This window comes from Chlorocebus sabaeus, chromosome 1 (assembly GCF_047675955.1).
Source record: "Chlorocebus sabaeus isolate Y175 chromosome 1, mChlSab1.0.hap1, whole genome shotgun sequence".
Lineage (NCBI taxonomy): Eukaryota > Metazoa > Chordata > Mammalia > Primates > Cercopithecidae > Chlorocebus > Chlorocebus sabaeus.
In genome coordinates, this window is record NC_132904.1 from 1,516,113 (window position 1) to 1,586,495 (window position 70,383).

General features: G+C 49.5%; 1 protein-coding gene across 1 annotated transcript; it reads right to left on the reverse strand.

The window, feature by feature from the left end:
- Positions 1-30,589: 30,589 nt before the first annotated feature.
- On the reverse strand, positions 30,590-38,650 carry LOC119624245 (uncharacterized). Its single transcript, XM_073022683.1, is given in 6 exon segments — positions 30,590-30,931; positions 31,046-31,090; positions 34,551-34,730; positions 37,118-37,271; positions 37,598-37,647; positions 37,650-38,650. Coding segments are annotated over 6 exon segments (1,500 nt in total). The 5' UTR covers positions 38,379-38,650.
- Positions 38,651-70,383: the final 31,733 nt, after the last annotated feature.

The window sequence follows — 70,383 nt, forward strand, 5'->3', positions numbered from 1 at the left end:
TAAAGAAAGAAGTTGGTAAAGATAAAAACATAAATTAGGCCGGGCGCGGTGGCTCATGCCTGTAATCCCAGCACTTTGGGAGGCCGAGGCAGGCGGATCACAAGGTCGGGAGATTGAGACCATCCTGGCTAACACCGTGAAACCCCGTCTCTACTGTCTCTACTAAAAATACAAAAAATTAGCCGGGCATGGTGGCGGGCGCCTATAATCCCAGCGACTCGGGAGGCTGAGGCAGGAGGATGGTGTGAACCCGGGAGGCAGAGGTTGCAGTGAGCCGAGATCGCACCACTGCACTCCAGCCTGGGTGACAGAGCGAGACTCCATCTCAAAACACCACCACCACCACCACCAACACCACACCAAAAACATAAGTTAAAGAAATAGAAAAGAAAGAAGAGCTGAACACTTCACAAACGGAGAGCGGGTGTCTGGTGTTTGATGCGTTCCAGTCGAGTGTAGTCAGGAAAAGGAAGCGGGGTTGTCTGCGGGGCGGGGGCCTGTGGTGTGGCTGCAGCAGCCCCTTCCCTTCAGATGAAGGCACTGTTCACGGGTGGACTGGCAGCCAGGACCAAAACAACACCCACAAAACCTGGCAGTCCCACATAACGTTCTCGTGGCACGGCGGCTGAAGGATGGAATAACCAGAAGCAATTAGACAAAGTAGGTTCAGATCCACAGGCAAGGAATTAACTAACTTTGTTTAATGATGAAATGTGGAGAGACTGGAAGGACACTTTCGCTCTATCTGGGAAGCTGTGAGGCCGAGGGGGCCGTCCCCCTCCTGGGTCCCACAGGGAACCCATCTTCTACCAAGCGATCCCAGGTTCGACAGGGTCTCTGGCTTTTGTTTGGAGCGCAGCAGGAGGCCCCTGAGGTGCCCATGAAGGGGAGAGATGGGAGGCGGACCGTGTTCTCAGTGACCACTGTCTCTGCTGTGTGATGAGGGGTTGTCTTGGGGAGGAAAGAACGCAGGTGACTGGCCAAGCTGCAGAAACACAGCTTAGAACAGGTCACAATCATGGTAGCAAACACTGGGGTGGAGAAGTCGGCCCTGACTGAGAGGCCAGGATGGATCCGAGGTACGTCTCCGAGGGGAAAGGAACAGGGCCCGTCACGGGCAGGAGGTGCTGCTGAGGAAAAGCAAGTCTCTGATGTGACTCCTGGCTTCTCACAATGGGGCAGCGATCAGAAGGGGAAAGGTGGTGGGTTGAATCAGAAGTTGCATCAGACATGTGCCAAGATCAGACGCCTGTGACACGGCCAGGAGGTGTGCAGGACACAGCCCATGATGAGACTGTGCCATTTAGGCACAGTTAGGGACTGCAGGGTCGTATTTAAAATTTCTGGTCCACAGATGTTGTGTAAAGAGTGGGAGAGAGGGAGATTGGGAGAGAGTGGAAGGAGAGGAGGAAAAGGGAGAGGAGGGGGAGGAGGAGAGGGGAGAAAGAGGAAGAGGGGGAGAAGGAGAAGAGAGAAGGCCTCTACGAGCCTCAGAGCTGATGGATGAGGAGAAGCTTCAAAGTCTGCACAGGGGACAGCTGGGAGGGTAGGGGCAGCAGCTGAGAGGAGAGAGGGCGTTAAAATGGACGGGGTGAGCGGTGCGGGTCGCCGTGGGCACAGAGGGACGATGAGGACAGAACAGTGCCTTCGGGGGCTTGGATGGCCACCAAGACATGTGTCAGGCAGGAGACCCTACCCGGCTTAGAAACGGAATGTCAGCCTGTGAATGTCTCATGGGTACCGATAAACACACTCCCCACAGCCCGTCCCACTCCCCACAGTCCGTCCCACTCCCCACAGCCCGTCCCACTCCCCACAGCCTGTCCCACTCCCCACGGCCCGTCCCACTCCCCACAGCCCTGTCCCACTCCCCACAGCCCGTCACACTCCCCACAGCCCGTCCCACTCCCCACAGCCCGTCACACTCCCCACAGCCCGTCCCACTCCCCACAGCCCGTCACACTCCCCACAGCCTGTCCCACTCCCCACAGCCCGTCCCACTCCCCACAGCCCGTCCCACTCCCCACAGCCCGTCCCACTCCCCACAGCCCGTCCCACTCCCCACAGCCCGTCCCACTCCCCACAGCCCGTCACACTCCCCACAGCCTGTCCCACTCCCCACAGCCCGTCCCACTCCCCACAGCCCGTCCCACTCCCCACAGTCCGTCCCACTCCCCACAGTCCTGTCCCACTCCCCACAGTCCTGTCCCACTCCCCACAGCCCGTCCCACTCCCCACAGCCTGTCCCACTCCCCACAGCCCTGTCCCACTCCCCACAGCCCGTCCCACTCCCCACAGCCCGTCACACTCCCCACAGCCCGTCCCACTCCCCACAGCCTGTCCCACTCCTCACAGTCCTGTCCCACTCCCCAGAGCCCGTTCCACTCCCCACAGCCCTGTCCCACTCCCCACAGCCCGTCCCACTCCCCACAGCCCGTCCCACTCCCCAGAGCCCGTTCCACTCCCCACAGCCTGTCCCACTCCTCACAGTCCTGTCCCACTCCCCACAGCCCGTCACACTCCCCACAGCCCTGCCCCACTCCCCACAGCCCTGTCCCACTCCCCACAGCCCTGTCCCACTCCCCACAGTCCTGTTCCACTCCCCACAGCCCGTCCCACTCCCCACAGCCCGTCCCACTCCCCACAGCCCTGCCCCACTCCCCACAGCCCTGCCCCACTCCTCACAGCCCGTCCCACTCCTCACAGCCCGTCCCACTCCCCACAGTCCTGTCCAACTCCCCACAGCCCTGTCCCACTCCCCACAGCCCTGTCCCACTCCCCACAGTCCTGTCCCACTCCCCACAGCCCGTCCCACTCCCCACAGCCCTGCCCCACTCCCCACAGCCCTGCCCCACTCCCCACAGCCCGTCCCACTCCCCACAGTCCTGTCCCACTCCCCACAGCCTGTCCCACTCCCCACAGTCCCGTCCCACTCCCCACAGCCCTGACCCACTCCGCACAGCCCTGACCCACTCCCCACAGCCCGTCCCACTCCCCACAGCCCGTCCCACTCCCCACAGCCCTGACCCACTCCCCACAGCCCTGTCCCACTCCCCACAGCCCTGTCCCACTCCCCACAGCCCTGTCCCACTCCCCAGAGCCCTGACCCACTCCCCACAGCCCGTCCCACTCCCCACAGCCTGTCCCACTCCCCACAGCCCGTCCCACTCCCCACAGCCCGTCCCACTCCCCACAGCCCGTCCCACTCCCCACAGCCCATGGCATCTGGCTGTACGTGCAAGTGAGGAAGCTGCTGTCTCCCCCCATAGAACGTTGCTCCCAGTCAGGGCTCACCCCCTGTGGGGCAGGGCTCAGAGGCTCCTGGTTCAGAGACCAGGGCCCTTGTCACTTGCAGCGTGAACAGCAGGGTACTTTGCCCCTGAGTCCCACAGCAGGGGTGGGGACCTTGTCATGGTGGGCCCAGGTCACAACACAGGGCCAGCGATTCTTCACCCGGCAGCAAACACGGCGGCAGACGACAAACATTGCAGCCCTTGGCAAACAAAAGCATGCAGCAAACAATGTGGCCAGTACAGAGACCCTCCCCTCCCCGGGGACCAGGCAGGGCAAGGTCGTCCCCCGAGATGGCCTGCACCCACCGGGCCGCCTGTGTGACCAGCCACAGAACTCACTCAGCATTGGCACCCACAGCCGGGACAGGCAGGGTGCTGGGCCCGTGGTTTCCTGCATCTGCTGATACCACCCAAGGCTGCCAGGCCATAACATGAAGTCATCTGTGCCAGGAAATCCTGAGCCTCGCCCACACCTGGCCCTGGGCCGTCCCTGCATGCCAAGGGGTTGTGGGACCTCACAGGCCTGCAGGCAGGGGGGTGGGCGCTGGGTTGGGGTCCGAGTGTGCCCCTGCTCTAGGGCATGGCTGGCTGGTGGGGACAGGGAAAAGGAAGGAGCAGGATTCCTGCCTGGCTGTGGCTGTCTTACCCCACGGAATCCAGGCTCCAACTCACTTTACCATTCTGTGCGTTACTTTTCATTCTTAAAACCTTCATCTAAAGACCTTTGCTTCCTATAACACAGGCCTGGGTTTTCCCAAAAGTCGTGGGGACCTGGCCCGGCACGTGCTGCTCAGTGCAGGGACCTCACAGCCTGTTCTATGTGAGCCGGACGGGAAAGGCTCCACGGGCAAACTCACTCTCCGTGACAATCAGGAGGTTTCTTCTCCAGCCACAAGAAGGAGTTGGGGGAGCTCCTGAGGCCAGGAAGAGAACAGCCCTAATCCCATCCTTTCCCTCCTCAGCAGTGACCCCAGGGTCTGCTGTCCTGCCCCAACCCACACTTCAAAGAAGGAAGGACACCTGCCTGCCCCTGCTGCCTCACACCCCGAAGCATGGTGAGCCTGGGGGACCCTCAGCAGACTCCTTTTGTAAGGAAGAAAGACAAACTATTGTAAAATAGCAGAAAACAAGCTAATGGCCAAACAAATCCAAGCGGGGGAAAACACCTGTGAAAGACAATGACAGAATATGCTCTCCTCAAAACCCAGGAAACTTTAAAATTAAGAATACACCAAACCTCACAAAACAGGGGCAAAATACAATGATGACCGCATGTGTGAAAAATGGTCAATGGTAGAATTGAAAGAAATGCAAGGGAAACAAAAGATAAGGGGCCCTTTCCCAGCAAAGTGGCAATGCCACAGCAGCCTCGCTGTCAGCCTGGCGGGACAAGAATGCTGGGCAGTGCTGGTTTGCAGGGAGGCGTCGACTTTTCTGGAAGCAGCCCAGCAAAGTGCCCCAAGAGCCGTAAATTATTCCTGTGTTTGCAGCCGCGGCCCCGAATGCAGGTCTAGCCACAGAAGCGCTGGAGAGTGGAGGCTGAGAGTGGCGCTGGTTGAAGATTTCTCACAGGAAACACAAGGCACAGCCTCCACGTGACTCGAGGCCGTGAGAACCCTCGACTCAAAGCGTTGCACGTGGTGAGGAGGACGCGGGTCAGCCGCCCTAGCTGCATGACGATGATGCTGTCAGGGAAAGCGTCGGTGCCTATGTGGGAAAATAGGGGAATGAGAAATAAACCCGAAGCGTGGTGGCTCTCGGCTCTGCTGCCCTGGAGGCCGTGGCTCATCTTTTCACCGTGAGCATGGGTTATTTTCATTTTTAAAAGTCTACTAATGTTTCTAAGGAGACCATACAGAACCAACAATTCTGAATAACCCTGTCTTCCTGTCTTCCATAAGGCAGGCTTTTCATTTCTGTCACCTTTCTGGAAGGGCTGGATACAGAGTCTGTGGGCCTGCAATGGAGGCGCCACCGTCTCACCAGGAGTCCACGGCCCTCAGTCTCTGTGCTCCCTGAACCTAAGGTGAGGAACCCATGCCTTGTGGTTGACGAGGGCTGCTGGGGCACCTGCCATCTCATCTGCATCCTGGAAGGCAGGAAGGAGCACAGAGGAAAACACAAGCCTGCTCTGGCCAGCTCAGTGTGCACCTTCCAGAAACAGGTAAACATGAAATTGCCCTGTGAAGCCGCCATTCCATGCCTAGGTCTGTCCCCAAAAGAAATCAAAGCAGAGACTCAAACACTTGCACAGCCCTTGCCACGGCCCGGATGTAGTTAGTGCCTCTGTTCCCAGCAAAACTCTTGTTGAAACTGGACCCCCAGTGTGGCAGCGCAGGGAGATGGGGCCTGAGGGAGGGAGACGTGCGGGTCGTGGGAGTGACTCCCTGGGGAGCGCCTGGTGCGGGGAGTGCCTGGTGCTGGGAGTGATTCTCCTCTTGTGATACGGGGTGAGTTCCCATGGGAATGGGTTTGTTCCCATGAGTGGGGCTTGTTCTGAAGCCAACACATCCCTGAGCTTTATCTCTCTTTCCGTGTCTGCTTCCCCTTTGACCTCCTCCAGCAGAAGCAGAAGGGCCATGCCATTGACCTTCTCAGCTGACAGAACCGTGAGCTTCATGAACTACCCCATCTCAGAGGTTGTTTTATGGCCGCACAGAATGAACTCAGACCCCCATGCTCATAGCCGTGTAGTCACAATAGCCCAAAGGTGGAAACAGCCGGCAGGTGAGGGGATGTGGAACGGGGCAGACACACACATCGGGGTCTTACCGGGCCTGGAAAAGGAGTGTGCTCTAACACAAGCAGCAACACACCAACCTTCACAACCTCATGCCCAGTGAAGCCAGCCGGTCACAATAGGACCAACACGGTGACCCCACAGAGGGAAGGCCCCCAGCGGAGTCAGAGGCAAGAGAAGAACGACCGAATGGTGGTCAGCAGGGCCCGGGAGAGGGGCCGATGGGAGTGAGTGATTAGTCAGGACGGAGCTCCAGTTTCGCCCGATGAAAACCTGCTGGAGCTGCGTGGTGGTGACAGCGGCACAGCCGTGGGCATGTTCTCACTGCCACGGAATGTGCACTTCCCATGGCGACGATGGGAAACCTCATGTACCCACATTTGACTACAGAGAGGAAGGAAGGAAGGGAAGGGGAAGGGAGGAAGGAGGTGGGGAGGGAGGAGGAAGAGAGGGAGAGAGGAGGGAGGGAGGAGAGAAGCAAGCAAGGAAGGAAGGAAGGAACAGAGGAGGGGAGGGAGGGAGCAGAAACAGAGGGAAGGAAGAAAGAAGGAAGGAAGGAAGGAAGGAAGGAAGGAAGGAAGGAAGGAAGGAAAGAAGGAACGAAGGAAGGAAGGAAGGAAGGAAGGAAGGAAGGAAGGAAGGAAGGAAGGAAGGAAGGACCAGCCCGTCAGGCTGACTGACAGAGACCCCCAGTCCTCCAGTGCTGCCCACGGCAGACATGAGGCGGTGGCTGACGGGGTTGTCTAGAAGTGACCCTTGTCGGGGCAGCCTCCTTGGTCCTGTGACTCGGGATGGGGTGAAAGTCAGTGGTGGCCATTGGTGTCTCTGGCCGGGGTTCCTCGGAGGGGCCAGCGAGGGGACAGGGGATGGAGTGTGGAGGGTGGAGGGCTCCTTCTCCGACGGGAGCGATAGGCTCGGGAGCCATTCTGTGCCTGTCTTTGCTGCTGGCCTGAGGAGTTGGATGGCATGTTGGGAGCAGTGGGAGCTGCTGAGGAGTCTGGTCCCGGAGGGAAGAGGCTGAACGTGCATGCCTGGAGTCACCATGCAGGGCAGAGCTAGAGGGAGCAGCAGGGTGTCCCAGGGAGAAGACGCCAGGGCTGGAATTAGAGGAACATCAAGGCTGATACTTAGAGGCATCCGATACACGGGGCCTGCCTGATGGGCTGCTCTCAGGTGGGATTTGGGGATGGGAGAGGGATCAGTGCCCAAAGGACCACCGGGCCTGTGGCCTGTATGCCCAGTCAGGTGACGACACCATTCAGAAACTAGATCTCATGGGGTTGCCCGGACGCTGAGTCTCAGGCCAGATCTGCAGTGAGTGCGGTGCCCCAGGCCTGGAACACTCTGGTGCCATCGGGACCCAATGCTGGCGCACCCAGGGGCTCTGGGTCTGAAACAGAGGTCAGAGGTCACCGACATGTGGAGGAGGCCCCTGGAGTGTGGGAGACAGAAACTCCAGGTGTCAGGCTTGGCGGGAGGCTTTGCAGGACCGAGCAGGTGGGGAGGAAGGGCAGATCGTGGCTGCCGGAGGAGAGAGGGCACTGGGGGCGGCTCAGCCTGATGAGGCTGCCTGAAGGAGACACCCTTGGAAACTGACAGGGCTGTAGGCACTCCTGGGAGCAGGAGGAGGGTGGCCTGTCCTGGGCAGACCAGGCTCTCTGGGCTGTGTGGCCCCAGCTCCCTGAGCCCAGAGGGAGGTGAGGGTAAGAAGGCCTGGACCAGGCAGGACGCAGCCCCCAGGGCCCCTGATGGGAAGAGGTCAGAAGCTCCCATGGACTCAGAAGGCAACTGAGGACGGAGCTGCTCTCTGCATCTCCAGGGAAGACAAAGGAGGCCGTGGCAGCAAGGGGACAGGGCAGAGGGGAAGGCCGGCAGGTGGATGTTGGCACCTGCAGATTCCCATCCAGTATCCCGGAGGAGGAAACCCGGGGCTTCGTCCTAGGAGGCCCAGGCAGCCTGGTCAGCCGGGAGGCTGAGGGCGGGCCCAGGAGATCTGGGAAGGACATCAGTGTCTCCACAAAGAACAGCAGGGTCTCAGACCCCAGCAGCCGCAGCCTTGAGAGCCACCACAGCAGCCCATTGGTCTGGGGGGTCAAAGGTGGAGGCTGTCAGGGGGCAGTGCAGGGGCTACTGGGGTGAAGTCCCCTGTAGCAGGAGCACCCGTCCTGCTGTGACTCTGCCCTCCTGGACCCCCTGCCCTCCTGGGCCCCCTGCCCTCCTGGACCCCTGTCTGTGGCCTCTGCTCCTCTCCTTCCCTGACACACGACTGGGTCCCCAATCTGTAGCCGGGCTCTGAGCACTTGGGGCCCTGTGGGCCTCTCGGTGTCTGGGGACAATCACAGGTTCCCGTGCCCACGTCCAGCCTCTGCTTCCAGAACACACTACAGGGTCCCAGCATCCTGATGACTCCACTGTCCCCGCGATGGTTTTCAGGGATGGAGAAGGCTCCCTGTCCTCCACGGGAACCCTGCAGCAGGGCTGACGGCCTGTGTACCCCACCACTCGCCCAGGGGCCCCACACCCTCCCCATCTCCACCGCTAACCCAGGCCCAGGCTGCCCACCCGGGGCCAGGCCGTGAGCTGCCGTCCCCAGATGGGGCCGCCCTTGGCTGGCCTAGCTCACTCCGTGTCACAGATATTCCCACAGAGACCCCAGCGAGACCTGCAGAACATTACAGCAAAATGAAGGAGAGCCAGAGGAAGAGGCAGATGTGCTGGCTGTAAACAGTCTGATTTCCAATGTAAACCAGATTCAGGCCACGACATCAGGTAATCATCTGCATCACAGCCCCGGGGCCCCACCGCCCGGGAGGCCCCGGGGTCCACACGGCCGACTCTGGGACCCGTCACGGTGACCGCTGAGACATTTCGCAATTAGGCAGAATTGATCCTTGCATTCCTTCCCTAAATCCCACATCTCTGCAATTTCACTTCTTCTCAAAAATGAAAACATTTGGCAATTAGCTGATCCAAGTGAAAAAGGTAGAGAATGTGCTCTCAACTGGAAAATGCCAATTAAGGAAGCAGCTCTGACTTCCCACCCGCCCTGGCTAAGCTGGGAGCTTATCTTCCCCGAGAGGAATCTGCTGGGATAAGGGGGCTTGGGAAACACCGAGGGCAGGGCTGCCTCCTCAGCTTCCTCTGAGAACGGATTAGCCATGGCCTTGCACCAGCGTGGCCTGGGTGCCGCACGGGGTGGCGGGGGGCGGCAGAGCTGGGCCTGGCTCTGGCATTGGGATTTGGGGTGGTGGGACCCAGTGGGCCACCCTCTTGTGGGCAGCACTGAGGGCGGTGACATAGGCAGCGAGTGCTGGTGTCTGTCCCTCCAGCTGGCTGGGCTCCCCACTCGGCTCCTACAGTCCTGGACCTCAGGGCCCATTTGCGGTGCAAGGGGGATCTTGCCGGTCTCCACTCCTAAATATTTATGCAATGAAAATGCCCATTTGTTTGTTTTGTTGTGTTCCATTTATTTGTTCTGTACGCTTTTTTACTTAATTTAAATAATTTTAAAATGTGAAATAATTAAGTAACCCCAGAAGCTCAAACTTTCTGTTCTCCACTCACCGAGTCCATGAATTCTGTCTCCTTCTTCCCGTGGTTTCTGTTTGCAACAATAACGGAATACCTGCATGTCTTAATTTTTTTATTCGAAAGGTGGCATACGATGTATGTTCTCTTTATCAAGCTCCTGATTTCTTTTAAAGATTTTATTTTGAAATCGTTACAGATTTACAGGAAGACTCAAAGCTAGTACAGAGATTCCCATACACCCTTCAACCAGTTTTCCCCATGGCTTCGTCTCCCCTAACTGGAGTGTGTGTCTAAGCCAGGAAGCTGCCCTTGCTGCCGTGTGTGTATCTGTATTTTTTATGCCATGTTGTGAGGTGTGGGAATTTGTGTCCACACGACCAGGAACAGGACACAGAGCTGTCCCACTGCCATGGCCATCTCTGGGACTGCCCCATCCCAGAGACCCATTGCCCGCATTCCCGTTCCTTCCTCCTCACACCCTCTGGCCTGTTTCCTACGGCCATAAATCCGTCATGTTGCAAGTGCGATGTAAATGGAATGCGTGGGACCCTTTCAGATGGGCTCTTCACTCAGGAACATGCCCTTGAGACCATCCAAGCTGTTTCCTGTGTCAATAGTTTGTTCCTTTTTACTGATAAGTGGCCTGCCTTGGTCGGAAAGGACTGCTGTGTTTACCATGCACCTTCTGAAGCCTTTGACTATTACAAATAGAGCTGCCGTGAACAATCGCGTGTAGGTGTTTGTGTGGCCATAAATCTTTCTTTCTCTGGGACAAATGCCCAGGAGGGTGACTGCTGGGTCAAATGGTCAGAATCCGTTTCAATTTTTTAAGAAACTGTCAAACTCTTTTCCACAGTGGATGCACCGTGTTACATTCCACACGTAGTGAACGTGGTAAAGTCTCTCTGAATCTCCGCCAGCATTTGGTCTTGCCCTTATATTTTGCGTTAGCTGTTCTAATAGGTATGGAGGGACACTGGGCCGCGGTCCTAACGTGCATTTCCCTGGGGCCACGCGTGTTGAAGGCCGTTTCGTGCCTTCATCTGCCATCTCCACCTCCTCTCCGTGATCCTTCTTTCATTGGATTATTTGGCTCTGTTTTGTTGAGTTTTGAGAGTTCTTCTTATATTCCAGATACAAGTCCTTTGTCAGACATGTGTTTTGCAAATATTTTCTCCCAGCCCACAGCTTATCTTTTCATCCATCCTAACAGGACCTTTCACAGCATAAAAGATTTTAATTTCAATGAGCTCTAATTCATTGATTTTAAAAATATATGAATCATGCTTTTGATGTTATATCTAGGAAGTCCTTGCCAAGCCCCAGGCCCTGGACACTTTCTTCTATTCTAAAAGTGTTACTGTTTTTGACCCAGTTTGAGTTAATTTTCTTTTTCTTTTCTTTTTTTTTTGATACAGAGTCTTACTCTGTCTCCCAGGCTGGAGTGCAGTGGTGTAATCTTGGCTCACTGCGACCTCCAACCCTCAAGGTTAAGCAATTCTCATGTCTCAGCCTCCCAAGTAGCCGGGATTACAGGTGCCTGCCACCATGCCTGGCTAATTTTTGTTTATTTATTTATTTATGTATTTATTTATTTTGAGACAAGCCTTTCTCTGTTGTCCAGGCTGGAGTGCAGTGGCACGATCTCAGCTCACTGCAACCTCTGCCTCCTGGGTTCAAGAGATTCTCCTGCCTCAGCCTCCCAAGTAGCTGGGATTACAGGTGCCTGCCACCACGCCTGGTTAACTTTTGCATTTTTCGTAAAGACAGGGTTTCACCATGTTGGCCAGGCTGGTTTCGAACTCCTGACCTCATGATCTGCCTGCCTCGGCCTTCCAAAGTGCTGGGATTACAGGCATGAGCCACCGCACCTGGCCCAATTTTTGTATTTTTAGTAAAGCTGGGGTTTCACTATGTCAGCCAGGCTGGTTTCAAACTCCTGACCTCAAGTGATCTGCCAGCCTCGGCCTCCCAAAGTGCAGGGTTTACAGGCATAAGCTACTGCGCCCAGCCCCAGTTTGAGTTAATTTTCATATGAACATGTAGGTCTAGGGCCGGTTTTGAACCCATGAGTCTGCTCTAGCACGGCTTGTTGGGAAAGCGGCTCTTCCGGCTCTGATGGTTCTTGGTCCCTTGTGGGAGGCCAGGTGACCGTGATCCTGGGGGCCTGCACGCCCCTGTACCCGCACTCTCTCTCTTCCCTGGGGTGACACTATCTTTTTTCATTTTCTATTTTTTTAATTTTAATTAATTTTTTTTTTTTAATTTTAGAAATGAGATCTCACTATGTTGCCCAGGCAGGTCTAGAACTCTAACCTCAAGAGGTCCTCCTTCCTCGGGCTCCCAAAGTACTAGGATTACACGCATGAGCTGCTGTGTCCCCCCTCCACGGTGACACTCTGGATTACGGTAGCTTTTGAGTAACTCTTAACATTGAGTAGCTTCCTCCTTTCTTCTTCTTTTATCATTTAGCTATTCTAGTTCCTTTGCCCCTTTGTATACATTTTAGAATCAATTTATCTAATAAAAAATATTTTTGATATTTTGGTATTTTGATTAATATGTATTCCTGGTATTTTTGATAAAAAATCTATCTAGATCAATTTAGGAAAAACTAAATTAAAATATAAAAGCAATCAATATCATTTACTACATTAGTATATTTATTGAGAAAATCTATATAGATGACACCCAAAACTATTCCCTAAAACTTAGTCCCTCTGTGAATTTTAAAGTTTTTCTTTTTCTAAACATTATTCCATAAAAAGTGTGAGAATTAATATTCATACTTTTAGCCCATTTTTCTACTGAGCTGCTATTGATTTATATAATCAATCTGGGTATTAGAGATATTAATTTTTATTGTTATATGTGTGAGAAACATTTTCTCTGAATCTGTACTGTCATTTTTACTGTGATTTTCAATAAAGAAGTGTTTCCTTTTGAAACAGTGAAATCTCCTGGACACTCCGTTAACGACGCTTGCATTTCACACCATGCTTTCGAGGCCCCCCAATATCAGGACTACATTCCCCATGTGTCCTTCCAGGAATTTTGTGCTTTTATTTTTCTGTTTGGATTTGGATTCCTCTTGGATTTGCTCTGTGTCTCAGCTGAGATGGGACTGCCTTGCTGCAGGTGCCTGATTCTGTTGTTACGTCCTCTGCAGCAGGTCCTGTTTCCTGCTGGCTCAGACACCCCGTCCACAGGGTGCTGAGTTACACTGAGAAGGCTGCCAGGGCCCGGGTCCACTTCCTCTTTCTATTTATGTAGTCCAGAAGCAAGGCAGTGCTGTTTTAATTACTGTAGCTTTATGGTCTATTCTGATAGCTGTCTGGGAAATCACCACTCATTCTTCTTCCTTTATATTTTGCTTTTAAATTTTTAATGGCTATAAAAATTTTAAAAAATTGTAAAGACATCCTCCCAAAATTTAATGGCTACACTTGCCTATACATTTTTGATGAGAATTTTAGAGAAAACTTGGCAAGATAAAAGTAATTATTTATTTTAATTGGAATATAATTAAATCCATGGGTTGATTTTTAGAGACCTGAAGTTATAAGTATTCTCAATCAAGAAACCTGTTATAGCTCTCCATTTGTTTGCAACTTATGGGTAGGAGGCTTTTTCTTTTTTGAGATAGGGTTTAGCTCTTGTTGCCCAGGCTGCAGTGCAATGGTATAATCTCAGCACATTGCAACCTCCACCTCCCAGGTTCAAGTGATTCTCCTGCCTCAGACTCCTAAGTGTTGGGATTACAGGCATGAGCCACCATGCCCAGCTAAGTTTTTGTATTTTTAGTAGAGACTGGGTTTCGCCATGTTGTCCAGGCAACTCCTGACCTCAAGTGACCCAGCCGCCTTGGCCTCCCGAAGTGCTGGGGTTATAGGCGTGAGCCACCGTGCCTGGCTGCCCATAGAATTCTATAAGTTTAAAATTATAAATGGGAAATGTTGTCACGTGATGTTTTCTCTACATGGTGTCCAGAAAATCTGTTGATTTATAATGTTGTATCTTTACTCAGCTTTTGTTCTAGTTGTTGCATTTCTTCCTTTTAAAGATTTTGAACTGTATTTACTTTTTAGTTTGTCCCAATGCTATCATTCAAAACAATGTTTAATAAGACAGGTAGTAGCTGCTTCTCCTAATGCTTCACTTCTATGTGACGTTTAATATCACTTCCGGAGGGATATTCTTCAGAAGTTAGATATTAATAGCTTTTCAAGTTTTTCTTTTTTTCTAACATACACGAATGCTGAACTGTAAGTTTTTGAACTTTGTTGAATTTTACCAGCTTTTGGAGCTAATATTTGAGTAGTCATAGGTTTCATCATTTGTGAAATTCCAGAATTACATAAATAGACTAGCTGCTATCTTCCTGCCTTGCTGGAATAAACCATACTTGAACTCAGTGCCTGGCACATAGTAGTTGCTCAATAAATATCGGTTGTGTAAAATGAATGAAGGGGCAAGAACACGGAGAAAACCACGTCTGTGGTTCAGGCATGAAGGGCCTGCTGCAATGGAGGTGTAGGGGCACTGAGAAAACCCTTCCTGGGGCCGGGCGCCGTGGCTCACAGCTGTAATCCCAGCACTTTGGGAGGCGGAGGCGGGGGGATCATGAGCTCAGGAGTTTGAGACCATCCTGGCCAACATGGTGAAACCCTGTCTCTAATAAAAATACAAAAAAATTAGCCAGGCGTAGTGACGCACACCTGTAGTCCCAGCTACTTGGGAGGCTGAGGGAGGAGGATGGCATGAACCTGGGAGGTGGAGCTTGCAGTGAGCTGAGATCGCGCCACTGCACTCCATCCTGGGTGACAGAGTGAGATTCTGTCTCAAAAAGGAAAGGAAGGAAAGGAGAGGAGAGGAGAGGAGAGGAGAGGAGAGGAGAGGAGAGGAGAGGAGAGGAGAGGAGAGAAAACCCTCCCTGGTCCCCAGCCCCGGGCTGCAGCACCAGGTAAGGTGAACTTGCCCAGGAGGCCTCACCGCCTCTGATGCCCTGAGGTAATGGTGGCCACACCTCACCCTGATCCGGCCCACCCATGGTCCAGGCTGGCACAGATCCCACACTGATACCTGGAAGAAGGTGACCCAAACCCATCTGGGGCATAAAAGCTACCTGCTTCTGTCTCTATTATTCTCTGGACACAGTATCTGAAATCCAATTAAAATTTATGAGAAAGCAAGAAAGGAAGGTAAAATGAACCATGGCCATGTGATAAAACAATTAACAGAATCCAACTTAGAGATGACTCCAATGTTGACACTGTTGTACAGGGACTTTAAAATAACTGACAGGCTGGGCATGGGGGCTCATGTCTGCAATCCCAGCACTCTGGGAGGCCCAGGTGGGCGGATCACGAGGTCAGGAGTTCGAGACCAGCCTGGCCAACATGGTGAAACCCCATCTCTACTAAAAATACAAAAATTTGCTGGGCATGGTGGCAGATGCCTGTGGTCCCAGCTACTTGGGAGGCTGAAGCAAGAGAATCACTTGAACCCAGGAAGCAGAGCTTGCAGTGAGCTGAGATTACACCACTGTACTCCAGCCTGGGTGACAGAGCTAGACTCCGTCTCAAAAATAAATAAATAAATAAAAATAACTGTAATGGGTATGTTTAGGCAACATGCATTAACAGGTGAGGAATTTCAACAGATAAGTGAAAACCGAAAAAAACTAGAAAACTATTTTTATTTTTGATTTTTATTTATTTATTTTTGAGACGGAATCCCGGACTGTCACCCAGGCTGGAGTGCAATGGTATGATCTTGGCTCACTGCAACCTCCGCCTCCTGTGTTCGAGTGATTCTCCTGCCTCAGCCTCCCCAGTAGCTGGGATTACAGGTGTGCGCCACCATGCCCAGCTATGTTTTGTATTTTTAGTAGAGACAGGGTTTCACCATGTTGGTCAGGCTGGTCTTGAACTCCTGACCTCAGGTGATCCACTCACCTCAGCCTCCCAAAGTGCTGCGATTATAGTCCCAGCTACTTTGGAGGCTGAGGCAGGAGGATCTCTTGAGCCCAGGAGTTAGAGGCTTCAGTGAACTGTGATCGAACCACACTGCACTCCAGCCTGGGCAACAGAGCATGGTCCTGTCTCAAAAATAACAAAAGTCAAATGAAAATAGCCTCTCCCCCCCCAACAATATCAACATTCTTGTGATAGGCTAATTAACACACTGGACAGAACTAAGGAAATAATCTGTAAACTGGGAGACAGGTGAGTAGAAATCATCCACAACGAACACAAAGAGAAAAAAGAGAAAGAGCGAGAACTAAATCAAGCATCTGAGACCTTTAAAACACTTCAACGCACTCTCGTGAATGTCCACTTATGATCCTAAGAGAGATCGTGGAAGAAAAACTATTTGGAGAGATGATGGCTGAGAGTCTCCCAAAGTTAGTCAAAGACAAAAAAAAAAAAAAAAAAAATCACAGATGTGAGAATTTTGAAGAGCCGTAAGCAGAATAAACACAAACACTCCTGTTAGAACTAATAAAAAAATCCAGCAAAGGTGCAGAGTACAGTATTGACACACAAAAATCCATTGAATTTCTATACATTAGTAATAGACAATCTGCAAATGAAATTAAGAAAATTTTAATTAATAATATAATAAAATACAGAAGCATATATGTAACCAAAGAAGTGTAAGAGTTAAATGCTAAAACCCCCAAATCCTGCTGAGAGGAAGTAAAGAAAACATCAGCAAGTGGGGAGAATGTCCCTGTTTGCGGGCCAGAGGTACAATCATGTTAACACAGCAATTTGTAAATCCAGTATAATCCCTGTCAAAATCCAGCAGGCATCTGTGCAAATTTTGACAAATTGATCCTAATATTTACACAGGAAAATGAAAGAAAAGCCACAGATTAGGGGAAAATATTGACAAATCATATGGCTGATAAAAGATTGTATCCAGAATAGAAAAAAGAACTAAAAACTTAATGACAGAAATAACTTAAAAATCCCGGTATGGATAAAACAACTTTTTAAAAGAACAGAATTTAGTAACCAAGACCGTCTCATGCTGGCTTCATTATAGACACATAGATCAATGAAACAGGATCAAAAGTCCAGGAAAAAAAAAAACAACCCTTTTATGTAGATTGTCAATTGATTTTTGATAAAGGCAGAAGCAGAAGTCAATGGGGGGACAGATAGTCTTGTCCACAAATAGTGCTGGGAAATAGTGCTGGGACATCTGGATAGCCGCATGAGAAAGAATACGTTTGGAACCCTACCTCATATCCACCACAAGAATGAACACAAAGAGGGCTAAATGAAAACCGGAAACTAACACTTGTAGAAAGCATGGGGGAAAGTCAAGGAAACTGTGGGCCAGGTGTGATTCCTTAGCCATGATGTCAAAAAGAAGATCATACAATAAAACATTGATAGGGTGAACTTCATCGAATTTTTTTTCAAATGTGTGCTTTAAAAGACACTAACAAGAAATCAGAAGATAAGCTGCAGCTCAGGAGGATGCATTTGCAAATCATATCACTAATGAAAGATCGCCCCCAGAATGGAAAAGGAACTCAAGAATTAATGACAAAAACCACTCCGTTAGCAACAGGGAAAACATCTGCACAGACCTCCAATTTCATAATTTGTGAGAAAAATATTGAGTACTATACATATCCCAGTAACAACTGCTTTACTCTGCCCTGGTCCTTCTAATGTGCACTGTGTTTATTAACACTACTTTTTAATAATTATAGTTATTAACATTTATTATTAACATTTATTATTAACATTATTAACATTTATGGTAATAGGCTCTTTGGTTTCCAAACATACAATATTTGCACTATCCCTTTTGTGACTTAATTTCTAATTTTTTTTTGCCCTGTGGTTGGAAGACATATTTCTGTATGGTGATCATTTGACTATCGGAAAACTGCACTGTGGCTTAATGTGTTAATCAATTTGTAGCCTTCTTTAAATCCACGTACAATTGGCTTGTGTTTTCCCTTCCTGTTATTGTCAACTATTCTGTGTGTCTCGCAGGTAACACTGTTGAATTCCATCCACACTCTTGTGTCTTTTAATTGGTAAATTTAATGTATTCGTTCTTCTGATAACCTGTTGTATCAGGATTCAAAAGCCCCGCGGTCTTAAATCAGGTTTTCTATTTTGCAGTAGTCCTTTTTCTTTCTTATTATTTTCATGTCCATGTTCCCTCCCCAGGGCTGGTCCTTCGAGGAGCTGCCAAATTAAGACCTTTGTTGTCCCAGGACAAGCTCCATTGCAGAGGCCGCAGAGGCCACCAGGGGGACAGATCCGGGGGACAGCGCATCCTGCTCCCCGGGGACCAGGCCAGGTGCGAGGGGTGCCCTGGCTGAAACTCAGTGCCTTGGTGTTTTTGGAACCTACTTGGGGAAGATAAATCTGGGAACCCTGTCCTCCTAGTCCTGAGCGTTTTCTGTCTCGGAAGAGGTGGTGGTTGAAGTTCACTTCGGGAGTTGTCTGTTGTTTTCACTTTGGGGGACTCTGGAGCTTTTAGTTGCACAAACAAAGAAGTGCCTGCAAGTTTCCTGGATGCAAATGTCTCAGAAGGAGAATGTGTGCGCGTGTGTGTGTGTGTGTGTGTGTCGTGTCGTACGTGGGTGCTCCCTGCTGCCCTCCTCTCAGTCCTCATCAGTGCCTGACGAGCTCTGGACAGCACACCGAGGGATCCAGGCTGGTGCCTCGGGGCTGAGATTTAGGAAGATCATGTCTCCTCCCTCCCACTGAGGTCTTTGCCTGGGACCTCACTCCCTAGCCGAGGTGCAGCCTTTTTTCAGGACAACCAAAAGTGGAAAGGCCCTCCTTGAGACAATTACTCCAGAACTCAGGCGGTGGGTTTCACCCTGTCCAGGTGGCAGCTGCCTGCTCAGCTGCTGAGCACCCCACAGCGCGCAGAGGCCGTGCTGTCCCGTGGCTGCTCTGCACACACGATTTCAGAAAATCCATAAAATTGATTAATCTTTACCCCGTCTAATCACTAAAGAGAGACACGGCACAAATTAGCAAAATTAGGAATGAAAGAAATTCTATAGATATGTAAAAGGATAAAGGGGACTATTCAGAACATTCAGGTCAATAAATCTGACAACTTAGATGTGATGGATACATTTTTTGAAAGACACGAATTATTAAAGTCACTAAAAAAAATAGATAAACCAAATAGCCTTGTATTTGTTAAGAAAATTAAACTTGTAGTTAAAAAACTTCCGACAAAGGAAATGACAGGTCAAATTGTTTCACTGGTAAATTTCAACCAGCAGTCAACAAATAGAGAATCCTGACTCCGTACAATCTTTTCCAGGAAACCAAAGACCACAGAACATTTCCTAACACATTCTAGGAGGGCTTATCCTGATACCAAAACCAAACAAAGATATGGCAAGAGAACTACAGGCCAATACCCCCCAGGAACACAGAGGCGAACATTCAGCAAACTGGGTACAGTAGTGTGTAAAATGATAATATATTATGACAATGTGGAGTTTATCCCAGGAATGCAAGATCGACTGAATATTTGAAAAATCGGTGCATTTCTCCACTTTCACAAGCTTAAAAAGAAAAGCCATATGATCATCTCAATAGATACAGAAAAAAATCTGATATCCATTATGCATTTATAATAAAAACTCAAGCCAAAGGAGAGCACAAGGGAACGTTCCCAATCTGATAAAGGGGCACCTCCAAAACAGATACAGCAGACACCATGCGTCCTAGCGGAAGATTGCCTGCTTTCCCCCAAGAGAAGGAACCAGCAGTAGTGCCCACTCTAAGTGTCTCTATTTGGTTGGTGCAGTGAGGCACGGAAAGGAAAAAAAAAAACCACACACACACATAGATTGCAGGGGAAGAAGTAACACAGGGCCATGGCCATCCCTGTAGAAAATCTAACAGAATCTTCTAGAAAGCTACTAGAACTAATAAGTGACTTAAGCAAAATGGTAGGCTGAAAGATCAGCATACAAAATCAGTAGTCAGTAATAAAGGGATAATTAACCCCGTTTTAAAAATGATAGACATGTCTCCAAAGAAGAGATACAAATGGCAAATAGCGCAGGAAAGGGTGTGGGATGTCACTACTCATCAGGGAAGCACAAAACAAACTCACAGTGAGGCATCGTTCCACATTGTCTCTGGAACAGCGTCAGTGAGGCCGATGATCCGTGTTAGTGAGGACGTGGATGAGTTCGAACACTCCTATGTTGTTGGCGGGAATACAACATGATTTAATCGCCTTGGAGAATAGTTTGGCAGTTCCTCAAAATGTTAAACATAAATTTATGCTATGATTTAGCAATTCTACTCCACCCAAGAAAAATGAAAACGTGTCCACCCAAAAACGTGTACACAAATGTCCACAATGGTATTGTTCCAACAGCCACATGGTAGGGGCAGCCCATGTGTCCCAGCACCAATAAATGGATTCACAAAATACAGACTAGCCACACAATGGGGTATTTCTCAGCTACAAAAAGAAATTAAGTTCTGGTCACCGTGACATGCATGAACCTTGAAACCTTGCCCTGAGAGAAAGAGGCCAGACACAGAAGGATGAACACAGCAGAACTCGATTTGTATTCAGCAGAGGCAAAGCCGCAGGGCAAGGAGAGATCAGTGGTGGCCAAGGCCGGCAGAGGAGCTCAGCGTGAGCAGTAGGGAGTGACTGCAATGGGTACGGCTTCTTTGGGGTGATAAAAATGTTCTAGAATTACATTGTGATGATGGTTAGAGCATGGTGATGGCTGGACAACTCTGTGAATATACTAAAAACCACCGAATTGCGTACTTTGAGAGGGTGAAGTGTGTGATATGTGGATTTTATCTCCATGAGGCCACTAAAAATCAATTGCAATTCTGTATTACAGCAGAAATTGAACTCAAATGTCATTTAAAATTACAGAGAAAACATGAATCCTTACGAATAAATCTCACAAAAGATGTACAAGATATGCTAAGGGCACAGCTGGGAGAAAGTCAAGGTGAATGAGATAAATGGAGGCCACACCACATTCAAGGGCCAAACTCTTGGTTGACGGGATACCACATCTTCCCACATAGGTTGATGAATTCAGTACAATTGCAATCAGAATCCCAGTACTTTCTTCTCTTAACAGAAATTACCACGTTGAGTATAAAAAATATAAGGAAATGCAGAGGACCTAGAATAACCAAAAGAATCTTGAAAAAGAGAAAAATGTTGGAAGACCAAAGACGTGTGATTTCAAGACTCGCCGTAAAACTACAGTCATGAGGACAGAAGGGGATTGCTGTCAAGAGAGAAAAACAGGTCAGCAGAACAAAATATACGGTGTGAGGAGGGGATTTTAAACCATGCAACCACTTTGAAAAACAGTTTAGTGGTTTCTTAAATGACCAATTCTACACCTAGGTATTTAGCAAGAGAAATGAAACCTTTTGGCCGTACAAAAACTTGTCCATGAATGCTCACAGCAGCCATGGGTGAAGTCTCCCAGGTTTGCTTCTGGATGGGATGAAGGCATTGAGCAAGTCCTCTCTCTTTCTCTCTGCCTGCCTCTCTAGATAAGCCTGGCTTTCCAGCTCACTGTCTTGTTGCAAGATCCTATTTTGAATATCAAAAAATGAATGTCAGCTCTCTTGTGATGATTGATTTTATGTGTCAATTTGGAAAGTGTTTTTAGATGAGATTAACTTTTTTTTTCTTTTGACATGGAGTCTGGCTGTATTGCCCAGGCTGGAGTGCAGTGGTGTGATCTCGGCTCCCTGCAGCCTCCACCTCTACCTCCTGGGTTCAAGTGATTCTTGTGCCTCAGCCTCCCAAGTAGCTGGTGTTACAGGCATGTGCCACCACGCCTGGCTAATTTTTTGTATTTTTAGTAGAGATGGGGTTTCCCCATGTTGGCCAGGCTGATCTCAAACTCCTGACCTCAGGTGCCGCCTGCCTCGGCCTCCCAAAGTGTTGGGATTATAGGTGTGAGCCACCGTGCCCAGCCCTGAGGTTAACTTTTAAATGGATGAACTTAGGGTGAAGCATGTTGCCTTCTGTAATGTAGGTGGCTTCCTCCGAGCAGTTAAAGTCTTGAATACAACAGAAAGCTAGCCTTCCCAAGCAAGAGAGACTCTCCAGCAGATGGCCTTGGGGCTTCATCTGCTCCACGGGCTCCCCTGGGTCTGCAGCTGGCCAACCCACACTGCCCACACTACCCACACTGCCCACACTACCCACACTGCAGATGCTGGACTCACTGCCTCCATTACCCCATGAGTCCCCACCTTGTAATAAATCTCCTTCTCACTCTATGCACCTCCTGGAGACCCTGACACAGCTACTGTGATCCCAGGGAAAGGGAACCTCAGAGAAAGGAACCCTGTGTCCACCGGACTTTCTCTCCAGGGATTTGCTGACACCTCCGCTGTGCATGGCTGGGTTGAGAAACCAGGCAGAAAACAGCTGCTCCGAGGCCAGAATTACAGGTAGAGAGTTCAGCATCCTCCCTGTGGAGGGGAAACGTGGAACATGAGGCCTTCCAACAAGAGGCCCTGGCGTCAGCACAGACCACGAGAGGGCTGGGCTCGGGATCAGCGCAACCGAAGGCCCCTGCCTGCGTGGAGGCGCGTGATCCAATGTTCTTTCCTTGCTGGCAGCAGAAAATGTTACTGGCTCCAAAGGGAGATGACAACATCCTGCCTCTCTGCTGATGTACGTGCACAGCATCCAATGCACCCAGGACCTCTCAGGACGCCAGACCCTGGCTCTGTGCTTCAGTCGCGTGACTTGGGCAAGCTTCTCATTTCTCGCGCCTCAGTCTCCTCTCACCTCACAGGGTTGTCATGAGGCGTGCTGGGCACACGCAGCTCATAGAGAAGGGAGCACCCTCACTTCCCTCCTTGCACCCTCACTTCCCTGCTCCCCTCTCCAGCAGGCGGGCTGATTGTGGAGACGTCTCCTGGGCGGCATGTGTCAGCCGGGATTTCATGCCGACATTGAGAATTAGCGTCCGTTCTTGCGGGCATCAAGTCACTGCAGGACAAAGCGCCGTGGGCAGAGGAGGCTGTCGCCTGTTCCCCAGGGCTCCACATCTGTGGCTGCCGGTCCCCCACAACCCTGAGAGTTAATAATCCGTGCCTGACCTAGGGCAATGGAGCGAGGTCTTATCAGGAAAAGCAGGCAGGTCCTCTGCCTTCCTAAAAATTACTGTTTTATCATCAAACTATGAACATGATAATTTTTACATCTCAACGCTGGAGATCCCAGGAAAACATTCTCTCAGGGGCAACATGGAAATGGCTGCGCTTTGCACAGGGGTGATCCAGCCCACACTGTCAATCTGGTGAACTCCCTCACTCTACAAAGCCCACCTCAGATCCCCCCTGCTCTCTGCACAGAAAGCCACAAATAAATTGCTTCCTGCAATAAAGAGCCTGACTCTGTTTTTATGATGTTTGATGGCTCACTGCTTTGACGCCTCACCCATCCCTCTTCCCATATGCTCCACAGCAGGGCAGGTGCCTTCGGCGCCAGTGAAAGGCTCAAGCCCTGCAGCCTCCTGCCCATGTGAGGCCATCACCCCATCCCCGAGGCATAATAACAGCCCCACACCAGCTCCCTTCCTGAAGCCACCTGCACCCCGTGGATGCCGAGCTAGGTAAGCACCAGACCCTTTCATCTCTTCCTGGTGTGTGGGGCATCATCAGGGTTGACGGAGAAACCACCTTTGGGTGGGGTCCCTCCTCTTTTCCCAGAGTGACCACAGCAACTCCACTATTTCTTCTTTTCTTTCTTATTTATTTATTTATTTTTTTTTTGAGATGGAGTCTCGCTCTGTTGCCCAGGCTGGAGTTCAGTGGTGCCATCTCTGCTCACTGCAGCCTCTGCCTCCCGGGCTCAAGTGATCCTCCCACGTCAGCCTCCCAAGTAGCTGGAACTACAGGCACCCACCACCACGCCCAGCTAATTTTTGTGTTTTCAGTAGAGATGGGGTTTCATCATGTTAACCAGGTTGGTCTCGAACTCCTGACCTCAAGTGATCTGCCTGCCTCAACCACGCAAAGTGCCGGGATTACAGGCGTGAGCCACCATGCCCAGCCAGCACTCCCTTATTTCTGATCCAACTGCATTGTCGTACAAAAATCACACCTTGGTCATGTTTACAGACTCATCTGTACACATAGATACATGTCTCTGATTCCATGCACTGCAATAGTCATTGCATTCAAAAAGAGGCAAATGCACGTCTCCCAGCTCCTTGGAAGACGAAGCTTCTGAGGGCTCCATGGTTTCCATCTGAAAGGCCGATGGCTGCTTTGCAGAGACCCAGCCCTGAGACTCATACCTTTCTATTCTGAAGAGAGAACATTTCTGCACAAGAACCTGGGTCAGGGTTCATGTGTCTGTCCCTTGCGTTCTGCAAAGGACTGGATCATAAATGCTGCAGCTCTGGGGGCCACCCAGGTCCTGTGGAAGGAACTTGTCCCTGCTGTCGTGGGGGGATGCAGCTGCATATGGCCTGTGGACGTGCTCCAGGAAGGCGCCTGCGGGGGTGGCTGTGAACTCCTGCTGTCCCCAGCACATTCCCTGTTGACACATCCTGGCTGGGAGATGTCTCCACAATCAGCCTGCATGCTCCAAAGTGAGGGGGAGAGGGGAAGGAGGGAGGTGAGGGGGCGAGGAGGAAGCCATTACTTTTCTATGAGCTGCGTGTGCCCAGCAGGCCTTGTGACAGCCCTGTGAGGTCGTGCACATGAGAAGAGACTGAGGCGGAAGAAATGAGAAATAAAAACTGAACGTGAGTTCAATTCATCTGGCGTTTCCTTCAGTACGAAATGTGAATTTCATATCAGTATTTTGCACAACCAAGTACAATTTGTCCTATGACTTTTCTTCAGCCACTGAACAGTGTAAACTGATTCACAGCCTCTGGGTTGCACCACCACAGGGGCCAACAGGTCTGGGTCCCCCGAGCCACCTGCAGAGAGGGGGTGCAGCTAGGCCGGCCCAGCATGTTCCCTGCAATCAAGTCTCTAGAGGGGGTGACAGACACGGAGCCTGAAAAGCGGTTCCATAGTGTCCTCGGCTTCTCAGCACTGAGGGATGAGCCCACACACCCATCACGAAACAGCCAGTGACCCGACCCACACTGTCCAGAGGATGAGGCCACAGAGGATTCCCACGGGGGAGACACTGACCTGGACAAGGGAGGGCAAGGGACAGAAGCTCCCAAGATCCAAGGTAGGGCCCTGCAGGCAAAATGGCCAAGAGCCCCCTTGCACCCCAAATGGGCCCTGAGGTCCAGGACTGTAGGAGCCGAGTGGGGAGCCCAGCCAGCTGGAGGGACAGACACCAGCACTCGCTGCCTATGTCACCGCCCTCAGTGCTGCCCACAAGAGGGTGGCCCACTGGGTCCCACCACCCCAAATCCCAATGCCAGAGCCAGGCCCAGCTCTGCCGCCCCCCGCCACCCCGTGCGGCACCCAGGCCACGCTGGTGCAAGGCCATGGCTAATCCGTTCTCAGAGGAAGCTGAGGAGGCAGCCCTGCCCTCGGTGTTTCCCAAGCCCCCTTATCCCAGCAGATTCCTCTCGGGGAAGATAAGCTCCCAGCTTAGCCAGGGCGGGTGGGAAGTCAGAGCTGCTTCCTTAATTGGCATTTTCCAGTTGAGAGCACATTCTCTACCTTTTTCACTTGAATCAGCTAATTGCCAAATGTTTTCATTTTTGAGAAGAAGTGAAATTGCAGAGATGTGGGATTTAGGGAAGGAATGCAAGGATCAATTCTGCCTAATTGCGAAATGTCTCAGCGGTCACCGTGACGGGTCCCAGAGTCGGCCGTGTGGACCCCGGGGCCTCCCGGGCGGTGGGGCCCCGGGGCTGTGATGCAGATGATTACCTGATGTCGTGGCCTGAATCTGGTTTACATTGGAAATCAGACTGTTTACAGCCAGCACATCTGCCTCTTCCTCTGGCTCTCCTTCATTTTGCTGTAATGTTCTGCAGGTCTCGCTGGGGTCTCTGTGGGAATATCTGTGACACGGAGTGAGCTAGGCCAGCCAAGGGCGGCCCCATCTGGGGACGGCAGCTCACGGCCTGGCCCCGGGTGGGCAGCCTGGGCCTGGGTTAGCGGTGGAGATGGGGAGGGTGTGGGGCCCCTGGGCGAGTGGTGGGGTACACAGGCCGTCAGCCCTGCTGCAGGGTTCCCGTGGAGGACAGGGAGCCTTCTCCATCCCTGAAAACCATCGCGGGGACAGTGGAGTCATCAGGATGCTGGGACCCTGTAGTGTGTTCTGGAAGCAGAGGCTGGATGTGGGCACGGGAACCTGTGATGGTCCCCAGACACCGAGAGGCCCACAGGGCCCCAAGTGCTCAGAGCCCGGCTACAGATTGGGGACCCAGTCGTGTGTCAGGGAAGGAGAGGAGCAGGGGCCACAGACAGGGGTCCAGGAGGGCAGGGGGCCCAGGAGGGCAGGGGGTCCAGGAGGGCAGAGTCACAGCAGGATGGGTGCTCCCGCTACAGGGGACTTCACCCCAGTAGCCCCTGCACTGCCCCCTGACAGCCTCCACCTTTGACCCCCCAGACCAATGGGCTGCTGTGGTGGCTCTCAAGGCTGCGGCTGCTGGGGTCTGAGACCCTGCTGTTCTTTGTGGAGACACTGATGTCCTTCCCAGATCTCCTGGGCCCGCCCTCAGCCTCCAGGCTGACCAGGCTACCTGGGCCTCCTAGGACGAAGCCCCGGGTTTCCTCCTCCGGGATACTGGATGGGAATCTGCAGGTGCCAACATCCACCTGCCAGCCTTCCCCTCTGCCCTGTCCCCTTGCTGCCACGGCCTCCTTTGTCTTCCCTGGAGATGCAGAGGGCAGCTCCGTCCTCAGTTGCCTTCTGAGTCCATGGGAGCTTCTGACCTCTTCCCATCAGGGGCCCTGGGGGCTGCGTCCTGCCTGGTCCAGGCCTTCTTACCCTCACCTCCCTCTGGGCTCAGGGAGCTGGGGCCACACAGCCCAGAGAGCCTGGTCTGCCCAGGACAGGCCACCCTCCTCCTGCTCCCAGGAGTGCCTACAGCCCTGTCAGTTTCCAAGGGTGTCTCCTTCAGGCAGCCTCATCAGGCTGAGCCGCCCCCAGTGCCCTCTCTCCTCCGGCAGCCACGATCTGCCCTTCCTCCCCACCTGCTCGGTCCTGCAAAGCCTCCCGCCAAGCCTGACACCTGGAGTTTCTGTCTCCCACACTCCAGGGGCCTCCTCCACATGTCGGTGACCTCTGACCTCTGTTTCAGACCCAGAGCCCCTGGGTGCGCCAGCATTGGGTCCCGATGGCACCAGAGTGTTCCAGGCCTGGGACACCGCACTCACTGCAGATCTGGCCTGAGACTCAGCGTCCGGGCAACCCCATGAGATCTAGTTTCTGAATGGCGTCGTCACCTGACTGGGCATACAGGCCACAGGCCCGGTGGTCCTTTGGGCACTGATCCCTCTCCCATCCCCAAATCCCACCTGAGAGCAGCCCATCAGGCAGGCCCCATGTATCGGATGCCTCTAAGTATCAGCCTTGATGTTCCTCTAATTCCAGCCCTGGCGTCTTCTCCCTGGGACACCCCACTGCTCCCTCTAGCTCTGCCCTGCATGGTGACTCCAGGCATGCACGTTCAGCCTCTTCCCTCCGGGACCAGACTCCTCAGCAGCTCCCACTGCTCCCAACATGCCATCCAACTCCTCAGGCCAGCAGCAAAGACAGGCACAGAATGGCTCCCGAGCCTATCGCTCCCGTCGGAGAAGGAGCCCTCCACCCTCCACACTCCATCCCCTGTCCCCTCGCTGGCCCCTCCGAGGAACCCCGGCCAGAGACACCAATGGCCACCACTGACTTTCACCCCATCCCGAGTCACAGGACCAAGGAGGCTGCCCCGACAAGGGTCACTTCCAGACAACCCCGTCAGCCACCGCCTCATGTCTGCCGTGGGCAGCACTGGAGGACTGGGGGTCTCTGTCAGTCAGCCTGACGGGCTGGTCCGTCCTTCCTTCCTTCCTTCCTTCCTTCCTTCCTTCCTTCCTTCCTTCATTCCTTCCTTCCTTCCTTCGTTCCTTCTTTCCTTCCTTCCTTCCTTCCTTCCGTCCTTCCTTCCTTCCTTCCTTCCTTCCTTCCTTCCTTCCTTCCTTCCTTCCTTCTTCCTTCCCTCTGTTTCTGCTCCCTCCCTCCCCTCCTCTGTTCCTTCCTTCCTTCCTTGCTTGCTTCTCTCCTCCCTCCCTCCTCTCTCCCTCCCTTCCTCCTCCCTCCTCACCTCCTTCCTCCCTTCCCCTTCCCTTCCTTCCTTCCTCTCTGTAGTCAAATGTGGGTACATGAGGTTTCCCATCGTCGCCATGGGAAGTGCACATTCCGTGGCAGTGAGAACATGCCCACGGCTGTGCCGCTGTCACCACCACGCAGCTCCAGCAGGTTTTCATCGGGCGAAACTGGAGCTCCGTCCTGACTAATCACTCACTCCCATCGGCCCCTCTCCCGGGCCCTGCTGACCACCATTCGGTCGTTCTTCTCTTGCCTCTGACTCCGCTGGGGGCCTTCCCTCTGTGGGGTCACCGCGTTGGTCCTATTGTGACCGGCTGGCTTCACTGGGCATGAGGTTGTGAAGGTTGGTGTGTTGCTGCTTGTGTTAGAGCACACTCCTTTTCCAGGCCCGGTAAGACCCCGATGTGTGTGTCTGCCCCGTTTCACATCCCCTCACCTGCCGGCTGTTTCCACCTTTGGGCTATTGCGACTACACGGCTATGAGCATGGGGGTCTGAGTTCATTCTGTGCGGCCATAAAACAACCTCTGAGATGGGGTAGTTCATGAAGCTCACGGTTCTGTCAGCTGAGAAGTTCAATGGCATGGCCCTTCTGCTTCTGCTGGAGGAGGTCAAAGGGGAAGCAGACACGGAAAGAGAGATAAAGCTCAGGGATGTGTTGGCTTCAGAACAAGCCCCACTCATGGGAACAAACCCATTCCCATGGGAACTCACCCCGTATCACAAGAGGAGAATCACTCCCAGCACCAGGCACTCCCCGCACCAGGCGCTCCCCAGGGAGTCACTCCCACGACCCGCACGTCTCCCTCCCTCAGGCCCCATCTCCCTGCGCTGCCACACTGGGGGTCCAGTTTCAACACGAGTTTTGCTGGGAACAGAGGCACTAACTACATCCGGGCCGTGGCAAGGGCTGTGCAAGTGTTTGAGTCTCTGCTTTGATTTCTTTTGGGGACAGACCTAGGCATGGAATGGCGGCTTCACAGGGCAATTTCATGTTTACCTGTTTCTGAAGGCACACACTGAGCTGGCCAGAGCAGGCTTGTGTTTTCCTCTGTGCTCCTTCCTGCCTTCCAGGATGCAGATGAGATGGCAGGTGCCCCAGCAGCCCTCGTCAACCACAAGGCATGGGTTCCTCACCTTAGGTTCAGGGAGCACAGAGACTGAGGGCCGTGGACTCCTGGTGAGACGGTGGCGCCTCCATTGCAGGCCCGCACTCTGTATCCAGCCCTTCCAGAAAGGTGACAGAAATGAAAAGCCTGCCTTATGGAAGACAGGAAGACAGGGTTATTCAGAATTGTTGGTTTTGTATGGTCTCCTTAGAAACATTAGTAGACTTTTAAAAATGAAAATAACCCATGCTCACGGTGAAAAGTTGAGCCACGGCCTCCAGGGCAGCAGAGCCGAGAGCCACCACGCTTCGGGTTTGTTTCTCATTCCCCTATTTTCCCACATAGGCACCGACACTTTCCCTGACAGCATCATCGTCATGCAGCTAGGGCGGCTGACCCGCGTCCTCCTCACCACGTGCAACGCTTTGAGTCGAGGGTTCTCACGGCCTCGAGTCACGTGGAGGCTGTGCCTTGTGTTTCCTGTGAGAAATCTTCAACCAGCGCCACTCTCAGCCTCCACTCTCCAGCGCTTCTGTGGCTAGACCTGCATTCGGGGCCGCGACTGCAAACACAGGAATAATTTACGGCTCTTGGGGTACTTTGCTGGGCTGCTTCCAGAAAAGTCGACGCCTCCCTGCAAACCAGCACTGCCCAGCATTCTTGTCCCGCCAGGCTGACAGCGAGGCTGCTGTGGCGTTGCCACTTTGCTGGGAAAGGGCCCCTTATCTTTTGTTTCCCTTGCATTTCTTTCAATTCTACCATTGACCATTTTTCACACATGCGGTCATCATTGTATTTTGCCCCTGTTTTGTGAGGTTTGGTGTATTCTTAATTTTAAAGTTTCCTGGGTTTTGAGGAGAGCATATTCTGTCATTGTCTTTCACAGGTGTTTTCCCCCCGCTTGGATTTGTTTGGCCATTAGCTTGTTTTCTGCTATTTTACAATAGTTTGTTTTTCTTCCTTACAAAAGGAGTCTGCTGAGGGTCCCCCAGGCTCACCATGCTTCGGGGTGTGAGGCAGCAGGGGCAGGCAGGTGTCCTTCCTTCTTTGAAGTGTGGGTTGGGGCAGGACAGCAGACCCTGGGGTCACTGCTGAGGAGGGAAAGGATGGGATTAGGGCTGTTCTCTTCCTGGCCTCAGGAGCTCCCCCAACTCCTTCTTGTGGCTGGAGAAGAAACCTCCTGATTGTCACGGAGAGTGAGTTTGCCCGTGGAGCCTTTCCCGTCCGGCTCACATAGAACAGGCTGTGAGGTCCCTGCACTGAGCAGCACGTGCCGGGCCAGGTCCCCACGACTTTTGGGAAAACCCAGGCCTGTGTTATAGGAAGCAAAGGTCTTTAGATGAAGGTTTTAAGAATGAAAAGTAACCTGCACAATGGTGAGGTCAGTTGGAGCCTGGATTCCGTGGGGTAAGACAGCCACAGCCAGGCAGGAATCCTGCTCCTTCCTTTTTCCCTGTCCCCACCTGCCGGCCATGCCCTAGAGCAGGGGCACACTCGGACCCCAACCCAGCGCCCATCCCCCTGCCTGCAGGCCTGTGAGGTCCCACAACCCCTTGGCATGCAGGGACGGCCCAGGGCCAGGTGTGGGCGAGGCTCAGGATTTCCTGGCACAGATGACTTCATGTTATGGCCTGGCAGCCTTGGGTGGTATCAGCAGATGCAGGAAACCACGGGCCCAGCACCCTGCCTGTCCCGGCTGTGGGTGCCAATGCTGAGTGAGTTCTGTGGCTGGTCACACAGGCGGCCCGGTGGGTGCAGGCCATCTCGGGGGACGACCTTGCCCTGCCTGGTCCCCGGGGAGGGGAGGATCTCTGTACTGGCCACACTGTTTGCTGCGTGCTTTTGTTTGCCAAGGGCTGCAATGTTTGTCGTCTGCCGCCGTGTTTGCTGCCGGGTGAAGAATCGCTGGCCCTGTGTTGTGACCTGGGCCCACCATGACAAGGTCCCCACCCCTGCTGTGGGACTCAGGGGCAAAGTACCCTGCTGTTCACGCTGCAAGTGACAAGGGCCCTGGTCTCTGAACCAGGAGCCTCTGAGCCCTGCCCCACAGGGGGTGAGCCCTGACTGGGAGCAACGTTCTATGGGGGGAGACAGCAGCTTCCTCACTTGCACGTACAGCCAGATGCCATGGGCTGTGGGGAGTGGGACGGGCTGTGGGGAGTGGGACGGGCTGTGGGGAGTGGGACGGGCTACGGGGAGTGGGACAGGGCTGTGCGGTGTGGGACGGGCTGTGGGGAGTGGGACAGGACTGTGGGGAGTGGGACAGGGCTGTGGGGTGTGGGACAGGGCTGTGGGGAGTGGGACGGGCTGTGGGGAGTGGGACAGGGCTGTGGGGAGTGGGTCAGGGCTGTGGGGTGTGGGACAGGGCTGTGGGGAGTGGGTCAGGGCTGTGGGGAGTGGGTCAGGGCTGTGGGGAGTGGGACAGGGCTGTGGGGAGTGGGACAGGGCTGTGAGGGAGCGGGTGGTCCTGTAGGGCATCCGGGAGTCTGTGCTCAGGCTGTGGGAGGTAGGGCTGGCAGGGGATCCTGGAGAAACACCTTTGGGGGCTCAGGTTTGGTGGGGCCCCCACTTCCACAGTGGCTCTGAGTGGGGCCTGGGCGGGTTTTCCTGGCAGCGGCTGAGGGTGGGTGGGCCTGGTGGGCTGCTCAGACGTCAGCCAGCTCCATGTTGCCCACCTCGGCCTCCCCAGCCCAACCTCCCCCAGGCTTCTCAGGGCCCAGCTGTGCCCTGTCCCTGGCGCCCTTCCCTCCCCGGACACTGCTCACCCTGGCAAGGGCTCTGCCCTGGACACTCCCTGCTAGACCCTCAGATCTGATCCCAGCCCTTCCCATGTGACTCCCTGGGTGCTCCCAGATGACTGGGATGTGGGGAAGGATCAAAGAGCACTTTGGTTGTCTCTGTAACTCTTCTAGTGATTAGATAAGGGCTGGATTTAAGGATTACTTCTGCAACGCAAATAGATGAAAGGAACAAGCTAAATAACAAACTCTTCCCATTCCCAGAAAAAAGTCAGCTCTGGCACCGTTCCACATGCCCTGTCCAGCACATCCCCCGAGCACAGGCACAGGCCCCTGCACCAGGCGTGGACCCCTCCTCATGCTTTGCAGCCCCTCACAGACGGCTCTGTGCCCCTGGGGCAGGACCGCTCCCTCTTCTTATTCTTCTCTGTGTCACCTTCCCAGACTCTGCACACAGTCGGCGCTACATAAATGGTGGCTGCAAACAGGAGACGAGCAGCAGAGCAATGCCCCAGGGAACAAGAGGGATGCTGTTGCCAAGGCCAGGGCCAGGGTGTCTGTCCTGAGGCCTGAGCCCCACACGACCCAGGGCCCCTGAACCCCATGGCCCATCTCACTGCTGGGGTCGAACCCCCAGAGCCCCTGCAGCCACTGCCTCAGGAGGTCAGGTTGGGGTGCAGAGTGGGAGGGATGGGCGTTTCCAGGGAACCCCTGTGTAGGTGGGATCTGGAGGGCTTGATACCCTCGAGCTACCAGCCAGCTCCATGCCTAGGGCAGGCCTTACAGAGTTCCGGATCTGCCAGCTCCCAGGGGCAGCCTCAATGTCCAGAGTGGATGGGGGTTTCTGTGGGTTCACTTCTGCCCCCTGCTGGGATGCTTAGAAGAAGAGCTCAGGGACAGTGTGGCCAGACCCTGACCCCGACAGAAGACGCTGTCTGAAAGACTGGGGGAGCAGCAGAGACCTTTACAGAGGGACAGAGGCCCAGGAAGCAGCGGCCGAAGCTGTGAGCCTACGGCGAGAGCCACGGTCACAGAAGCCCCACTTGGTGCCAGGCATTTTGCCTTCACAGTGGCAGAGTCTCCCAGTGGCCCAGGAGAAAATGAAATACTCATTCCATGCTGCCAGCAAGAAAAGAGAGGCTGAGGCCCAGAGAGGCTCAGGCCACCTCCCCAGGTTCACTTCATTTGGAACATCCCCTTCCCATCCCACGATGCTGCTACAGTCTTCTAAGGGGACTTCCTCACAGGTCATCAAATGCATTGAAAACTGATTCTGTTCCTCGACCCTAAGCTGCTGGAGGAGGGGGCGTGGAAGCAGAGTCAGGGTGCACCTGTGTGTTCAGGTGAAGGCGTTGGTGTGTTCAGGTGAAGGCGGAGGGAAATTGCTCATGGAGCTAAGCTGAAGCACCTGCTGGGCCCCAGGCAGGCAAGGCCCTGTGGGCAGGTGGGAAGCCAAAGGCCGCCTCTCACCCTGGGGAGGGGCAGGGGCTGGAGTGACAGTGCAGGGTGAGATTTTGGCCAGGCACAACTCCATCCATCCCTGCATCCCCAGGAAGCCACAGACACCCAGGTCCTGAGAGCCTAGCTCTCAAATGTCCCTCCTCCCTTGGGTGCCCCTGTCCATGCCAGCCCTAAGCATGCAGCCTTCAACTTTCCCATGCACTCCCTTCCACTCTCCAGGGCTGAGGAGCAGGAAGGAGATGGCTCAGAGGTGTGAGCCCCTGTCCTGTTCTCAGAGGGCCACAGCTACTCACTACCTGCTACCAAGAGAGGGAAGGGTGGGAGTCGTTCTAAACCAGCATCAGTGCATGCCATGAAATGGAAGCCGTGCTTTATCAACTAGAAATGAGGGCTTGGTTTCAGGCATCTTCCCTAGAGGCCCTGGCTGAGCCGAGGCTGGGGTCTGGTTGCGTTGCTCTGATGGTGTGCACGGGCGGGCTAGGCACCTGCCCAGAAAGAGAAGCCCACAGAACAAAACTTAAAGGATGTGTTGTTTAATTTTTAATTTTTAATTTAATTTTTGTTTTTTCAAAAGCATCAAAGTCATTGTGATTGGAAAGAATGCACACGTTGAGTCTGGGGTTCTGTCCCTGGGTGCCAAACCAGCCTGGGACATGGCCCCCGGAGAGCTGCAGACCCCAGGGCTGGGGCAGTGCTCTTGGGAGGATCCTGCCACCAGGTGGCGCTTCTCGGCCAGCCCAGGCCCAGGCTGCAGGGCCTGTTACTCCCATGGCAGTTCTACAGGTGAGAAAAGGAAGCTCCGAGTGCATATATAGTAACTTGGAGAAAGTCGCAAGGGACGAAGGACCCTTCCCGGGACACAGGAAGCTTCTGGGGGATGGGGACAGGGACTCAGGTGCAGAGAAAACCAGAGCTGCCACCGTGGGGACAGGGAAAGGGAGTCCACCCAGAGACAGCAGAGGCAGGAGCTGCCCTCCCTTCGCCCTCCGTGGCCCTGAGCGAGGGGCTGCCACCACCCAGAGCCTGGGGACCAGGGCCAGTGCCTGGGGATGGAGGCCATGGTCGAGACAGGCCAGGGAGGATGTGGCGGAGACAGAGGGAGGCCCAGGTCAGCTGACACAGGGCAAGCAGCAGGTGAGCCGACCCCAAGGCCTTGCCCCCTTCCCATGTTCACGCCCCCTCCCACGTTCCTGCTGGCCGCCTTCCTGCTCTGTGAGGTCAACACGCAGGGGAACGGGGCAGAAGGGAAGGTCTCCCCACGCCCAGGGCTCTGCTCACTTGGGCCAGGGGTTGGAGGGTGGTCATGGCACCAGGGCTGCTCTGAGCTACAGCCCCGAGGGGGGCCGGGCGATGCCTCCTCCGTGCCAGCCTGTGTCAGGGCCCCCGGGAACCCCCAAATCCCTGCCTCTGACCTCTGCAGAGCCCAGCAGGCGCCTCCACGCCCTAGGCCACAGGCTCGGAGCTCGCGGCCCCCAGGGGGCGCTCAAGGACTGCTCATCTGCGCGGCTCGGTCCGCCCGCTGCGCTCCTGCAGCCGCGCTCCCTGCTCCCCGCAGCCTTGGGCAGCACTGGCCCGGAGGAGGAGGCGCTGCGCTGCGGGGAGGAAGAGAGACTAAAGGGGGAGACCGAGAACCCAGGGTCAGGAAGCCAAGAGCTAAAACGACAACCGTGGGTCAGCGGCCCGCAACTTCATTTCATGACCTCTGGCCTCCAAAGCCGCTCTGCAAAGTGGTCAGTGCTCCTCATTTTATAGACGAAGATACTGAGGACCAGGGAGGCTGTGGACCGCCTGAGGTCACACGACTGCTGGGGCGGCGGGTGGGTCTGTCCGCAGGCGATTGTCCTCCAGGCACACGGCAGGGTAGAGCTTGGAAGTGGCCCAGGTGGGTGTCCCTGGGTGTGGATGGAGTGACCCTGGAGCCACGTGGAGCCACGTTCAGACCCAGAGCTGAAGCAGGACAGTGATCAGTAGAGCAAGGCCGTGCACACCCCCATTGCAGAATTGAAAATGCTCCTCAAAAGAAAACCACGTGTTTCACAAGAATGCACTGATTCCTGAGAACATCCGGACTCAGGGGATGGCAGTGGGGGTTGTAGATGCAGCAACCACACAAGTGAGAAGGACTCTGCTCAGTGTGAGGTTCCAATGGTCTTGAATTACTTTGCCACGCTTGGACAAGGGGCCTGCGTTGTGACGTTGCTTTGGGCCCTGAAAATTCGGGAGCCGGTCCTAAGCCCACGCCGCCATGGCTGCCAGGTATCCAGCATGTGCACAAAACACCTCCAGGCCAGTGCTCTGCCCTGCCCTGCCCTGGAGACCCACCTCCAAGACACGTCTCTCCTCCGGCAGCCATGCTCACTGCCCTTCCTCCCCACCTGCTCAGTCCTGCAAAGCTTCCCGCCAAGCCTGGCACCTGGGGATTCTGTCTTCCACACTCCAGGTGCCTCCTCTACATGTTGGTGACCTCTGACCGCTGCTTCAGACCCACAGCTCCTGGGTGCACCTAGCATTGTGTCCCGATGGCACCAGTGTTCCAGGCCTGGGGCACCACACTCACTGCAGACCTGGCCTGAGACTCAGCAGCCGGGCACCTCGTGAGATCTAGTTTCTGAATGGCATTGTCACCTGACTGGGCATACAAGCCACAGGCCCTGTGGTCTGTGGGTGGCCATCGTCCTGTGTGTGAAGTGGGGCACTGGGACCCTTCCACAGCTGTGACTTTCTCGGAGTTTCCATCCCTGTGTCCTCCTCTGTCAGCGAAGCCCAAAGGTGAGGGGCTCCTGAGCTGCCACACGGTGTTTCCTTTGTTTCTGTGACTCTGCTGGTCCATTGGAGTATGCCCTTGGTGCCTCATAGGGTGCTGACCGACAGCATCTCTAAGCCCCAAACCACTGAGCCTGGAGTCATCCAGTCCCAGGGAAATGACTCTGCAGGGTCACGATTCCTGGGTCTGCACTCAGGCCCCCACTTTCCAACCAAGACAGCAGGATCCCAGGTATCCTGAGATCTGTCCTGATCCTGAGTCCTGTCCTGATCCTGAGATGTGCCCTGATCCTGGGTCCTGCCTGATCCTGGGTCCTGCCTGATCCTGCCTGATCCTGGATCCTGCCCTGATCCTGAGTCCTGTCCTGATCCTGAGTCCTGTACTGATCCTGAGACCTGCCCTGATCCTGAGTCCTGCCCTGATCCTGAGACCTGCCCTGATCCTGAGTCCTGTCCTGATCCTGGATCCTACCCTGATCTGATCCTGAGACCTGCCCTGATGCTGAGTCCTGTTCTGATCCTGAGTCCTGTTCTGATCCTGAGTTCTATTTTGATCTTGGGTCCTGTCTTGATCCTGTGTCCTGCCCTGATCCTGAGTCCTGCCCTGATCCTGAGTCCTGTCCTGATCCTGGGTCCTGTCTTGATCCTGGGTCCTACCCTGATCTGATCCTGAGACCTGCCCTGATGCTGAGTCCTGTTCTGATCCTGAGTCCTATTCTGATCCTGAGTCCTGTTTTGATCCTGGGTCCTGTCTTGATCCTGCGTCCTGCCCTGTTTCTGAGTCCTGTCCTGAGCCTGCCCTGATCCTGAGTCCTATTCTGATCCTGAATCCTTTCCTCATCCTGGGTCTTATGAGATCCTGGGTTTCATCTTGTTCTGCCCATGGGTGATGGCCCAGGATGGGATCACCTGCTCTAGGGTGACTGCATGCATGGTCTCCCTGTGCCTTCCGTAAACTTTCCCTGGGACTTTTGGAGTCAAGGCAGCATCAGTCAGCATCAGCATCAGCACAGGTGTGGGTTGAATAGGATCCCCTCATTCCTGTCCACCTGGAAACTCTGAATGTGACCTTATTTGGACACTGGGTCTTTGCAGATGTAATCAAGTTAAGATGAGGTTATACTGGAGTAGGGTGGGCCCTGATCCAATGTCTGGTGTCCCCGTAAGAGAAAGGAGGGGAGGAGGTGAGACACAGACACTCAGTGGAGAAGCCCACTTGAGGATAGAGGCAGAGATGAAGGATGCAGCCACAAGTGAAGAATGTCTGGCCACCATCAGAAGCTGGAAGATGCAAAAAGAATCCTCCCCTGGAGCCTTCATAGAGTGCGTGTCCCATGGAGAACTTGATCTTGAACTTCCGTCTGCCTGAACTGCGAGGCATCAATGTCCATGTTAAGGCTCCAGTTGGGGGCCATTTGTTATGGCAGCCCCAGGAAATGAACACTGGTAGCAAGGATGAGCACAGCATCAAAGCCAAGTCCCTGTTCCCGTTGCCCTCACTGGCACAGAAGGACAGGGGTCTTGTCATTTTTCAGAGGACATGTGAGGAAAATCATGAACTAAAGAAAAAGTGCAAAACTATATACACCTGAGGTTGTTTTAAGGTATTTTAAGATAAAGCAAACAAACAGTTTCCCTAAGGAAACGGCACAAACAGGAACCAGGAAATGACTGTGTGTCCAGCATCACTCCTGACCCTGGGCAGGCATATGAAGGGCCCAGGCTCAGGAAGCTCCACACCTGCACACCTGCCTCTCACCTGCTCCTCTACCTGCTCCACCCTCAACCCACCAGAACCATGGGCTGCTGTGGCTGCTCTGGAGGCTGTGGCTCTGGCTGTGGGGGCTGTGGCTCCAGCTGTGGGGGCTGTGGCTCCAGCTGCTGTGTGCCTGTCTGCTGCTGCAAGCCCGTGTGCTGCTGTGTGCCAGCCTGTTCCTGCTCCAGCTGTGGCTCCTGTGGGGGTTCCAAGGGGGGCTGTGGCTCCTGTGGGAGCAGCAAGGGGAGTTGTAGTTCTTGTGGGGGCTCCAAAGGGGGCTGTGGATCTTGTGGCTGCTGCCAGTCCAGCTGCTGCAAGCCCTGCTGCTGCTTCTCAGGCTGTGGGTCATCCTGCTGCCAGTCCAGCTGCTGCAAGCCCTGCTGCTGCTCCTCAGGCTGTGGGTCATCCTGCTGCCAGTCCAGCTGCTGCAAGCCCTGTTGCTCTTCAGGCTGTGGGTCATCCTGCTTCCAGTCCACCTGCTGCAAACCCTGCTGTTCCCAGTCCAGCTGCTGTGTCCCCGTGTGCTGCCAGTGCAAGATCTGAGGGTGTGACTTTGGATCTCAGGTGAGTCCAGCATGTCCACACTACCCAAGAAGTGACCAGCGCTGCATTTCAGTCCTGTCTGTCCCACAGCTCTAGAAGTTGTGTCCCCTGAATTTTGTGGAAGGTGATGACTCCAGGTTCTTGGCCTGTGCTGACTCCCTTTCCAGTCATTCTTCATGAGAACTCTGTTCCTCTCTCCTGATGCCGAGCACCCTCCCAGTTCCCAGAGCCCTGCGATCTCCTCCGACAAGCCCCTTGCCAGGTCCTGCTGGGGCAGGGCCCTCCCTGTCCATGACCCCTCCTGTCCTCCTTCTCCAGGGCAGCGGCAGGTCGGGGAGGCGGTGGAGATCTGCCCCCAACCCCAAAAGGCTCCAAACCTTCCTCCCAGGAGGTGGCCACTCTTGTAGCTTCTCTCTCAGTTAAGGGTCACCAGGACCTGAGACACTTTAAATAAACACATTTCCCACCCACGAGGCTTGTTCTCACTGCAGCTTTCAAAAAAAAATAAATAAAACTTTTATTTTTGGGAGGCGGAGACGGGTGGATCACGAGGTCAGGAGATCGAGACCATCCTGGCTAACACGGTGAAACCCCGTCTCTACTAAATATTACAAAAAACTAGCCGGGCGAGGTGGCGGGTGCCTGTAGTCCCAGCTACTCGGGAGGCTGAGGCAGGAGAATGGCGTGAACCCGGGAGGCGGAGCTTGCAGTGAGCCAAGATCTGGCCACTGCACTCCAGCCTGGGCGACAGAGCAAGACTCCATCTCAAAAAAAAAAAAAACTTTTATTTTAGGTTCAGAGGAGCATGTGCAGGTCTGTTACGTAGGTAAACTCGTGTCCTGGGGGTGTGTCGTACAGATTATTTCATCACCCAGGCACTAAACCAAGTACCCATTAGTTATTTTTCCTGTTCCTCTCCCTCCTCCCACCATCCACCCTCCGATAGGCCCCTGTGTGTTGCTCCTCTCTGTGTGTCCATGTGTTGTCATCATTTTGCTCCCACTTGTAAGTATGTCCAGTATTTGGTTTTCTGTTCCTCAGTTAGTTTGCTAAGGATAATAGCCTCCAGTTCCATCCATGTTCCTGCCAATGACATGACCTCATTCTTTGTTATGGCTGCCTAGTATTCCATGGTGTATATGTACCACATTTTCTTTATCCAGTCTACAGTTGATGGGCATTTTGGTTGATTCCTTGTTTTTGCTACTGTGAATAGGGCTGTAATAAACATATGTGTGCATGTGTCTTTATGATAGAATGATTTATGAATCCAGCAACACATCAAAAAGCTTATCCACCACAGTCAAGTAGGCCTTACCCCTAGGATGCAAGGCTAGTTCAACCTACACAAATCAATAAATGTGATTCATTACATAAACGGAACTAAAGACAAAAGCCACATGATCATCTCAATACATGCAGAAAAGGCTTTTGAGAAAATTCAACATCCCTTCATTTTGTATTTTATTTTTTTGAGATGGAGTCTCACTCTGTTGCCCAGGCTGGAGTGCAGTGGTGTGATCTCAGCTCACTGCAAAGTCCATCTCCCAGGTTTGAGCGATTCTTGTGCCTCAGCCTCCCGAGTAGCTGGGATTACAGGTTTCCACCACCACGCCTGGCTAATTTTTGTATTTTTAGTAGAGACAGGGCTTCACCACGTTGGCCAGGCTGGTCTCGAACTCCTGACCTCAAGTGATCTGCCTGCCTTGCTCTCCCAAAGTGCTGGGATTATAGGCATGAGCCACCACACCCGGCCGACATCCCTTCATGCCAAAAACTCTGAATAAACTAGGTCCTGAAGGAACACACCTCAAAGTAACAAGTACCGCCTACCACTGTGTCTCTTTCCCTGCAGCTCTTGTCTGAGGGAAATCTGCCTGTAGAGTCGGCCCGTTCACTGCCCGTCACTGAATGTGTGTTTACTGAGCTCCTCCTGCATCCCAGGTGCTCGCAGCTGACAGGGACTCAGAACCCTCACCTGCAGCTCAGGTCCTGGGTGGAGCCAGTCTATCCAGTCCTCCAGGGACCCACAAGGTGCGTGTCCTTTTTCTTGCCTCCCATAGCAGCCGTGACTGAGGTGCAGAGTCGGCATACGCCTGGGCGTGGCCCCAGACACAGGTGGCACAGGTGCGATTCTAACCTCTCTGTCTGACTGCAAATGCTGCTCATAACCACAATGGAACATTTGGCCAGAGACCGCTCTCGTCTCAGGAGCCACACTCGGGACATCGCCAGGAAGATACCTCCTATCTCAGGCCCCGTCTCACCATGGCTCTGACAGCAAATGTGGGGGCAGAGGCAGTGCAGGGCAGGCCCCAGGGAGGACCTTGGCCAGTCAGTAGTGCCTTTTCCTGAGGCCCCAGCATGGCTGCCTTGCCATTCCTTCCTGACGGTCTCTCCCCTCAGCCCCCGAGCCCCAGGCCGTTGGTGACTCAGTGGCCCTGGGGACCCACCTCTCATCTTTCTGCCTGGCCATCCTTGGTCAGGAGCTCTCCCTGCTGACCACTCCATTCAGGTCTAATCCAGTGCTTCCAGTGTATCCATGGATGCATTATGATTCAAAAATAATCATCGCATTTTTAAGAGCTACGTGGGAGGGTGCAACGCAGAAGACAAGTCTTTGTTCTGCACAGTGGGTGGTTGGAGCTCAGAGCTGCTACCCAAAGGACAGGCCCTGGAAGGGACTGTGCCCTCTGACGGGGGGACTGGAAGGCGACCCAGCCACTGCCGGAAGGAGAGAGAAGGACTCACGGAGTCCGTGTCATGTTGCCAGCTCTGAGTTCGATGCTTTGCATCCTCTATCCCAGTTACAGAAGTGAAAGCCACAGAGCCAGAATCTCAACCAATGTCACTTTGTCCCCAAGGCCTGATGCCGGCTGGCTCATCCAAAAAGTGTGGATTATGTTAGAGTGAAAGTTCTCCAGGAGTGAAACCACCTAAAAAAGGACAGAAAGGGTAGAAGAGACATCAATATCATGGCATCTAGATCCAGGAAAAGGACAACTAGAGAGCCCAGCCTTTAATATGAGCTCCCTAGCAGTCAGAGCAAAAAGGGAAAGAGGGGACACATAGGCTTCATCACCTGGAGGAGGGAGCAGCGCAGTGTACAGCAGAAATATGCTCTGTCACGTTTCAGAGTGAAGGGTCAGGGGGGGTGACGGCTGTGGAATAGAGGTGTCCCCTAGGAAAGAGGGTCCCTTGCTGCTGTTGCCACATTGTATTAAAATAAAACTATAGAAAAGTGGACAAAGTATCCATGTAGAACTCAATATATTCCACAAAAGCTGAGCACCCTCCTAGAACTGGCCCTCAGAGCAAGAAATAGAACATTCCAGCACCCCAGAAGCACCCGTTTCTAATTGTCACCCACTCCCCACCAAGAGTAACCACGAGCTTGAATTTTCTCATCACACACCAGTTTTGCCTGTTACTGGATTTCATAAAATGCTATCGTAGGCCATGTCCTCTCGTGGCCAGCTCCTTTGGCCCCGGACTGTGTTGGTGAGATTCGTCCACTGTGTTGCATGGAATGTGACCCTTTCGCTGCTTTTGCTGAGTCCTACCTGTGAGGGTATAGCACAGCGTGCACACACACCCAGATGCTTTGGTTTTAAGAGCTACGTGGGAGGGTGCAACGCAGAAGACAAGTCTTTGTTCTGTGCAGTGGGTGGTTGGAGCTCAGAGCTGCTACCCAAAGCAGAGACCCCGGAAGGGACTGTGCCCTCTGACGGTGGGGCTAGAAGGCGACCCAGCCACTGCTGGAAGGAGACAGCAGAGAAATACGTTCTGCTGAGTCTGAGATGGGTGATAAAAACACTTCCCTTGAGAAGTGACAACTTCAGGCCCACCCTTACCCAGGTGGGAGGCACACATTTGCATCAGTTTTGTGGTCCAGAAAACCACAAGCTGAGCAAGTCACTTAAAGTGGTCCTGAATTGATAGGACCCAGAGCAACCTGGTGGAAGGAAGTGCAGCAAAACTTCAGACAAAGTCTGTGTCCTCAACCAAGGCCCTGAGCTCCCCACCTACAGCCGAGGCAAACATGAGCTCACAGCAGAAAACCACAAGCACACAAGGAAAGCAGCCACCATAGGCAATAGCCAGTACCCACAGTCAGAGATACATGGAGACACCAAGGGCCATGAATGAGGGCATGAAGAGATAAAATACCAGCTGAATATTTTAAACAACGGGCTCACCAACTGTCTTGGGACCACAGAGCCTCTTCTAAGAGAGAAAGTTTCCTATCCTCAGAGTTTTAGGTAAACATACGGGTAAATCTAATGGGTTAGTCTCTTCAAAATGTGTTTGATGTTGTAAACAAAAGTCACACCATTCTCTGATGGGGTTTTCAATAGAAGTATTTGTCATTTATGAGACAAGTGTCCTATCTTGTGGGAAGATTCCTGGATTCCACCTAAATTAGTGAAATATTGATTCTAAGTACACAGTGCAAGAGTAAGCAATATACTTGTACTCTAGAGCAACCACTAAAAAGATACAAACAAAGAATATAGTCAAGCTGGTTCTTCGAAAAGATCAGCATATTTTTTAAATTTTAGCAAGACTGGCAAGATGAAAAAGAGAGAAGATGCAAATTACCAATATCAGGAATGAAAAAAGGAATATCACTTCAGATCCCACAGATGTTAAAAGGATAATACAGTAATACTGCACACCACATACATTTGGAAACTAAGAGGAAAGGGACCAATTGCTTGAAAGACATGAACTGCCAAACTCAAGAAGGAAGAAGGAGCCTGAATATCTGTATCAGGAAACAGAATTTGTAGTTAAAAGCCTTCCCACACCAAAAACCCCTTCAAGTCCAGAGGGTTTCATTGGTGAATTCTACATAACCTTCAAGGAACAAATAATCTGAAAGCAAGCAGGAAAAAAATATACAAATTTATGGATATGTGTGTATGTATGCATATAAAATTAGAAATCAATGCAATAGAAAATAGCAAAACAATGGAGAAAATTAATTCAACCAGTCAGGCATGGTGACTCACACCTATAATCCCAGCACTTTGGGAGGCCGAGGTGGGTGGATCACTTGAGGTGAGGAGTTTGAGACCAGCCTGGCCAACATGGCAAAACCCCATCTCTACTAAAAATACAAAAATTAGCTGGATGTGGTGGCCCACGATTGTAATCTAAGCTACTTGGGAGGCTGAGGCAGAATAGCTTGAACCTGGGAGGTAGAGGTTGCAGAGAACTGGATTGCGCCACCACACTCCAACCTGGGTGACAGAGTGAAATTCCATCTCAAAAAGAAAAAAATAGAAAGAAAGAAAATTAATTAAACCAAAATCTGGTTCCTTGAAAAGATCGATAAAGGGGATAAGCCTCTAGCAGAACAGACAAGAGAAAAGAGTAGACACGCATGACTGAGGTTAGGGTTGGAAGAGGGATATCACTTCAGACCCCACAGACATTAGAATAGCAAGGGAACTCCACAAACATCTCTGCTCACACGTAAATCTGACAACTAGGATGAAATGGGTCAATTCCTCAAAAGACATGAACCACCGAACTCTCTCAAGAATAAATAGATCATCTGAGTAGTCTTATATCTATTTTAAAATATGGAAATCATGGTTTTAAAAAAGTATTTAAAAAATATAGAAAACAAACAAAAAATCCCCAGGTCTGGATGGTTTCTCTGGTGAATTATACAAAGCCTTTAAGGAAGAAATAGTACAAACTTTACACACTTTTTTTCTCAAAAATGGAAGAGGAAGGGACATTCTCTGATACCAAAACAGACAAAAACATTCCAAGAAGAAAACTACAGGTCAATGTTCATTACAAGCATAGATACAAACACCCTCAGCCAAGCATCAGAACACGCAACGGAGCCGCTACATTGAGGGGAATACAGCGCAGCCAAGTGAGGCTTCTCTCAGGAATGCAAGGTCGGTTAAGCATTTGAAAAGTTAGACAAGCCACCACATGAATAAGTTACCAGAAAGAGCTCCCAATCCAGACCTTGAGAGAGAGTTCTTAGATCTCGCACAAGAAAGAATTTGAGGTGAGTCCATAGAGTAAAGTGAAAGCAAGTTTGTTAATAAAGTAAAGGGATGGCCTCAGGTCCATGGATCTCATCAAAGATGGAGGTGCAATCTGTGCCATTACCAGAAGAGTCTTCATGTGGACAGTCTTAGGGGCACCACATAGATAATTTTGGTCTCAACTCAGAAAAGAGAAAGAGCCTGTGGTTGCTGAGACAGTAGAAAAGGTGCAAAAAGAACCTATTCCAGTGTGTCCACCCTTACAAAGCTGAACATACATGCTGCCTGGAGATCCCCATAGTCATTTGGAACCTTATGTTGAGGAAGTTTTTGGCCCATCTCTTCCTAGTAATTGGCAAGACATCTGCCTGGAAGATGGTCATCTAAAGTTCAACCTCGTGGCACATTTAGCTGATGATTTGGGTCTTGTAGTCCCTAATCAAGGAGAAGGAGAGGGAGAGGGGGAGGGGGAGAGGGAGGGAGAGGAAGAGGGAGAAGGACAGGGAGAGGGAGAGGGAGAGGGAGAAGGAGAATTTTCTCCATAGGCAGAAAAGCCCAGGGGGCTGCTGGTTGCCCATTTTTATGGTTATTTCTTGATGACATGCTAAATGAAGGGTGGATTTTTTTCATGCTTCCCCTTTTTAAGCCATATAGGGTAACTTCCTGATGTTGCCATGGCGTTGGTAAACTGTCATGGCACTGGTGGGAGTGTAGCAGTGGTGACGACCAGACGTCACTCTCATCACCATCTTGGTTTTGGTAGATTTTAACTGGCTTCTTTACTGCAACCTGTTTTATCAGCAAAATTTTTATGACCTGTATCTTGTGCCGACCTCCTGTCTCATCCAGTGACTGAGAATGCCTGACCATCTGGGAATGCAGCCCAGTAGGTCTTAGCCTCATTTTACCCAGCTCCTGTTTAAGATGGAGTCGCTCTGGTTCACATGCCTCTGACAAACAGACTAAGGATGAAAAACTATATGATGATATCAATAGATGCAGAAGAATAAAAAGTATTTAACAAAACCCAGCACTCATTCACAAGTTTGAAATAGAAATAAACTTCTTTTACCTGATTAAAGGCATCCACAAAAACCCTATGGTAACATCATATTTAGTGATGAAATAATGAATGCCTCCCCCTGAGAATCAGGAAGAGGACAGGAAGGTCCACTCTCACCACCATTAACATGGTACTGGAAGTCAGTTTGACAAGGTGGGGGCTGGTGTTAAGCATATAGATTGAAAAGGAAGAATAAAACTATTCTGATTCGTAGCTAATAAGATTATCTACATAGAAAATTCAAAATATCTAACAAAATCTCCTAAAACTAATAAGTGAAATTATCAAGGTCGCAGGATACAAAGTAACTTTACGAAAATCAATCCTACTGTCAAAGGCGTTTAAACCACAGCAGTTCTATCTTAAGTAGGAGCTAGGTAAGATGAGGTTGCCAACTACTGGGCTGCATTCTGAGACAGTTAAGGCATCCTAAGTCACAGGACGAGACAGGAGGCCGGCACGAGATATGGGCCATAAAGACCTTGCTGATAAAACAGGTTGCAGTAAAGAAGCCGGCTAAAACCCACCAAAACCAAGATGGCCACGAGAGTGACCTCTGGTCGTCCTCACTGCTACACCCCCACCAGTGCCATGACAGTCTACAAATGCCATGGCAACGTCAGGAAGTTCCCCTACATGGTCTAGAAAGGGGAGGCATGAATAATCCACCCCTTGTTTAGCATATAATTTAAAAAACAACATTAAAATGGGGAACCAGCTGCCCTCGGGCTGCCCTTTCTATGGAGTACCATTCTTTCATTCCTCCACTTTTCTGATAATCTTGCTTTCACTTCACTCCGTGGACTTGCCCTGAATTCTTTCTTGCCCGAGATCCAAGAGCAAACTTTTGGGGTCTGGATTGGGACCCCTTTCCTGTAACACTGGTTTTATAAGATTCAGTATAGTAGCAGTGAATGAATGGAAACCAAACTTTTAAAAAATACTATTTGAGGCCGGGCGCGGTGGCTCACGCCTGTCATCCCAGCACTTTGGGATCACGAGGTCAGGAGATTGAGACCATCCTGGCGAACACGGTGAAACCCCATCTCTATAAAAATACAAAAAATTTGCCAGGCGTTGTAGCGGGTGTCTGTAGTCCCAGCTACTCGGGAGGCTGAGGCAGGAGAATTGCTCAAACCTGGGAGGTGGAGGTTGCAGTGAGCTGAGATTGCGCCACTGCACTGCAGTCCAGCCTGGGTGACAGAGTAAGACTCCATCTCAAAAAAAAAAAAAAAATTAAAACAAGCATATTAATAAATGCTCAACACCATATGTCATTAGGGCATTGCGATTAAAACAACAGTGAGATTCTGCCACACGGCTATTAAATATCCAAAATCCAAAACCCTGACAACCAACTACTGGAGACGATGTGGAGTGACAGGAACTCTCATTATTGCTGGTGGGAGTGCAAAAGGGTATGGCCACTTTGGAAGACAGTTTGGTGGTTTCTTACAAAACCAAACATGGTCTTACCATATGATGTCCCAATATAATACTCTTTGGCATTTGCCCAAATGACTGGAAGACTTACATACACACGTAGACCGACACACGGACACGGAGAGCAGTTGTATTCGTAACTGCCGAAACTTGAAAGCAGCCAGATGCCCTTCAGTAGGTGAATGGATAAAGAAAGTGTGGTACATCCATATGATGGAATAGAATTCATCACTGAAAAGGAATGAGGGATAGTTACACATAGAAATTCCATGGGATTGAGTCATTTTATTTCTAGGTATACACCCAAAATAATTAAAAACAAGGTCTTGAGGAGATACGTTTATGCCCATATTATTTCCAACATTATTCACGATAGCCAAAGTGTGGAAGAAACCTGAGCGTCCATTGAAGGATGAATGGATGAGCCAAATGTCATCCATCTGTAGAACAGAATACAATGCAGCCTTCCAAAGGAAGGAAATCCTGCTACAAGCCACCGCATGGATAACCCTTGGGGACATGATGCTCATCAAATAAGCCAGACCCAAAAGGACAGATCCTGTGTGATTCCACTCGTATCGTAGTAAGGGTTAAAAAGAAAAAGAAACAAGTGTTCTTCTGCTTAGCAGCTCACTTCAAGGAGAGTTATAAGAAAACACTGTCCAAAACCCCAAGACCAAAGGATATGGGCTCCAGACACACCCCCCACCCACCCCTCCAGAGCAAGGTTGAGGGGAAGAAAAGAGAGAAAGACAAATTCCCTTACTGTTACTCCTTTCCCTGGCCCCTGAAGCACGACTGTCTTTTACAAATGTCTGTATTTAGCCAGTTCTTTTTTTTTCTTTTGACATGGCTGCAAGGCCACCAGCTATGTAAGGCCACAAGTTATACACTATATGATGAGCTTCCTTTGTGTTGCTTTTGTAAGCCCGCTTCTAAAAACCCCACTCTGTCTTTGTTCAAGTCTCAGCTTTTTAGATGTGAATCCACTGAGCTGGTACATACCTTAAAATAAATATCCTCCTGTATTCACCTGTACTAGTCTCTCTAGTCCTCTGCATCCTGTAACAATATGAGGTTCCTAGAGCAGTCAAATTCATCAGGATTGAACGTGGAATGGGGTGGGGAGGGGGGCAGGGGGGTGCCAGGGGCTGGGGGAGGGGAATGGGGAGTTGGCTTTTAACGGGGACAGGGTCTCAGTTTGGGAAGACGATAAAAGTTCTAGAGGTGAATGGTGATGATGGTCACACAGCAACGTGAATGGACTTAATTCCACTGAGAGTTATACTTGAAAAGGGTTAAGATAGTAAATTTTATGTATATTTTACCACAGTAAAAATAAATAGAAGGAGCCTGGGTGTGGTGGCTCACGCCTGTAATCCCAGCACTTTGGGAGGCTGAGGCGAGTGGATCACTCGAGGTTGGGAGTTCAAGACCAGCCTGGACAACATGGTGAAAACCCATCTCTACTAAAATTACAAAAATTAGCTGGGCATGATGTTGGGCACCTGTAATCCCAGCTACTCAGGAGGCTGAGGCAGAAGAAACGATTGAACCTGAGAGGCGGAGGTTGCAGTGAGCCGAGATCACACCACTGCACACCAGCCTGGGCGACAGAGTGAGACTCTGTCTCAAAAAAACAAAAACAAAAACAAAACAAACAAACAAAAAACAGGAAACAAAGATTTGAAACAAAAAACTTAAGCCTTGAAACAAGGCCATCTGAGAAAACTTCTCACGGTGTGACTGCAGCCTCAGCAGTCCCCCTTATCCACAGATTAACTTTCTGCACTTTCAGTGACCTCGGTCAACTGCAGTCTGAAAATATGTGAGTGCAGGGGAGCCAGGTACGAGAGAGAGGGAGACAGAGAGAGAGACAGAGAGAGAGAGGAAGAGAGATTCCGTTACAGTATAGTGTTACATTCTTCTATTTTATTATTGGATATTGTTGTTAATCTCTCACTGTGCCTCATCTGTAAATTAGGCTTTATCATAGGTAAGTGTATATAGGAGAAAACAGTACATCCCGGGTTTGGTACTATATGTGGCTTCAGGTATCCACTGGGGGTCTTGGGCCATATCCCTGTGGATAAGGGAGGACCTGTGTATATGGCATTCTGGAAAAGGCAAATCTATGGAGACAGTAAGAAGATCAGAGGCTGTCAGGGATTGAGTGGGAAGGGAGGGATGAATAAGCAGAGCACACAGATTTTTAGGGCAGCAAAATTGTTCTTTTGTTTGTTTGTTTTGATGGAGTTTTGCTCTTGTCGTCAAGGCTGGAGTCCAGTGGCAAGATCTCGGCTCACTGCAACCTCTGCCTCCTGGTTTCAAGTGGTTCTCCTGCCTCAGCCTCCTGAGTAGCTGGAATTACAGGTGCCCACCACCACACCCAGCTAATTTTTAGTAGAGACGGGGTTTCACCATGTTGGCCAGACTGGTCTCGAACTCCTGACCTCAGGTGATCCGCCTGCCTTGGCCTCCCAAAGTGCTGGGATTTCAGGAGTGAGCGTGCCCGGCCCAAAACTGTTCTATATGATACTATGATGGTGAATAAATGACATTCTACATTTGTCATTTGTGTTGTAGAACGTACAACATGAAAAGTGGAGGTGAAGGTTAGCTCTGGACTTTGGATGTTCACCACGTGTCAATGTTGGCTCACTGATGATGACAAACGGACCACCCTGGTGTAGGATGCTAACAGCAGGGGGCGTTGTGTAGGTGTGGCAGCAGGTGAAATATGGTAATTTTCTATACGTTCAACTCAATTTTGCTGTGAACCTGAAACTGCCCTAAAACATAGTCTGTTTTCTAAAATAGGTCCAAAAAAATGTAAGTTATAAATCTAACAAAATATGTACAGCATTTGTATGTTACAAATACAAAACACTGATTAAAGGAATCAAAAAATACCTACATAAGTGGAGAGAGATAGTGCATTCACAGATTCAAAGACACAAAATAATAAAGATGTCAACTTCCCCAAAACGGATGTGCAGATTTAATGGAATTTCAAACACAATCTTAGCAGGATTTTTTGGTAGATATTCACAACCTGTTTATGAAATGTACGAGAAAGGCAAAAGAAAATAGAATAGGCAAAACAATGTTGAAAAAATAAATACAGTTGGAAGAATGACATTAGCTGACTTTGAGACGTTTTATAAAGCGACAGAAACGTAGACAGTGCAGTATGGGCAGAGGGGGAGACACACAGATGAAGGGAAAAGCACTGAGCTGAGATATCCACTCACACAAATAAGACCGCACTAATGTATGACAAAGGGGCAAAGACAACCAAATGCAGAAGTGTCTGCTGTGAGCACAGAATACCTGTGACTGGGTCTTTTGCAAACAACAGAAGTTTATTTCTCACAGTTTTGGAGGCTGGGCATCCCTAGCTCAAGGTGCCGGTATTCTGCATCTGGTGGGGGCTCTTTGCTGTATCTTTCTGGTGCAAAAGTGAAAGGGCAAAAAGGGGCCACGCTCATCCCCTCCAGCCTGTTAATGAGGCACTAATCTGTTCCTGAGAGCAGAGCCCTGTCTTGATCACTTCCCAAGAGATCCCACCTCTTAGTAACACCGTAATGGGGGTTAAGTTACAACGCATGCATTTTGGGGAACACATTCATACCAGCGCGTGAAAGGAGAGCCGTTTCCAAAACATGGCACTGGAATGATTGAACTGCCGTAGACAAAACCAAAACAAAACCTCAACCTCAACCTCATACTTTATATAAAATTAACTCTATGCCCATCACAGACCTAAATGTTGAATACAAAACAATAAACCATTTGGAATAAAACAGGAGAAACTCTTAGTGACCTTGAATAATAATAACACACGTGTGTAAGAAATAAACAATAATGGGAGTGAAATTTAGTGTCGTTTAAAGATAAAAGGTCATGTCATCAGGAGAGAGACACACTGGGCATGGTAGTGGTTGCTGGTGGGGGACCAAGTGGGTACTTATTTGGAAGGGACATTTTTTTTTTTCTGTACCATTTTCTTCATCGAACATTTAGTCCATTGAAAGCTTGTGATTATCTTATGTTCAAATGTTTATGAAATAATAAAGTCAGAGGGCAGTCCCATTGCAGCATGACAATGAGGGGAACTCCAGAGATCCACTTCCATATGAAACTGGTGAAGATTTTAAAAACAAAAACAAATGACTCCCACCCCTAAACAACCATTTAAAGCGTCTGCAAATGGCCCTGTAGCCATTTCAAATACAGAAACATTTATTCAAGAAAATCGACTAAAGCTTAGTGAGAACTGTGTGAGTCTGTGGTATCTGAGCCCATGTGTGTGCCCTCTCCCAGCCCAGTGCAACAGAAGCTCCACTCCAGGCTGTACAGCCAGGAGTGCAAGACTCTCTCTCCTCCAGCTTCTATAATTGACCGACAGGTTCTTCCTGCCTGCTGCACAGGCAAAACCAGTTCACTGAGAACATGGTATTGCAGTAAATGAAAGGTTAATTAAGGCAAGGTCTGTCAGGTGGAAGAACTGGAATTATCATTCAAACCAGTCTCTCTGAAGGCTTGAAGGTTAGGGTTTTTCAAGGACAGTTTGGTGGCTGGTGGGCTGGGGAATGGGTGTCGCTCATTGGTTGGGGAGGTAATCACAGGGGTGTGGAAAATGGTCGTGTGTGCTGAATCTGCCTCTGGGTGGATAACAACCCCAAACTGAAAGCAACCCACACATCCTTCAATGGGTGAATGGTTAAACAAGTCATGAGTCATGAGTCTGAGTGGGGTCTGTTGGAAAACCATCTCAAAAGACCAATCTTACATTCTACCACACTGATATTATCTATAGGAGCAACTGGCAAAGCCACAGATCTTGTGATCTCTGGACAAATGACTCCTGAGCAGACGGGGTTTATAGAAACTATGTCTACATTTTAGCAGAACTCAGGCCCTCCCGTAATTCTAATCTTGTGGTCTTTCATTAGTCTTATAAAGGCAGTTTCAGCTCCCAGAAAAGGAGGGGATTCGTTTTAGGGAGGGACTGTTATTATCCTTGCTTCCAAGTTAAACTACAAACTAAATTCCTCCCATGGATGTAATAGAGGCAGGAGGCAGACCAATCCTAGGCAGATGGGAGTGGGTCCCCAGCGAAACCTCACCTTCAAGCCAGAACATCCTGAAACCTGCAGCCCAGAGTGAAAACTTCTATTCCTGTTTGCCTGCTCTCTCCAGATTGGTTCATTTTGAATAATGCCTTTTAACCAATCAAATGTTGCCTTTATCCAATACTACCTATGGCCTGACCCGTCCCCATCCTGGGCCTATAAAGACTCCAGACTCAGTTGGCAGAGAGAGAGACAAGGCCTGACTTCAAGGAAAAGACCTCCTGACTTTGGGGAAGACGATCCGCCCTTCCTGTCCCCTTTCCTGTTCCCCTGTCTGCTGAGAGCTGTTTCCATTGCTCAGTAAAATTCTCCACTTTCACCAGCCTTCAGTCATCAGCATGACCTCATTCTTCTTGGACGCTGGACAAGAGCTCAGGCCCCACTGAGTGCAGGTACCTAGAGAGGCTGTCACACTGGCCCTCACCAGCAGAGGGCAGCTGCCCCATGAGATGGGGCCAGGGGCCGACTGAGCTGCTAACACATTGCCATCCATTGGGATGTGGATGGCGGAACTAAAAGAGCTGATTAGAGCACTAACACCCCTTCTGGGGCTTCGGGGTTTCGGGCACCGTTGTCTGGGCACTGCCATGCTCTCCTCGAGGTGACACACCTGGTCTAGCTGTGGGCACCACATGGAGCTTGCTCCTGTGTCAGCAGTCAGAGTGGCTGGCTGGATCCCACACTTGCTTGCTCATGCACTCCTTCCCGTAAGGGGCTGAGCATGCCGGGCCAAGTAGACAAGGAGCCTATGCTGTAAGTCCAGCAAAGAGGCTGAGAAAAAATCCTGCATGCGTTAGCTTGGCCTGTGCCCAGGAATCAGCAAGGGCAACCAGCCTGTGAAGCTAGACGCAAGATGGAGTCAGCCACACTAGACCTCTCTTGCTGTCAAAAGGTAGTTTCACTTCCAGTTGGTGGGGCTGTCTTCCTGTGAGGGTCAGTGTGCCAGCATCCTGCCCCCAGCTACCTGTGTCTCAGGCTGAATTCTGAGTGAGTGTGTCTGAGAGGTGAGGGTCCCTGCCTCTACTCAGCCTCAGGTCTCATTCATGCAGCAAAGGCTGCCCTGGGTTCATCATGCTGAGAATCCTGGGTCTCTGGTCACCTTTGCTCCAGCTTATGGGAGAGGGTCATCCTGAGAGAGGCAAGCTGAGGACACCTGGAGCTGCTGCCCATCACTCAAGGGTCAGCTGAGGACACCTGGAGCTGCTGCCCATCACTCAAGGGTCCAGCTTCTAAAGTAGGCATGACACCAGTGAGACAAGGTCGCTGCCATCAGTTCCAGAGCTGTGGCTGAGAGATTTTGTCCAGGGAGAGTGGCAGGATGTAGAACAGAAGTTCTCCTAGTCTCTCCCAAAAGGAACTGACTTCATTTGCAACAGAGTATGAAGTTCAAACCCAAGGGTGCTCTCAGAGTCAGTGGAGGTTGTGGTGAAGGGCAACTGGGAGAAGACTGATAGATTCATGAGAGACAGAGCATAACTCTAAGGTGGCTAGTTTTCTGGAGAGAAACGGAGAAAGAGAGAGCTGGGAAGAGACTTTCTGGGTTAGTAAGAAATCTCAAGCACTGGCCTTTCCTTTCAAAGGAGTCAGAATTTGATTGGATTAGTCTGTGAAGTGATTTATTCCCTAGGGTGATGTCAAAAACAATCGAGCAACCAACTTGTGATGACGAGTTTAGCAGCTGGGTTTGGTCAGGGGAAGAGACGAAGAGAGCTTTCCCACACCTCCATCATATCAAGGTGGACCTGCCCACTCCTTCTCGGAGGAAACAGACTTTACTGTCGTATTCCAGTCAATCACTAAACACGCAAACACACAGATAATAATAATAAGCTTGGCAGGGGGGTGGGCCTGGCATCTGCACTTGCTGCACTCTAATGTCTAAAATGTCCAGTTTTCAACAAAAATTACAAGACATGCAAGTAAACAGGAAAGTGCGACTTGTACACCCCAGAAAAAACAGCAGGCAACAGAAACTGCCTGTGAGAGTGACCAGATGTTAGATTTAACACAGAATAGAAAGTAGCCCAAGTCTCTTTATATTTTTCATAGAGACGGAGTTTCACCATGTTGTCCGGGCTGGTGTTGAACTCTCGGACTCAAGCGATCGCCTGCCTCGGCCTTCCAAAGTGCTGAGAGTACAGGTACAAGCCATTGGCTCCAGTCAGAAGGTAGCCATTATAAATATGTTTAAAGAACTAAAGGAAACTGTAATTAAAGAAGTAATGGAAGATAGGATGACAAATGACACATCAGTAGAGATAATCAGTAGAGAAATAAAGATTGTGAAAAGGAACCAAATGGAAATTCTGGAGTTGAAAAGTCCAATAACTAAAATGAAAAATTCACCAGAGAAATGAAGATTTGTTTTCACACAAAAACCTGTGCACAAATATTCATTGCAGCTTTCATCTAACAGCTTTCACACAATTGCTTTGGGCTATTCATGATAGCCCGACACTGAAAATCCAGGCATCCTTCAATGGGCAAACAGTTAAATAAATTGGGACTCATTCACCCTATGGAATACGTTTAGCAACAAAAAGGAATGAACTATTGATACATACAACAATCTGATAATCTCCAGAGAATCATGCTGAATGAAAAATAAAAAAACCAATTCAAAATGTTACATGCTGTTTTATTTCAGTTATATAACATCCTTGAAATGAAAACTTTATAGAAATAGATAACCAATTAGTATCTCCTAGGGTTTATCACCCAGGGTTCCTATAGTGATTAATGTGTTTGTTCTGTGTTTTGAAAATATCAATGCCAATATTCTGATTGTGATATTGTGCTATAGTTTTGTGAAGTGTTACCATTGAGGGAACTGGATAAAGGGTTCATGATATTCTATTGCTTCTTACAACTGCATGCAAACCTACAATAATCTCAAAATAAAAAGATTAATATATAAAAAAAGAATTAGGATACTTCTGCTTTGGGTCAAGATAGAGCCACAGAGAATAAATAGACACTTGTAAATGTAAAACAACAACAACAACAAAACCAAGACAAAAACATTATTCTCAAGAGGTAGACAAGAAAGGACTGGGAGGTGAGCCCTTCAGTGGCCCCAGGTTTCAGCCCTGAGAGTGTTTCCAGGTCATGGTGCAGGGAGAGGAGACCCTGGCGAAGCTCAGTGTATTCCTTGAGTTGAGCATTTATGAAGTGTGTATGTATGTGTGTGTATATGTGTGTATATATGTGTGTGTATGTATGTGTGTACATATGTGTGTATACATGTGTGTATATATGTGTGTATATGTGTGTGTATATACATGTGTGTATATACATGTATGTGTACATACATGTGTGTACATGTGTGTGTATATGTGTGTGTATATACATGTGTGTACATATGTGTGTATATGTGTGTCTATATATGTGTGTCTATATATGTGTGTGTATATATGTGTGTATATATGTGTGCATGTATATATGTGCGTGTGTATATATGTGCGTGTATATGTGTGTGTATATATGTGTGTGTATATGTGTGTACATATATGTGTGTATATATGTGTATATGTGTATGTGTGTGTATATATAGTGTGTGTATATACATGTGTGTATATATGTGTGTATATATGTAATATATGTGTGTATATATGTGTGTGTGTATGTGTGTGTATATGTGTGTGTATGTGTGTGTGTATGTGTGTGTGTATATGTGTGTGTATATATGTGTGTGTGTATATATGTGTGTGTGTGTATATATATATATGACAAATAAGTGCATGAAACTATGCTCCCCATAATTAGTAATTAGGAGAATGTAAGTTAAAACCGCCGTGAAGTAACACTATATACTCCTTAGAACGGCAACATTTTTAAAAAACAGGCCATGTCGAGTACTGGCAGTGGTGGCAGCAAATGGAACTGTGTACACCACTGTGGGAGTGACAATGGTATGGCCCCTGGGGAAATCGGCATGGCAGTTTCTTATAAAATTAAACATGTGACTCAGCAATCCTACTCAAAGACATTTATCCAAATGAAACTAAAATCTATGTTCACACAAAAACCTGCATAGGAATGTTTGTTTGTAATTGCCGAAAGCCAGAGAAAGCCCAAACTGCCCCTCAACAGTGGATAAACTGTGGTACATCCGTAATCTGGAGTCCTACCTGGCAAAGCAAGGGGCAAACCGTAGAGGCACAACATGAACGAATCTCAGGGCATCAGCCTACATGAAATAAGTCAGGCTTGGAAGGTTCCGTGTTGTATGATCCCAGAACATTTGGCATTCTGGAAAAAGCTATATTACAGAAACAAGAAAAAGATCACTGGTTGCCAGGGCCTGGGAGTGGGGAAAGAACGTCTGACCACAAAATGGCACTGGGGATTTGAGTGGAGGTGACACGACTATATGGTTGTTAAAAACCCATAGAGCTGTGAATGTTACCTTATCATCATTTTGAGATGGAATCTCGCCCTGTCACCCAGGCTGGAGCACAGTGGCGCGATCTCGGCTCACTCCAACCTCCACCTTGCTTGGGTTCAAGCAGTTCTCCTGCCTCAGTCTCCCTAGTAGCCAGGTTTACAGGTGCCTGCCACCACTCCCAGCTAATTTTTTTGTGTGTTTTTAGTAGAGACGGGGTTTCACCATCTTGCGCCAGGCTGGTCTCGAACTCCTGACCTCAAATGATCGGCCCGCCTTGGCCTCCCAAAGTGCTGTGATTACAGACTTGAGCCATCGTGCCTGGACTGTTGTTTAATAAGGGAAATAAGTCCCATCCCAAACATGTCCCTGGTCCCTCCTGGTCCCTGCCAGCTGGCTCTTGGGAGTCTTTACTGTGTCATGTCTCACATCTCACCAGGTCCCATCTGTTGCTGACCCGGTTAGGCTGGTATTTAACCTCAGTCACCTGGAAGTCAGGTGAAAAGACGAGAGGCAGCTTTCAAGGGGCACCTGTTGCCCTGTGTGAGAACGATTTCAGCAGCTCGCTCAAACGTGACAGTAGTGTTAGCTCTGCCTGGGCGGGGTCGACCACCTGCTGAGTTCTGAGAGTCCAGGTGGGCTGCAGAGTCAACATCTTTGCGGGCACACATCCGCATGTTTCTGTCTCTGTTTCGAGGGCTCTGACTTCATGCCCCAGGCCTTCCTTGGCTGAGCAGTCCAACCTCTCGGTGACTCTGGGACCATCACAATCAGGTCCTGAGTCTGCCACTCAGCTGGGTCTGCCTTCCACGGAGGGAGCAGGGGCTTCTTTGTGAGCTAGCACCAAGCCCCCAGCACCATGCTTAGCCCTGGACTCTTCACTGGCAGCTGCCATGTTTCATTATCCTTGGACTGGGCCTCCCTGCCACTCGGCAGTGCCACCCAACCCTGCGGATCTTCTTGGCACTGTCCCCTTGTGTTTTCCAAATGCCTACGTCATCGTACTGCCACAGGGGCTCTCCTCCACCTAGATCTTTCCTGCAAAGCATCACCAGCAAGATTTTAACAAAGGAGTCTCCACCTCGTGTCAAGGGCCGTCCATGCCCCACCCAACAACCAGAGGGGTGGCTCCTGTGCCTCTGAGCAGTAGGTGGGCCCATCCCAAGTGCTCATCCCAGCACCCGGCTTCTCAGGCCACTCTCAGCACTGCTTGCATTTATCAGGGGCCTTCTAAAGAGCAGGCCCAAGGACGGGGCCGAATGCAGGGGATTTCGGCAGGGAAATGCCTACGTGGAGGAAATGGGGAGCAGCCCTAAGGGCTTGGGGAGCCATGACCCTGCTGCAAGCATGACCGTGAATGAAGGGCGAGGGGAAGCAGCGTGGGAGACCACCATGCTCTCAGAAAAACACTGGACGAGGCCTCCGGGGATCCCTGCACCAACGTCTTTCATCAGAGGAGTGTCAGGTCTCCCAGGAGCATCCTGTACAGCACCCCAGTCTCTGGGAGCGGCCCATGACTTTGGGGTAAATACGGTTCTGGATTGCAGACTGCGACTGCCGGGGCCTGGGACGGCCACTCTCCCCCACGGCAAACTCGATTTGCATGCAGAAGAGCGGAACGTCACCATGAATACACGGCCTACAAGTCCTCTAAGGAACCCAGCACCAACACAGAAAAGTACATATTTTTTCTCAAGGACATGTGACACATTCACAAAAGATTGACCATAAAGTAAGTATTGAAACATTTTAAAAGATTGAAATCATATGGTGAGTATTCTCTGCATTTATGCTACAACTCCATGAATACAATTTAAATAGAACATTCTGGGCCGGGCACTATGGCTCACACCTGTAATCCCAGCACTTTGGTTGGCCAAGGCGGGCAGATCACCTCAGGTCAGGAGTTTGAGACCAGCCTGGCCAACAGGGTGAAACCCTGTCTCTACTAAAAATACAAAAATTAGCCAGACTTGGTGGCGGGAGCCTGTAGTACCAGCTGCTCGGGAGGCTGAGGGAGGAGAATCGCTTGAACTCAGGAGGCGGAGGTTGCAGTAAGCGGAGATCACGTTCACGCCACTTGAGACCAGGAGACCACTCTGGGCAAAATAGAAAGATTCCATCTCTACAAATACACACACACACACACACACATATATACATATATAAAAATTGACCTGGTGTAGTGGTGTACACCTATAGTCCCAGCTACTCCAGAGGCTGAGGTGGGAGGATGGCTTCGGCCCAGGAAGTCAAGGCTTCGGTGAGTCACGATCACACCTCTGAACTCCAGCCTGGATGACAGAGTGAGACTCTGCCTCTAAAAAAATTAAAATTAAAAAATAGATTAATTAAAATGTTTTAACAAAGGTTCATCTTACCCCTTCTTGTTACTTTTGTTTTTTGGGGTTTTTTTTTGAGATGGAGTTTCACTCTTGTCGCCCAGGCTAGAGTGCAATGGCGCCATCTTTGCTCACTGCAACCTCCGCCTCCAGGATTCAAGCGATTCTCCTGCCTCAGTCTCCTGAGTAGCTGGGATTACAGGCGCCTGCCACCACGCCTGGCTGATTTTGTATTTTTAATAGAGATAGGGTTTCACTTTGTTGGTCAGGCTGGTCTTGAACTCCTGATATCAGGTGATCCACCCACCTTTGCCTCCCAAAGTGTTGAGATTACAGGCGTGAGCCACTGAACCCGGCCTACCCCTTCTTTTATTCTGCATTTTCTTTACCAGTTTGTCAACCAACCAATTTGTCACCAACTTGCCACAGTTATCTTGCACTCAAATTGCACTTAAAAATAAAATTAGAAAACATAAAAACATCTGAGGGGAAAAATGGAAGCTCATTGTCATAGCATTTTTACACAGATACATACTAGATAAAAGAGCTGTAGAAAGTGCTGTCTCTTTGGCCCTCTTGTTTGCTGTTTGTGCACCAATCAAAACAACTGAGGTTCGTTGGAATATGGTGCATAATTCAGACGGTGGAATATAATATTCTCTGACTAAAAACTGCTACATTGAGTAAAACAACAAAAAAAGTATTTTTTTCCCAGGTACTCAGGAGGTTGAGGCACAAGAATCCCTTGAGCTCGGGAGGTGGAGGTTACAGTGAGCTGAGGTTGTGGCCAGTGCACTCCAGCCTGGACAACAGAGTAATTTAAAAAGAAATGAATGAATTAAGCATTCAGTGCAAGATATTGGAGAGAGAAGGACATAAATAGGATAGCAAATAAAGCAATAACTATTAAAGGAATTCAAACTAAATGAAAACCTTCCTACAAAGAAATCTCCAGGGTCACATGCCCTCACCAGCTGCTGCACCAAATATAAAATGCAGAGGCAAAAACCCTGTCAAGCAACTCGAGGCCAAGCAGCCAAATATTGGCTCCCAAGCCCCAGGGGGGCAGGGTGCACAAGGAAGCCTGCGAGTCCGGCGTACACTTGCTTCTGGAACAAAAAGGCACGACAAAAATAGCAGCGTTTCAAAGCACAAATACACAATGAACGTTTTAGGCCCAGTCCAGGCACACAGCCTGTTTTAACATTAGACAAAATGTCCAAGAATGTCATTTGCTGCATTAACTTCCTGAATACAAGGAAGAAAATAGCATAAATGATGTAGAAACGTTGTTCTGTAACATTTCATAGGAATTTAATAAAATGGGGCCGTTTCTGCCAGAATGCATTGCGTAAAATGCAAACTAGCTCAAAAGCAATTGGCAAATAAAGCAATATCAGTATGACACTAGAATTATTCTCTTTTAGTCACCTTTTCCCCCAGCATATTAATGATGTAAAAGGACTGAGGTAAGCATTTTCACAGTTAAGACAGGCTCTTCTTTCAATGCGGGCCATGGCTGGCTTGGTGTCGGCAGCGACTGCCGTGGCACCTGCCCTGATGAGCCATCTGAAAAAGCTGGAGGCACAGTTGAAAAAGCTGAGAAGTGCCAGGCACGGTGGCTCACACCCGTAGTCCCAGCACTTTGGGAGGCTGAGGTGGGTGGATCCCCTGAAGTCAGGAGTTCAAGACCAGCCTGGCCAACATGGTGAAACCCCGTCTCTACTAAAAATACGAAAATTAACCGGGCGTGGTGGGGGGCACTTGTAATCCCAGCTATGCAGGAGGTTGAGGCAGGAGAATCGCTTGAACCCGGGAGGTGGAGGTTGCAGAGATCGTGCCATTGACTCCAGCCTGGGTGACAGAGCAAGACTCTGTCTCCAAAAGAAAAAAAAAATACGTTTCACCCATGATGAAAAAAAAAATCATGAAAATGCCTGCAATCTGAAGCACACGTTTAAATTTGGCAAAATCTGAAGTGAGAGCCTCTCAGGGCCTCTTTGTTGGAATGAGAATCCCGAGCCAGGATTGAAGGCTGAGAGGGGGCAGTTGACAGGTGCCGGGGCGACGTGATGATGGGGACTGAACTTTGCTAATGCTTGTCATTTACTCCAGTCCCAAAATTACACAGTTTTGGAATAAAACTGCTGCCCAAACCTATTTTTCCATCAGCTTTGTTAGTTTTTAGTCCATGCTTTCTTTTGCAGAATAAAAAGTCTTTCCTATTTATGGCATTATAGCAAAAATGTCAATATTAGCATATTATAAATGATAGGGAAGTTCCTTAAGTTAATAGAGGATGTCTGCAAATACCCAGAACAAATATCACACAAGTCCTACAACCTTCAAAGATTTATCTTTGAGATAAGGATGATAAAATAAAAGCCCATTATCACCACCTGTTTTATATTGAAATTGAGGTCCTAGAAAATGCAGTTAGTCAAGAAAAACACATAAAATGCATGTGAATTAGGAAGAAATAAAACTCTAATCATTTATATGATAAGGTGCTATGATTGTGTATATATAAGAAAATCTAGATAAAGCCAGAAAACATTATTAAAATAAAAACTACATTTAGTAAGAATCCTGGCTGTATGATTACTCTTTAATAGTCAATTGTATTTATTCACATCAGTAATAAAAACTTAGAAAAGAAAATGTTTCAAACGGTGTGACATTTACAATAGCATAAAAATCAAATATCTAGAAATAAATTCAACAAGCTCTGTGTAAGACTCTACACAGAGAACTATAAAGCAGTTTTTTTGGGAGAAATTAAAGGCTTACATAAATGGAAGGTTATAGCATGCTTGGAGATTTGGAAAACCCTTGCCTATCGTAAAAATATGTAAAGAAAAACTTACATATTATAAAAATGTAAATTCATTAATGGCAAAAATCACAGTTACTTTTGCACCAGCCTAATATTTGGGGAGAATTTGCATTTTTATAATGTGTGAGAATTTTTGTTTATATATGTTTATAATATGTAAGGATTTTCCAAATCTCCAAGCATGCTTTATGGCATACTCTTAATGGCAAAAACCACAATTACTTTTGACCCAACCAAAATGTATCTATAGATTTAATCAAAATTCTGATAGGCTTAAAAAATTTGGATAAACTGGCTCTAAAATTAAGTGAAAATCTAAAGTAAAATAATCGAGAAATTCTTGGAGAGTGACAATATGAGGGGTGGAAAGGACCTGAGTGGTTATTCTAAAGCTACAGTAGGTGAGATGATCTGGCCTTGGTGCAACAACAGACAGAAGAGCAAATAGAGAGCCGAGAACTAGACCCCTGCATCCAGGAACTCCTGATGTCTAGCTAAGGTGGTGCGGCAGAGCAGTGAAGACAGGACAGGTTTTCAAAACACCAGAGAGGCGGAACTTACCTCTACCTGTCTCCGTGTGCAGGTAGATTATCCATCTAAATATGAAAAACAACATAATAAAGACCTAGAAGGTCATCAAGGGTGATATCTTTTATTTTATTATTATTATTATTTTTGAGATGGAGTCTCGCTCTTGTCACCCAGGCTGGAGTGCGGTGGCGCCATCCCAGCTCACTGCAACCTCCACCTCTGGGTTCAAGTGATTCTTGCGCCTCAGCCTCCCTAGTAGCTGAGATAACAGGCGTGCACCACCACCCCCAGCTAATTTTTGTATTTTTGGTTTCACCATGTTGGCCAGGCTGGTCTCGAACTCCTGACCTCAGGTGATCCTCCCACCTTGGCCTCCAGAACTGCTGGGATTACAGGCGTGAGCCAGCGCACCTGGCCAGTGATATCTTTTAAATCTGGTTAAATCAAGAACTGGTAATAAAGAAAAGGACAACCACCGAAGACCCCTGCTTCCTTGAGATGTAGTGTATCACATTAGGAAACAACGCTACGACCACTAGAAAAAATGCAGGTGACAAATACACATAGGACATTCAAGAGCCATAAAAGCGAAGAAGACTGGAGCAACTCAAATTCCAAAGAATCACCTTTTCTAGATAGTTGCTCTAAACGGCCGATTTTCTCTTGGGAGCCCATCTTGGGAGAGGACCGAGGATTGGGCTTGGCCCGGGTGTTGGGATTCTGCTAGGGAAAGAGAAGCCAGTGGAGACGTTGCTGAGTCTCGTGGGGCTGGAGGGGAGTGGACAGGAGGCGCAGGGCAGAGCTGGTTGTGGCCGCTGGACACTTGTCCAGGTCTAGGGTGGCCCTTGGCGTGGGGATGTTGGGTTGGGAACTGTTAAGAGGCTGAGTGGGCTGGGCGCGGTGGCTCACGCCTGTAATCCCAGCACTTTGGGAGGCCAAGGCGGGCGGATCACGAGGTCAAGAGATTGAGACCATCCTGGTTAACACGGTGAAACCCCGTCTCTACTAAAAATACAAAAAAATTAGCCGGGCATGGTGGTGGGCACCTTTAGTCCCAGCTACTCGGGAGGCTGAGGCAGGAGAATCGCTTGAACCTGGGAGGTGGAGGTTGCAGTGAGCTGAGATCACGCCACTGCACTCCAGCCTGGGCGACAGAGCGAGACTCCATCTCAAAAAATAATAAAAAAAAGAGCTGAGTGAACTCCTCCCTTGCAACCCCGTGGTTCGTGATTCCCTCTGGAAACAGTGGCCTGCTCCCAGGGTACGAGGCCGCCGGGATTCCCACCTAGCTCTCCAGCCAGAGCGAAGAGCAAAGAGCAAAACCTCTGCCGGGGAAACGGAACGTGCGTCCTCTTTCACGGCTTAGGAGAAACACTGAAGGGCTCAGGAGGGTTCTGCCCCAAATCGGTAACAAACTGAAAGTGACTGACTCAGAAAATCTCAAACCCAATCCTGAGCAAACAAAACAAACTGGGTTGAAACCGTCAACCCCTCCCACACGATCCACCTAACCGGAGGAGAAAATCCTCTCCACGAGAAAACAACAATTTGTCTTTAATAAGTTTATACATAACGTTTAGCCTCTGAAGTTCTTTTACACATGATGTATGAAATGCAAAAATAAATAAATAGAGACATGAAAAGAAGATCAATGCATCCAATATCAAGAAAATAAATGTAGCGGGATGGCTACCTGTTGTAAAAAAGGAAAAAAAGAAAAGAAAGCCAGACAGTAAAAGGCCACCACTTATAATCTGTATGTTGGAGTGAGCAGACATGCATTAAAATAACTATTATAAATATGTCTTTAAAATAGAGGAAAAGATGAACAAAATAGATGAGAAGATGAAGAATCTCATCAGAATATTGGAACCTAAAAAACAATGGTATAAGCATTGTTAAACTAAACATTATATCTAAAATTTGAAAATACATTGGATGAAAAGACAGAATATAACTGTGCTATGCCCACATATACTTTCTGAGAGTAGGTCCTGAGATACTTACACAAATTATGTTCTAAGTTAGTATTTCCTAAAGTGTTTGGCAATAATCAAGGTATAATTAAATTTTGCTTAAAATATACAATGTATAGAAAATGTTGGATTAAGCAACACTCAACAGGCTAAGCAACATGCCTTTTGTGAATTTTATTTTACCTAGCTAATATGCATCATGAATCTTCAGAGAAGGGTTCTTAACATATTCTTTTGTTTTCCTTCACACAAGTCAAGAGTCCTAATCAAGATTTTCTGCAATCAACTATGATTCTTCTAAAAACGTGTTGGGTATATTCAATAATACACTGAACATAGCAGAAGAATGAATTAGTAAATTCAAAGAAAGATGAATAGAAAATATACAAATTAAAGACATTCTTTTATGGGACTGTCAATATAACTGACTGGTTTTATAAGTTAATTGATTTCTTATCAGAAACAATGGGAACCATAAGAGAATGGGATGACAGCATGTTGTTGGATTTTTAAAAGAAAAAGATGGCCAACCTAGAATTCTATAGTCAACAAAAATATCCTTCAAAAATAAAAGCAAAGACCATTTCAGACCAGCCAGGCTGCTGCAGGAAACACTTAACAGAGATTTTTGTGCTGAAAAAAAATTGTCCCAGATAGAATGCTGAACTTCAAAACAGAAGACAGTGTCCTGGAAAGGCTGAGTAAGTATGCAAGTCAATACATGGAAAAACAGAGAGAGAGAGAGAGAGAGAAAGACAGAGACTGGGTATTTAAAACAATGAGATTACAGATGTTTAGAACATATATAGAAGTAAAATATAAAATGACAATAGCACAAAGGGCAGGAGGAGGTAGACATGGTTAAATTTCTGTAAAATGCCCGTACTGTTTTTGGGAAGTGGTAAAAGTACAACTTTCTTTAGACTATAACAAGCCAGTAACTCCCGTTGTCACATTATAACTCCTAAGAGATAATTACAAAAGTGTATAGCTAAAAATCTAATGGAGATAAAATGAAATAAAAACATTCGATTTGGCCAGGCGTGGTGGCTCATACCTGTAATCCCAGCACTTTGGGAGGCTGAGGTGGATGGATCACAAGGTCAGGAGTTGAGACCAGCCTGGCCAGCATGGTGAAACCCCATCTCTACTAAAAGTACAAAAAATTAGCCTGGCGTAGTGGCGCTCGCCTGTAATCCCAGCTAGTCAGGAGACTGAGGCAGGAGAATTGCTTGAACCTAGCAGGTGGAGGTTTCAGTGAGCTAAGATCCTACCACTGCAGTCCAGCCTGGGCAACAGAGAGACTCCCTCTCAAACAAACAAACAAACAAACAACATTCGATCCGTCTAACAAAAGGCAGAAAAGAAATAGGAGGGAAAACAAGTGAGCTGAGTAAAACATTGCAAAACAAAGGTAGATTTAAATCTAACTATATCATAATTATATTCAGTGTTACAATGAGTGGATAATCACTGCAGTTAAAAGTCAAATTAGTCAATGCTGCTTTAAAAAAGAAAAAAACGCTGGGTGCGGTGGCTCACGCCTGTAATCCCAGCACTTTGGGAGGCTGAGGCAGGTGGATCACGAGGTCAGGAGATCGAGACCATCCTGGCTAACACAGTGAGACCCCGTCTCTACAAAAAATGTAAAAAATTAGCCAGGCATAGTAGCGGGCACCTGTAGTCCCAGCTACTCGGGAGGCTGAGGCAGGAGAATGGTGTGAACCCGGGAGGCAGAGCTTTCAGTGAGCCGAGATCACGTCACTGCACTCCAGCCTGGGCGACAGAGCGAGACTCCATCTCAAAAAAACAAAACAAAACAAAACAAACAAACAAAAAAACCCTGTTGTTTACAGCTGGCCACAGTGGCTCACGCCTGTTATCCCAACACTTTGGGAAGCTGAGACAGGTGGACTGCTTGAGCTCAGGAGTTCGAGGCCAGCCTAGGTGATATTGCAAGACCCCATCTCTACCAAAAAACAAAAATTAGCCAGGCGTGGTGACATGTGCCTGTGTTCCCAGCTACTCAGGAGGCTGAAGTGGGAGGATTACTGAAGTCCGGGAAGTCAAGGCTGCAGTGAGCTGTGATTGTGCCACTGCACTCCAGCCTGGGTGACAGAGTGAGACCCAGTCTCAAAAATAAATAAATACAGCCTGGCCAACATGGTGAAACCCCATCTCTACTAAAAATACAAAAACTAGCTGGGCGTGGTGGCACACGCCTGTGGTCCCAGCTACTCGGAAGGCTGAGGCAGGAGAATTGCTTGAACCTGAGAGGCAGAGGCTGCAGTGAAACAAGATTGTGCCACTACACTCCAGCCTGGGCAATAGAGCAAGACTCCGTCTCAATAAATAAATAAATAAATAGTTGTTCATAAAAGATATAATTAAAGGATATGGACAGATTGGGATGGAAATATGATATAGTTTATAAACATCACCCAAAAAAAGCAGCAGTAGCTAAATAAACTTCAGAAAAGAAGTAGACTTAATAAAAGAAATATTGCTCCCAATAAAATGAATCATTTGATCATTTTAAAAAGATCAATCAAGAAGACACAACAATTCTAGACTTCCATTCATCTGATAACATTGCTTTAAAATACACAAAAGCACAGCTTGGCAATGGCAAGGAGACATAGGCAAATCTACAATCAGAGTTGGCGGCTTTAATCCACCTCTCTCAGCAACTGATGGGACAATTAGACCGAAACCAAAATCAGTAAGGTGGGAGAAGATTTCAACAACACAATTAACCACTGGAAATAATTAAAATTTATAGTCAATAACTGGAAAATAAACATATTTTCAAGTGCACATAGACACAGTTACAGGAACAGACCAACTTCTGCTTCAAAAAGAAGCCTCCTGCGTTGTTAAAGGATTGAAATGATCTACGTATGTTCCCTGACAACAGGAAAAATAAGGCCAGATACTGAGAACAGAAAGATAACTACAGGCCGGGCGCCGTGGCTCATGCCATTAATCCCAGCACTTTGGGAGGCCGAGGCGGGCAGACGACCTGAGACCAAGAGTTTCAGACCAGCCTGGCCAACATTGGTCTCTACTAAAAATGCAAAAAATTAGCTGGGCATAGTGGTGGGCACCTGTAGTCCTACCTACTTGGGAGACTGAGGCAGGAGAATCCCTTGAACCTGGAAGGCAGAAGTTGCAGTGAGCTGATGTTGCACCATTGCACTCCAGCCTGGGTGAGTGAAGAGTGAAACCCCATCTCAAAGAAAAAAAAGTAATGATAACTATAAAAATCTGAATGTCTGCCAGGTATGGTGGCTCATGCCTGTAATCCCAGCACTTTGGGAGACCGAGGCAGGCAGATCATGAGGTCAAGAGATCAAGACCATCCTGGCTAACATGGTGAAACCCCCTCTCTACTAAAAATACAAAAAGATTAGCCAGGTGTGGTGGTGGGCACCTGTAGTCCCAGCTACTCGGGAGGCTGAGGCAGGAGAATGGCACGAAACCAAGAGGCGGAGCTTGCAGCCAGCCTGGGCGACAGGGTGAGGCTCCGTCTTAAAAAAAAAAAAAAAATCTGAATGTCTGCAAATTAACCCACAAGTGTCTATGTAATCAAGGATTCAAAAAAGAAATCAGGATAGAACTCAGAAACTATATTAAAACAAATGATAATAAAACATATAATAATCAACACTTGTAGGATATTTATGGGTTTAAATTAATTCATTATATTATGAAAGAAGAAAAGTTAAAAAAAATTATTGACCAAAGTGGCTGGAGGGTAAAAGAGCAATTTAAACCCAAAGAAATTACAAGAAAGGGAATAATAAAGTTAGGAACAAAAACTAATGAAATGAAAAGCAGGCACACAATAGAAAGATCCATAGGCAAACTTTTTTTTTTTTTGAAAAAAAGTAACTATATTGATAATTATCTACAAGACTGACCAAGAGCAAAGAGAATCAAAAGTTGTCAGGAGTATGAATGATCATGATCAGAAATGAAAATGCGGGCATCACTTCAGATCCCACGGACATCCAAAATGTAATAAAAATATACTATGAACAACTTTATGTCAATACGTTTGGCAGCTTCGATGAAATGGGAAAATTCCTTGAAAACATTACCAGTTATGAAGACTTAACACAGATAGTATTCCCACAGTAATGAAGACAGTCCGATGTTGCTGTAAAGTTAGATAAACAGACCAGTGGGATAGATTGAAGTCCAGGAACATATGTACCACGTCTCTGCAGTCACCCAACCAACCACTGAGAGCCCCTGCAACTTAGTAGGGGAAAGATGGTCTTCTCCATGAGTGACATGGCAACATGGGGACGTCTGTATGGGAAGAATAAAAATACTAACATTGCCCCTGAGTTGGTTCAGGTTCTCCTGCAGCAGAACCTGAAGTGAGAAGATCCACGTGTCTGTAATTTACTGGGGACATGCTCCTAGGAAAATATGGGAAGCAAAGTAAGATTTCAGGAGAGTGAGGGTTTCTGTGCAGGCCCAGCTTCTGCCTAATCAATGGCAACTCTTCATCATAGACCATAAGTTTATCTTGATGCAGACAGGGGAGCTTGGCTTTGGAACTCCAGCCAGAAACAGCAGTGACTAACGGCTGTGAAAGGGATATAAAGTCCAGATACAGGGTCTTCCCAAGTACCGTCTCAGCCGTGGACTCTTGGAGACAGATGCACACTGAGGCTGGGGTGGGGCAGAGAGAAACAGTGGTATGACCCAAACGGACCTGGTGGAGGACCTACAGGGTCCTCGGCTTCCCCCACCTCCTACCTCACGTCATACACAAAAATTCATCCAAGGCGGAGCACAGACCTAGATCCAAAAGGCAGAACAATAAAGCTATTAGGAGAAAACCTTCATGATGCTGAAGTGAGTAAAAAAAAAAGACATTAAAAATTAACAGGACGTGAAAAACATCAGTCATACAAGATAAAAATTATAAATGGAATGTAATTAAAATAACTTAGTTATCAGAATATGACATTAAGAGAGTGAAAAGGCAAATCACAGAGTGAGAGTGTGCCTAATTTATTTGTCTGGAACAGTTCGTCAATCTTTCCTTGACATTTGTGACCTCGACACTTCTGATTACAGGCCAGATCTGTTCTCATGATCCCTCAGTTTGGGTCTGTCTGGTGTTTGGCTGTGCATTTTTGGCAGGATATTAGTCAGCTCAGGCTGCCACACCTAATATGACATGGTGTCTGAAACAAAAAAAATTATTCTGTCGCAGTTCTGGAGGCTGGAAGTACAAGATCAAGGTGCTGGCAGATTTGGATCCTAGTGAGGGCTCTCTTCCTGGCTTGCAAACGGCCGCCTTCTCACTGTGTCTTCACAGGCTGGGGGAGAGAGAGAACAAGCCCTCTGGTGTCTCTTCTCGTAAGGATACCAACCCCATCATGGGAGTCCCATCCTCACGACCTCATCTAACCCTGATCAGCTCCCAAAGGCCCTGCCATCAATACTGTCACAGTGGAGGTGACACAAACATTCAGTCCTTAACCGGCAGAAATATCACAGAAACGACTCTGTTCTTCTCAGTGCATCCCATCAGGTGGTGAATAGTTTCGATTTATCTGGTTATTGATGACGTTCACTTTGATCATTTGATCAAGGTGATGCCTGCTGGGCTTCCCTGCCTGTAAAGTTACCTCTGACGGCATAAAGTCCTCAAGTTTCTTTGTGATTGCGATGACTCTTCAGGAAGCTTCTTTGGAACTAAAGATCCCTGTGGTTGTTCAACTTCCAGTTTATTGATTTATTGACATCAGTATATCAAACTCAGGTTCCTATTTTATTTAATGAACTGGAATCGTGACTAACATTATTGGTTTTGATGCTCAAGTTGTCTCTGGCGTGGCCGGTAAGAAGCGACTCCTGTGTGTTTTCTGCAAGTCGTCGCCCTGGCTCATCCTGCCCCTGACCTTCCCCAGGGAGCCCCGGGTCCTGTGGGTGGTGAGTGGTATTTAGGGCCCAGGGTCTGCCACTGGAGGATGGGGATGGGGTTGCTGCTTCCAGAGTCTCTGAGAGGAAGGAGCTGGAGAATAAATGGATTCCTCCAACTCCAATCCAACACCGCAGGCTGCATTCTAGTTTCATACGTTTCAATATTTGTCACTCTCTGCCCACAGTGAGAAAGAGGACTCTCATTAGCTTTAATATCTTTACTTCTTTTACCGACCCCCTGGGTGTAACCACCTCCCTCCCATTGCCACTGCCCATCTCCCTGCAGATGCCCTTCTCATCATGCTTGGCTCTGGCCCCCTCCTTGCAGCCCCTCCTCTCCATGCCCAGCCTCCTGCCCTCCTCCTCGAGTACCTACTCCACAGGGATGCCCTCACACTCTCCTCTCTGTGCAGCTTTGTTCACAATAAAAATTACTAATCACCACTGTTCACTTCCCTTCCCAGAACCGGTTTTCTTCCAGAGATATTCTATTCTATGCATTGG